The sequence below is a fragment of the Ochotona curzoniae genome, unplaced genomic scaffold (genome assembly GCF_017591425.1).
Source record: "Ochotona curzoniae isolate NIBS_2020 unplaced genomic scaffold, NIBS_Ocur_1.0 scaffold_3835, whole genome shotgun sequence".
NCBI lineage: Eukaryota > Metazoa > Chordata > Mammalia > Lagomorpha > Ochotonidae > Ochotona > Ochotona curzoniae.
The window spans coordinates 1,688,177-1,759,408 of record NW_024467114.1 but is presented as its reverse complement, the minus strand read 5'-3'; the positions used below and the strand labels follow the sequence as shown (position 1 = coordinate 1,759,408).

The window sequence follows — 71,232 nt, the reverse complement described above, 5'->3', positions numbered from 1 at the left end:
AGTGGTTAAACCCAGACAGCCTGTCCAGGAAACCCCCAGAACAAGCAAGAAGAGGGCCAGGAGCTGCTGGGTGACGCAGCCAGTCAGGCAAGGAGCGTTCAAAACTGGAGACTGGGCAACAGCACTGAGGCAGTGGGAGGTGGAGGCAGGGCAATGGGACACGGTGGGCTCAAGGCCCTGCGGGCACAGAGTTGGCATCCAGGTGCTCACCGGTGGAGGGCCCATTCCAGCAGACACGTTGAATGACGACAGCCAACACCACCCTTTGAGGAAGCCACACACCACAGCATCACCAACCACAATGCTAGAGGTGGCATCTGCTCTGCCTTACTCCATGGGAGCGAGTCAAGTCCTGGCACCTGCCCACGCTTAGGGAGGACACGACGAGAGGAGTGAAGGTCCAGGGGCAGCACAGCACCGAGTAACCGGGAGCCAGCTCTCAGCATCTGAAAACTCACACAGCAAGCAGGACAAGCAGATGGCACGCGACACGGTGAAGCGTACCTCCAAGTGTCCACAGCATATTCCTCACCGTCAGTTAGTGCTCGGCAGCCAGTCCACGTGCCTCGCAGTACATAGACTATTGTAACCAATTCCCATTTCAGTCGCATAAGGGAACCATGGGACCATCCCAGGACGTCAGCACACGATGCTGCATGTAGGCCAGTGTTGCCCAGCCTGCTACGTTTCACTCGCTCAGGGGAAAGCCCTCTTCTCAGAAGGCTTAGAACAGGCTAGAAGAAGGCAGGGGGAGGGGAGGGCAGCTGGCGGCAGGCATCGCAGGAGGTTCCAAGCAAACAGACAGATTATCGACTGGGTCACAGAACAGGGATAATGAATGGACCCCGCGCAGTGCTGGAGAGCCCATCTCTAGCACCGACCGTGAGGAAGGGCACCAGCACCTGCTGCTTGCACATCCCTGCGGATGCTCTGCACAGGCAGCTCTGCAGTTGTTGCCCAATCAATGACGTCACTCTACAGAGGTTCCACTTGGTAGGAAAGTACAGGTGTGCAGAGCAGAGGGGACTTCCCCAGAATGTCACGGCTGGCGTTCAGCCAGGGCCAGACAAGCACTTTATTTCACAGGAGGGTTTATTTGCTCTGCTCCATTACAGAGCCCCGCCCGACAACCCCGGTGCATGGCGAAAGTGTCTGCACGCTGGGAATGTGGGTTTCATTTAGGATGGCCTTTTCCATTAGTGACTAATCACATCAGCCCGTGAGTCTAAAATGGGTGCAGAGCAGGTGGCAGTGCCTGCAGGACAGCTCATCCAGTGGCATGGCCAAAACCAGGGGAGGCAGCCAAGGTTGTAGAAGAGTTTTGAGGCTAGAAATGCAATAGTCTCTTCGTAAATACAAGCGGCACCCCATTCAGCCGGTCCCCTCCCTGCTACAGAGGTCGGGAGAACGGAGCAGGGAGGGGCCGAGAGGACTGAGGTGAAAGTGAAGGGCAGTACAGTGGCTTAGTGAAGGTCCAGTTCCCCAAAGCAGCAGGGAGCCAGGAGCCAGGCTTCACCAGGAGGCAGGAAGACCCCTTGGGAAGCATGCTGACAGGCTTCCATACTCCCAAACTTCTGCCCATGGAATTATGAAGGAGGCAGCAAAATAGGGGGAACAATCTATGAAGAAAAACAAAATGTACTTAAGCTGAGCAGGAATTCTCCTGGACCCACATTAACTACCAGCGACAACAGTTGAGCACTGGAGCAGACGTAAGTTTCAAAAGGACAATCAACAAGACTCAGAGAACAGAGGGACAGAGGGACAGAGGGACAGAGGGCAGATGTCAGGCCTCAGGAGCAGAAGGGGAGGGGTAGAGTGGGCAGCTGACCTCAGAGCTCCAAACCCTGCCTTAGAGCCATCCCGGGCCTGCAGGCCCTTTGCAGCTGATTGCACTGTGCGGCCAATGGCAGGCATACAGCAGCGCTGTTCCCAAGACACCCAGGACGGCTGGAGAGGATGGCTGCGTCAGCACTTGTCCAGTCCGCATTCTCAACACCGTGTGGAGCACTGGAGTATTCACTGCCCCACGTCCCCAGGCTCACGCCGGAAAAGGAAGTGAGAACCTGGGCTCCTTGTGTGAAGAGCTGGCACCAGCCAAACAATTGGCGTCATGCACTTCTTCTTAGAAACTATAAAAAGGTCAAATGCTTCAATTCCAATAGTTGAATTTCACATTTGGATGTGAGGGAAAGCATCAGCAGATAAAACTCAGCAATCCTTTTTTTTAAACAAAAGTTGTAATTTATATTTATCTAATGAGTAATTATTTCTTTAAGCTTGTTTATCTGAAAGGCACAGCGCTGGACAGCAAAACGAGGGTCCAACTCTCAAATGCCCCCAACAAGTGGGGTAGGCCTGGCCAAAGCCAGAGGCGCCCTCTGAGCCTCCCAGGTGGGCGGCAGGGACCCACGCCCCTGAGCCATCCCCCGCTGCCTGCCAGGGTGCTCAGCTGCAGGGAGCTGGAGTGGAAGCAGAGGCTAGACGCGATTCCAGGCGCTCTAAGGGGAAATGTAGGCATCCCACTCGGTGCTTCATCGCAGCCCCTGCCCTGTGACATCAATTCCCCCACAGGTTCCACTTAGGTTATGATGTTCCCTCCAGTACCAGCACTTTCCCTGGAGAAAGTGCAGGCCCTCGTTCAGCAAATGGGCTCCCGGCCAAGGTCCCAAGGGTCAGAGCAGCCAACGTGCACAACATCAGAAGCCTCTGTCTGTGCTTTCAGGAGAGGCATCTGTGGCCAGGCCATGAGGCTGGGTTCAGGTCCCCTCTGCCTGCTGCCCCACACGGGGCCAGACCGGCCACCCTCTGTTTCGGAGGACACGCACCGGGCGCTTCTAAAGCAGTCAGCAACAGGCTTGAGGAAAAAAAGCCACATTTGTATTTGCACTAAACAAAATTAATCGGTGTAACACTTCAAACAGTGCGTAATGACCCAAGCAAATATTGGTACACAAACACTTTACATATTCAACAGTAGATGAGGTCTTTGTTCCTAAGAGCAGCCCTCTGCTATACGTTTTTTAACTATAGAAATGTTCATCCATTACATGATCATGTCCAAAATACATTTTTGGAAAGTGATTATGCAAAATGCACGAGGAGGGCTTCCTGATTCAGATTCTCAGCAGACAGAAGGTAATTGATGTGAAGAACTCAGTCCCACAATTCCCCCTTGGCTTGTCATCTGCTAATCATGTTAATAAACTATGATAGCCCCCTGAAAAAAGGAAAACAGAATGAAAGGAAAGCTGTTTTCAAAGCGGTTGATTTTAATGAAGAAGTCTAAAAGACAAAAGGAAACTCACATGTCAATCAGAAACACAAAATCAAACAACAGAGAACTGCATTGAGAACTTTTCTGGTTAAAATTTGATGAGGTCTTTACAAGCAGAGGAAAATAAATTCTAATGTCTGCTACAAACTCTACAACTTATAGATACCAGGTATCTACACAACATTCTGAGAACAGACACTACCCCTGGCGCTGCACTTCTGCTGGCGCCAGAACATTAACACAATAATTGCGTGTGTGGAAACCCCGCTAATGTGCTCCCCATCTGCCGAACACTGATCGGATCTGGGATTCTACCTACGAATAGAACGGAGCAACCACTATCACGTCTAAGCCAGCTTCGGCGAGGCCCCTTGGCAAAGGCATGGCTCAGCTCTTACCAACCTGAAAACCAGCAAAGTGAGCACTTCAGTAAGCAAAACACTTCCGCAGGAATATCTGGTGACGAAGCCAGGCTATATCCAAGGCTGGAAGTACAAAGGTCTCCCTACGCTTAGAGCTAGCACATAAGTGTCATGTCCTTAGATTAAATTTTGATTACCAAAAATACAAACAGACAAAAAAATGAAAGCGCGACAAACAGTAGAAGATGAGGAACTGTGCTCGCCATTACCGCCAGGCCGGTGGGTCATGTTTAAACCAAAGCTAAGCAGCGTTGGCAGACAAACTGTCATTACCTGTACTGCCTGAAACACCTCACATAGAGTTTGGCATAATGCAACTCTGGCCTGGTGGAATTAAAGTTTACTGATACCAGGAAATGTTCTTGAAGGAATACACACTTCCATCAAAAGATAAATTTCCAAATTTCAACAGAATTTAATCATCTGAACCATTCGAGAAGTCTGTTTCTTTTAGCTGGGACTTTAATCCATTTCTATCATTGGTAGCTAACGCCTTTGCCTTGCCTTTCCTGTACATGTTCCTGTTGCTTGCTTTGGATCTCTTTCAGAATATTAACAGCTTTTGTGCCTTCACATTATTACATAATGAAAGTTACCCTTTTTCTATTTCTACATATAGTACTTCTTTGTTTTATCTTTTAAAGATTTCATTTTTAAATTAAAAGGTAGATTTACAGAGAGAGGAGAGACGGACAGATTTCCCATCCACTGGTTCACCACCCAAATGGCCCAACAGCTAGAGCTGAGCCAATTCAAAGCCAGGCGCTGCCAAAGACTTGAGGCATCCCTCCGCTGCCATCCTAGGCCACAAACAATGAGTTAGAGCAGAAGTGGAGCAGCAAAGATGAACCAGTGCCCAGACAGGATGCCAGCACCACAGGTGAAGGTTAGCTTACCATGCCACCACATTGGGCCCTGTGGTGCATCCTTAGTTATCATGTGTAGGGCTGCTCAGGTGGTGAGAAATTCTTCAAAATTTCCTTTGTTTGGCAGCTATGTATTTTACCTTTATTTATAAATTAGAATTTCACTGGTTACAGTATTCTGCCTACCAATAATGAATAAAATTAATATACACATGCAAATATACACACAAGGATATAGAAAGTATCTCTCAAGAGAAAAGACTACACTGACCTCACTGGTGAATATCAATGCAAAGATCTTCAACCCGATTTACTAGCTTATTGAGTTCAAACACGCGACAAGGAGATCGTCCACCAGGACCAGGCAGGATTTACTGCAGGGCTTGGTTCAACCTACTCAAGCCAACAAGCAAAATACTACATGAACAAACTGACAAAACCCACATGGGAAAACGTTTGATAAAATACAACATCTTTTCCTGACAACAAATCTTAAACAAAATTGGGTATAGAATGAATATTCCTTACATAATCAGAAGGTAAAAGAGAAAAAGGATGATAGCCAGCTGCATTCAAATTCAGCACATTAAACACACACATACACACATACACACATACACACATGCATACATACACACATACACACATACATACACATACACACACATACACACACATACATACACATACACACATACATACACATATATACACATACACACACGGAAAAATACAACCCCCAAATCTGTCACATGCATAATCACCACAAGGCAGTATGAACAACATGAAGAATAAACAAGACATTCTAAAGAGAAAAACGGCAGACACTGGGTGAACTTTTTGAAGAGAAAATAGAGAAATAAGCTCTACTTATGGAGTACTGAGCGTTCAATGGAGTCCTGGTTAGATCCCATCTAGCCTTGGTGCTGCCAGCCAACTTGAGGCCCTGTGTCAGCACTGCACACGCAGCCACGCTGAAGGCACGCTATCCTGCGGCTCTGCATGTCCCTCCCAACGCATGCATCTGGGAGACCCTTGCACTCAGGTACCACAAAGTAAGACAGTGTTGGTCATGAACGTAAGTGTAGTCGGGAGTGGGTGATGACAAGGAAACAAAATGCACTTGGTGCTTGCAGAACAGAGCAGGGTGGGAGACCAGCGCTGGACAGAGCAGGGCGGGAGACCAGCGCTGGACAGAGCAGGGTGGGAGACAGAGCAGGGTGGGAGACCGGCGCTGGACAGAGCAGGGCGGGAGACCAGCGCTGGACAGAGCAAGCTAAACATTGTCCCAACTTAGAGGAGTTTCTGCAGAAAGATGCTGAAAGAAAACCGAGTGCAGAGCAGCGCATTGGGAAGGCGCTAAACCAGACAGCTCTGCGCTTCCAGCTGGAACGGAGAGGCAAACAGCTTCCCAGAGCACAGCCATCTTCCCGCTCGCCAGGTGGGAATGGGGGTGGGTGGATGGCACACACTTCACTTCATTACTTGCAGCATGTACTATGGGAGAGTTGAACTTGAGCGGCCCAGTCATCTCCCCGCAGAGGGTGTCAGGCCGCTGGTTCTCCCAGTTTCTCTTTCGCATCTTACAGTCACCCCTCACTCCTTTTGTCCTGCTCTGCAATGTGTGTAACAGTTATCCACAATGCAAACTCATTCCTTTTTCTGTCTCTGATTTTTTTTCCAATTCTTTTTTTAATTGTTTTTTGATACAATTTAGTTGGCGATGGGCTCTCCCCTGACCCTCCTCCAAATTGCCTCCCTTCCCCTGTGCTCTCCCCTCTAGGTTCAAAATGTGGACATACATTATGAATCCAAACTCATTTCAAAGCCCACCTTTACATGTTGCAATCCCTTAGGAAAAACAGGGCCAACATTTAATGACAGTTGTAGGACAGACACTAACCCAGGGATGCTGACCCGGCTGTAGCTAGACTGTACCAGCATCAGCTCAACGTGGGTTTCCCTGGCAGCCATGGGTGACCCCAAGGCAAGCGTCCAGGCGGCTCCATGATTTTTCCTAGGTGTAGTCTTGAATGGCTTGCTCCATCAAGCCATGTAGAAGCAATTCACCTAAGGAACAAATGAGCTCAGCCAACCAGACCTGGAAGCCTTCATGAATTGCCAATGTGGCTGTTCCCATCCAGCCAGAAATGCTCCCCAGCCCCATGGCCTGGTCTGTCTACACACCTGAGCTGCAGCACGGTGGCTCTGGCTGTAGCCCCACTGCAACCTCCACAGGGAGCGTACCCCACCTCAGGAAAGAGAGGGGAGTACAGGTAACTGGACTCAGCACAGCTGAGGACAAGGAGCCCCCAGTCCCCAGACACGAGGTATTTAAGACGGTCTGTGCGATTTCTTCTATGTTTTTCTAGACAGGAAGACAATTCAGAAAGAAGGCGAAGAGGCAATTGTGCAGACATTTTCATCTTCGCTCTGGGAGGAAAACAATGTTCACTTCATCTCAGCCCATCTATAAACACGGTGCCTGTCAGGTAACCTTTGCAGACATCAAGATGCTGACGTGGGAAGGGGTCCCGGTGCTGACCACTCAGTAAGAAGCTGAGGCTTCCTACTGCACACTGTGTCTTATAAGCCCCGAGTTTGCAATTCCTTTGTTATTTCAGCAACGCAATATTCATTTCAAATGCACCATGACTGGTATATTCATTGCTCCATTTAAATCTTTCCAGGTGTCCTATTTAAGGAACACGGAGCAAAATGGGTTAAAATTTGAGGCCATTCATGTTTCCAAATTACATAAATTGTTGTGCCAAATTTTGCAGTTACATAATTCAACTTCATGCAGAATATTTTGAAATTACCGACAATAAGTCATACATAGCAAGAATAAGTCATACATAATAAATGAACATTGCAGTAGGTACAAAATGTTTCTGAAACTATATTTTATGATTTTATCAATTGCTTTTACTCTGAAAAAATCTTTGTACCCAAGTCTCATTTATTTTTCTAATTTATAGTTATTAGTTTTTAAACTGTAAAATTGTGTTTTAAAGATTTATTCATTTTCTTTGGAAAGGCAAACTTACAGAAAGAAAGATCTTCCATCTGCTAGTTCACTCCCCAAATGACCACAATGGCTGGAACTGAGCCAGCTTGAAATCAGGAACCAGGAGCCTCTTCCAGGTCTCCCACATAAGGTGCAGGGTCCCAAGGTTTTGGGCCATCCTCCACTGCTTTTCTAGGTCACAAGCAGGGAGCTGGGTGGGAAGTGCAGTAGTCCAGATGTGAACTGGCGCCCCTGTGGGATGCCTGTGCTTGTAGGTAGATTAACTAATTGAGCCAATGCACCTACCCCAAATTGTGAAATGGGTTTGCTTCCTTTACCTTCTACTCCGTGAATTTACAGTCGTTTCTTATCAGTACCTGGAGCGGACGCACACTGAAATGTACGTCAGAGCCTCGGCCCCCCTGGTTCTGGAGGACCGCCCAGCTGCCACATTTTGGTATGTTATCATACAGAACAAACCTGCCTTCATTTTCCAAATGGACTTTGCCAGGGCTGATGGGAAGTGACCTGAGCGTGGCACAGGTGGCTTCCAGATCCCAACAGAAAATGAAACGCAGGAATCGCACAGCTGCCCTCATTGGCTACGTCTCAACGTGCAGGTCAACCTGGGAAGACGGAGTGAAAGCGGCAGAGAGGACATCAGAGGTCAACAGATGATGGAGGAGGAGGTCGCTGACCAGCAGAAGCAGTCAGAAGCAGGTTGGCTCCGAACTGCTCTGCTGGCCAGGCAGCGCTCCTATCTACAGAGGTACCAACAGAGCAGACCCAAAGGGCGTTCCGGCAGGGAGCCCCAAGCCAGGGTGGCAGCTTCGCAGCGCCCGGACCCAACTTCCCCAGCAGCTCCACGGGGCCCTTCAGTTCTAACATCTCTACAGCCTGCCCTGGAGCCATCTCCGCGAGCCTTTTCCCTCCGGAAGCAGACATGCCAAGGCTGTCTTCTAGGATCCCTGGAGAGGGCCTCCTGGCATCTGGACTCTTGGCAGAGCCACAAAAACACAGCTGAATTTAGCGCCACCTGTAGGAAGCCTGTACCCAGTTCCCCGCAGCGGGTGGGCCTGGGACACACATGCACTTCTCAGAGTCCCAAGTGTTTAAAACAAAACACATGGAGAGGATGTGAGTTCCCCTTAATCGCCACCTTCTAAATGGATTCTCTATGTTTTGCGAGTATAATGGCCTCTCTTTAAAGAGTGCAAACCTCTGCTAGCTTCTCCCTTGTGGTTCTCTAACTGCCGTAATCCGTGTTTTCCCAGTCCAAGGAAGTAGCCCAGGCACCTGTCACACAAAGACACTTACTGACTCTTAGTAGGAGATGGGGCATGAGCCAGAGGTAGAGCTTCACACACAGACCATCCAGACTCTGTCATTCCAATCGGTCCCTGCTCCTGTCTGCACTGAACTGACAGAGCACGCTTACCACGAGGTCACCTTCTGCCAAAGGAGACCACAGGCTGTCTCTAGGCTCAGATGGCCTCGCAAGTGACAAGCACAGCAGAGCCAGCCGTTGGCTGGGCTGGAGGCTGCACAGAGGCAGGTAATTAGCAACTGTGCCTCTACCAGATGGACCCTGCACAGAGACCCCAGGGAGCCAGCGGCTGGGAAGTGTGCCACTGCAGGGGCCCTCCCCTAGGGCAGGGAGAGCAGGGCAACCATCAGTGAGGCACAGTGCCTCTGTGGCCTTCATAATCACGATTGCATGTGCAACACCACAGAGACAACCTTCAAAGTCACCGCAAAGGCCAGGGGGAAGGGCTATGACCCAAACATACCTACAGCTAAGACCACAGCTGACTGCTCAAGTCAGAGACACAGAGCCTCCCGACACATGATGTGCGATCAGAAGTGGAGTCGGGACTTGCACTTGAACTGTCAACCCGGGTTGAGGCCAAAGGCCCGAAGCCTTCCTCTCTAGTCATCAGAGCATTCTCCAGTTAGCATTTAGATGGACATGAAGCAAAAAAATCACATCCAATTTATCACCATCAATAACAACAAAAACAGAAGATGTTTAAGTTCATGTTTAGAAGGCACCGAAGAATGGACACAGACCAGAACTGAGAGTCCCAAGAGAAGGCTCGTTCTGGTGGAGCTGGGGCCCACAGGTGCCCCTGAGTGGACAGCTGCAGATACAGCTGCCTGGAGGCCACCTAGTTACTGGTCAGCCAAGCCAGCAGGGCAGCCCTGAGTCACAGCACAGGCAGTTTCCTCCCCATCCAGGATTTGTGCGGGGGCACCAAGGTACAGCTGGCCCTCCAGCAGAAGGAAGGTGCACCTGTCGGCTGAGTCACAGCCCAGGCTGTGGAACCAGCAGTCCTCAGGCTCCCTGCTCCCAGACCAAGGGTCATCAAGTCGGCATGTTGCATCTTTCATCAACAGTGCTGCCAACTCTGCTGAGCATCGCTCGGCTCCAGTGTGCTCAGGCTCCACGGGAAGAAGACACCTGGACTCACCTCCACAGCACATGGGGAAACAGGTAAGCAGGTGCCACTACACTCAGACCAGACCTACCCACAGTACATCTGCAGGCAGACGTGGGGCCATGAGCTTGAGCTGAGGATCCAGGCATCTGATTCTGGATTTGTTCTGGTTGGGAGAGCCAGAAAAGCACCTCAGTTCCTTGGTTTCCAACTGCTGCTCCTGTATTAAGGCCATGAAATTCAGATATATGGCACAGGAACTAGAATTCCTCTCTGCGCAAGATGGGGTGAGCCGGCATGGCTGTGTGCTCTCGTCACACAAGAGGAGCAAGTGCAGTCATGCCACCACAGCTCTGTCTACACAAGAGGAGCAAGTGCACTCATGCCACCACAGCTCTGTCTACACAAGAGGAGCAAGTGCACTCATGCCACCACAGCTCTGTCTACACAGCACTCACTGGATGGGTATGAGGTGCACTAATACTTAAGTGACAACATTCCTTAAAAATATAATTCACTAAAGATTAGAATTCTAAAATTTGTTTATGCATGATTTGAAGCTTAATTTATAACTAAATACTCACCAGGAAACTTCTAGGTCCACATGGGTTCATGCAGGCAGGCCACTGAACATTGAGAAGCAGAAACACCAATATTTCAACAAACCCTTTCAGGAAAGACAAAGAAATGCGTCACGATGACTTTGTGAAGCCAGCATTATCACGATAGCAAACCCTGATACAGTACACAAGAAAAACTGGAGATCAAGATTCCTCATCAGCATACTAATCCTCTTTCCTAGCAAGCGGATTGAGCTTCACGACTATGCAGGGTTTATCCCAGGAAAACAGTGTTTGATCAATAGTCATACATCAGTCAATATATTAGGAGAAAATTACAGGATCAGGTGAATTGATGTAGAAAATAGATATACTGGACAAAACTTATCTCTCATTCATCACCAAATAATCAATGTAAAAATGAAACTTCTTAACCTAGTAAGACGCATGGACAGAGAAATCCTATAGACAGCATTACACTTCACCAGTTTTGACTGCTTTCCATAATTTACAGCTGCTGAACGAGCAATGCACGTTGTGTTACAGGTCCACACAAAATGCAATGAAGTATTAAACAGAAACAATGATCAAAAATAAAAATTCAACTTCTTTATTTCAAGCTCCCAAAAATTGCCTCCTTGAAAGTATCCTGAGCAAAATACCAATTATTACAAGCTTTAAGTACACTTCTCCAAGTTACAGGATATCAGATCAATATACAAAATATAGTTCCACTACTGTGTACTAGCATCAGAAACTGGGAAGCAAACCTTTTAAAGTAGCGTGTATAACACCCAAAAGAGACATTTTGTATTGTTAAAAATATACATTGAATTTTGGCACTAAAATTTTCACAAAGAAAATAGTACACAGAGCTATACTATGTTCATAGATTACTAACTCAGCATTATCAAGATAGCACACCCTCAAAACCAGTGTATGAACTCAATGCCATGCATTTCTCTACAAATAGACACACTCGGGCAACCCTCTCATCGAACCTCAAGGGAGATGGGTATTGGCACACAAGAACATATATAAACCCATGAAACATCACAGAAGTTAGAAAGTATCCTGAATTGTAGATAGAGCAGGACAAATTCTAAAAGGGAAGCCATGTTAATTAAAGCGTATTAGAAGGATGAGGCTGCTTTTTTTTTTTTAACAAGGAAACATAGTTGTCCTTTGTCTAAATCTGATTATGTTACAAAGTTACCTTGAACTTGAATACAGGCCAAACTTCAGAAGTTGTTCCTAGAAAGCATCAACAAATCTCAGAAAGGACAACTTTAAAAAACAGCATTAAACATGTATAAACATACATTCTCATAGATGACCTGCAGAGTGGAGACCAGCACATCAGGAAGTGAACATATGTCGCAGTATGCATCTCTGCTCCTAGATAAAACGAGGGCTCCCAATGCTCCAGCTAAACCGCCTGGACACTATGATGCAGAGTTTCCATTATTGCCCATGCCCATAATGCCATGATCCACTTAGACAGCAGAATGCAGAACCTGTGACCGTTGCTGAAGGGCTACACTATTGTAATAATACAGAGGGAAAAGAATGAGAGGGAAGGAGCGGAGCCAGAGGGGAGAATCCTATACCTACACAACCATGCCATGGAACATAATTTTTTAAATATCAATAAAAAGCACCACTTCAGAAAACATGAGTTGTAGGGCCCAGCACAGTAGCTAAGCAGCTAAAGTCCTCGCCTTCATGCTCCGGTATCTCATATGGGCTGCAGTTCCTACCCCGGCTGCCTCACTTTCCTTCTAGCTGACAATGGCCCAAAGCCTTGGGACCCTGCACCCATCTGAGATACCCGAAGGAAGCTCCTGGCTCCTGGCTTCAGTCCGGCTCAGCTCTGGCCATTGTGGTCACTTGGGGAGTGAACCAGCGATGGAAGATCTTTCTCTCTTTCTCTTCTTTTTGTAAATCTGACTTTTCAGTAAAAAAAAAAAAAAAAAATGAATCCTTAAAAACAAAAACATCAGTTGCATAAACTGGAATTAGTGAACAAGAAAAATGACTCAAAATTTAAAAGTGAAAATGTAGGGTTTTGAGATTTTGCTTTCACTTCTTGTTAAAAAGTGAAAATGCAAACTTTTACAACCAGTATAGAATGATGAAAATGGAATATTCAAAATCGCTTACATCTCTGCTCTTCAGCACAAAATGTATAAACTACAGAATCTCAAAACAGACAACCAATTTTCTTAAAAGGGCAATTTTAAACACACTCTTCACAACGTAAAACATACCAAGGCTGAAAAAGCATAGGGGAGCATTCAAACCTGTGAGTTTAAGAACATCTCCCATGACTGTGGGTGATGTTTGGAAAGTTCAGCGAGATTCTTGTTGAATTGTAGCGCGAGGAAGACTGGTACGACTGAGCAGAGGATTACATGGGGAAACACGGGCGTGAATGCAATTTCGAAATCTCTTAGAGTTCCTTACACACCCACAGCGCACAGAGCATGGGAGCTGTGCTTCCCAGAGGCCACAGCCGCCAAAAGACTTGTGAATGACTGCTCCCATCGGCCACGCCACTGACAGTGACAACCAGGAAGGAGGGCACATCACCCATCAATGATCATAAGTCAGTGCCCAAGGTGCCCAGCACATTGATGAATATGAAACACATCGCATGGTGGAAGAACCCACACAGCAATGCACACTGCAGAGCCACAGGCGCAGGAAGTGCCTCGGCAACACGGGAACGTGTGCGTGGATCTGGGCAGTGTGAGTGCAAAGGAGAAACTGAGAGGAACAAGCAAGGAGGCCAAGGAGGACGCAAGCTGGTTGTGGAACCACAAACAGTGCTTGTCCACACAGTCATCAGAGCCAAGCCATCAACTGCACAGAAGCAACTTTTCTCTAAGGATGGCTGAAGAGACAGAACGTTCTAGATCCTCAGGGAGCCATGGGACTGAGGACCATCCTGTATTTGATTGCCCACAGCTCAAATGTTTAATGTGATGCTGGTACTGCATTAGGCATGAAGTTGAGGATCACAGACTCAGGAACAGACAGCCAGAGTCCCACATAACTAGCAGGCAGAGTGACCTTGGTGGCTAAGAAGCTTGAGGGCAGCCCTGGGGCATCAAGGTGGCCCTCTGGCTGCCCCCAGCTACTCTGGGGTTCAGGTGGGCAACTTCATTGTGACCCGCACACATCTGGTTGCAATTGTCCGACAGCCCTACAAGCTTGCCGTGTTTGATTTTGTTGATATTTAAGCAATTTATAAGAATAATACGTCAACCCAAGGAAGTGGTCTGACAGAATATTCTCTATTCAAAGATATCAATGCATTATCCAGAGCTAGCCAGAACAGACTGTGTCTAAATGGTGTTACAGTTGGAGAAGATTCAGGAATCTTGACTGAATGCTGGGTCTGCCAGGGGAAAAAATGGAGCAGTGGTATTGCACACAGGGCAGTTCCGCCTCCAAGAGCACAGAGGCAGAGCTGCTGTGACGGCTCCCTGTGGAGGGAGTGCCATGGCTCCATTCCTAAGGGAGAGCACTTTGGAGACGGACCTAACAAGCCACTGGCAGCCCATCATTACGGTGGGCTTCTGATGTCTGCAGATATTTTTGCAGCCACTCTGTGAATTCTGATACAGCTGAATTCAACTAATGAACCATTTGATTTGTCAGGACCTTTGAATTTGCCAGCAACAAAAGTCTCTAATTCAAACTAGGTGTGCTGGCTCCATTTCAGGTAGAAGCTGCAACATATGGTACCCCTAATAGGTGTTGCCTTAGTTTTTACAGGTTCAACGCCAGTGAGACAAAAAGCAGAAAACAACCTTTTCAGATGCCTTAAGCAAAGTCCCGGATAAAGCCCCAGCCTTGGCTGTCCTGACTGGAGGGAAGCAACCATCATGGCGGGGGATCACGATGCTGGGCAGCTGGTAGCGCCACCTGAGGGACGGGCAGGCTGGGCACAGAGTGGGCTTGGTCCTCTCAGGCAATGTGGATCAGCCTTGGTTAGCAGAAGGAAGAGCAGGTACTGAGTGGCAGCATCTGGGTGTTTACTCTCAGAAATATCAACATCTACCTGCATGCAAACCTCACTAGGATTTGTGAAAATAAGTAAACGAACAGTACAACTCCCCTCAAGGCGCGAGCAAGAAACGGTGTGCATGCAAGTGCTGAAGGTGGGCTTGGCCGCACTCACTTCACAGAGTTCACACGACGCAAGGGTCTCCCCACTGTCCTTACACGTCTGCAGATGAAGGACCCAGAAAGTCAACCAGCACCCCTGCCTGAGCCCCCAGGAAAGCGAGGCCGTGGGTCCCAGAGTAGAGGCATGGCAAAGCGGCGGCACTGACCTGGAGAGACCCGCAGGGTGGGACTGGCACACGCTTTGGAGTCTTCCTTCCCAGAACCTGGCCCACTTCCTTCGCTGGCATGCACGGAGGCTAAGAGGTAGCACAAAGTGAAACCGAGGAGCCTTCTGCCCTCTTAACAAGGCCTGCTCACAGGAGAGGCTGATGAACCGACATGCTGCCCTGGGAGAGGAAATACCCAACTCTGCTGACTCCAGGGCAAAGTGAAAATGGAGACCTTCACATCTGGGGAGCAGGGGAGAAGGCGCGTTGACACACCGACGGCCCAGGCTGAGATCTGACACCTTAAAGACACAGTTGGAGCAGACGCAAAGCATCCACACCTGTAGGAGCCTGTCTTCAGAGCAGGACTTTAAACCAACCAACACAGACATGCAAAAGGGCACTGACGGATGGTCGAGGCGAGCACAGGTGGACAATGTAAGTAGAGAAATACACTTTTTAGTATTTATTTTATTTTAAATGCAGAGAACAGAGAGAGGGGAAGGGAGACTTCCATCTGCTAGTTCACTTCCCAAATGGCCACAACATTCCCATGCTGAGCCAGACCTAAGCCCCAGGGCCAAAAACTTGCCCAAGTTTCAGGTCGGAGTGTTGAGGGCCCAAGGCACACTAGCAAGAAACTAGATCGGAAGTGGAGTGGCTGGGACTCAAGCCAGCACTGTTATGGGATGCCAAGAAAAAATGCTAAAGAGAAAAACACTGGAATAAAACGAAGACTGTCTTTGATGGGCTCATCAGTAAATTAGAGCTGAGAGAAGTATCATGCAAGATAATCAGTTGCAACTCCAAAATGGAAAGAGAAGAAGCTAGATTTAAGAAACTAGGACAGAGCTCAGCATTATGGCTAGATGGTTAATTCCTTGTCTTGCATGCCAGGATCCCATATAGGGTACCGGTTTGTGTCCATGCTGCTTCACTTCCCATCCAGCTCCTTGCTTGTGGCCTGGGAAAGCAGTGGACCCTGGCTCCTGGCTCAGATCGGCTCAGCTCCGACCATTGCAGCCACTTGAGGAGTGAACCAGCAGATGGAAGGTCTTTCTCTACATATCTCCTTCTCTGTATATCTGACTTCCTAATAAAAATAAATATTTACAAAAAATAATTACTTGGAATTACTTGGAAAAGATGGAAATTAGAAAAATATAGTCTATGTACTCCATGGGTCCTCCAGGAAAAGAGAAAGTACCATTTGAAGGGAATGTGAGGAGTCCAATGGGCCAACAGTCAGTTAGGGTCTCTGGTCCCTGGTGAAATCACGTTTTGAAAATAGAAAATCCTGCTGCCCTGTTTTTGCCTTCTTTGCGACGAGGAGTTCGTCCAGGCGTCTGGTCTTACCATAAGAACAGCAACTGGGCTGCTAGGAGAGCCCCTATTGGGATGTGAATTCCACCACTCTGAGTTCCAGACTTCCCTGAAATCTAAAAAGGGTCGGAACCTCCATCGATCTTTTCCCAGGTCAAGTGTCACCTTGCCTCTCTTTCAGTTTTTATCCTGAAGCAAAGAGATGGTGCTGAGCTTTCAGCTTACCCTGAGCTCGAGCGCAGGGCCAGCCTGTCACGCCTTCTGACCAGGAACCAGACTGCTCTGTGTGAGTCCCCTTTCTCCCCTTGGGTCCATGTGTCCTTGTCCCTGAGATGGTGCGTACAAGACAGCACTGCCACCACTTCCTCCCTTGGAGCCCCCTCCCGTCACCGTGGCAGGAGACCTCTCTGAAATTGTCCACATGGAAATCTTTCCTTCATGTGAGGAAGAAATAAAGTTGTTGTTTTCCATGTTGAATTGCCCTCAACATAGTGACAGAGAATCTTCTCAAACCACAGCTTTGGGGAGTGCAGCGTATACCAAGCAGCATGAAAGCAGGAAACCTGCACCTACACATATCTTCCTCCTTAAAACTATCAGGAGGGAGGCGGACAGCCAGGGCCTCCCATCCCCTGGTTCACTGCCCCCCATGCCCACAGCAGTGTCAGGCTGAAGCCAGAAGCCAAGAACTCCATCTGAGTCTCTTCTGTGAGTGCCAGGAACCCACGGTGACAGTCAGGGCTGTCAGGGTCTCCAGCGGCAGGTAGAAAGCCAGGGTTAGGCGCTGGAGCCGGGACCGAAGGTAGGCACCCCGGTGTGGGAGGAGACAGTCTCAAGCACTTGGATACATGCCTGCTCCTGCCTAGCACTGTCAAACCGCGAAAAATAAAGAGAATCCCTTTTTGGGGGGAGGGGTATAGGAGGGGTGGGGAGAATCCCCAGTGCCTATAAAACTGTATCACATAATACAATGTAAACAACAATAAAAAAAAAAAAGAGAAGCCCTTTTGATACAGTATAATGTGTAGAGAGGATTAAGTACAAGAGTCACATTTGATCTCTGCAGGCCGGTCACTGGGGTGGTCCTGAAGAGGCTGCCTGGGGGCTCCGTCCGTTACTCAAGGCTGTGTTTGATCCCGCACCCATCCTGGGACCAGAATGCACCTGAGAGGCAGAGAGGGTGGTTCCAGTGGACCTAGCCCTCCGTGTGTGAAACGCAGCCTGAGTGCCTGGCTCCTGGGTTTAGCACACCTCACCCACAGCTGCTGCAGCACTGGAAGTGTGTCTGCTGGAGGACTGTCCCTCCTTCCTGTTCTGTGCTCTGTGCCTGCTTCAAATAAACAAGACAAACACACCACGTGATTACAGAAAGAGTTGGCACTTAAAAAGTAGAAAGGAAAACCACTCTAACCTGGCGTTCTGCACTCGATACAACGATCTTTCACAAATGAAGAGAAAACATTTGAGGAAAGTTGCTGCCAATCTTCTTTAAAAACCCGGGGGCTAGCTAGCGTATCGTGAAATACTACACCGTCGTAAGGCAAGGGCTGATCATTCATGGGTATTGTACCATTTCCTGGAGAGACGTAGGAACGATTTACAATACTATCTTTTAAATACTAAGAAATTTAGATTTGAAAATAAAAAGGCTCAAGGAGACTGCTTGCACACGTTGGAAGGTCTGCCATAATTAGCACTCAACTGAGACGGTCCAGAAGTGGGTGGAGGGGCCCTCGCATTGATCCTGGCACGGTACCATGGCCATGAGCTTGCTGCCCTTAGACACTGCACACTGCTCTTCGGTCCATGGCTTCCATAGATTAAGCCATTAACCACTTTCGCAACATTTGACACCTCCTTTTATCCCCAGCTCACAATCCTTGTCCTTTGTAGTGCATCTTGAGGCTCCCAGAATCACTTGGAGATGAGGGCTTACCTGCAGTGGTCCTGCCCCAGAGTTGCTGCAAAGTGTGAGCTCACCGTTCAGCCCCCAGCAAGGCCTGGGTCAGAGACAAGCCATTGATAAGAGGAAGCTCTGCTCCAACATCCTCTGGTCCCACCACCACTCCTGCCACTGGCAAGATCCAAGAGGACACTGGGATGGCAGGAGGGGTCCAAAGTCTCCTTTGCCTACTGTGGAAGCTTCTGAAGGCCACTCAGCTTGGCGCCAGGAAGAGGAGTCACCTGCTCAACTCTTCCCCAAGCTCACACATGCTGCTGTTCTCAGCTCCCTGGAAGCTTCTTAGCTCACTGTCCATGTGCTCTGCCCAGCTAGCTGTCCCTGCACAGACCACTCTGAAGGGCCTGAGGCCAGGGTACCAACCAAGCCTGGTGGCTGGCTCCTGGGAAGGCCAGAGGATGAGGCAGGGACATGGAGGCAGCCGGGAGACGGCGGGCCCTCCTCCTAAGGTTTCCAGAGTGGCTCCATCAGCCCCAAGGAAAACCCAACTCCTCCACAGCTGCATGGCAGCCAGCGTCTGTCACAGACTTCCTCATGTCCTAAGCCACACAGGTTCCCCAAGAACACAGGCCCCCGGTGGTGTCCTCATTCATGACAAATCTGAGCAGGATGTTCTGGCCTTCTTCAACAGATGAACCTGAATGAGTCCCTGTTTCATGAGGACTGCTTCAGAAACTTTTTATGGATCCATATTCCTGCAGTTTGTGATGCTGGCACAGCAGACATCTTTACAGTGTGTTCAAAACAGATCCCTGGAAACCTCCTGGCAGGGAACAAGCTTCCGCCGCTGACTGCAGAGGGCAATCCCCCGCGTCACCCACTCAGCCATCTGAACAGCTGCTGCGTGCCATCGGCGGCGGAGCAGAGGCCAGGAGTCTCCCAGGTGTGCCGTAATCAGGTGATGTGTGCCACAGGGCAGCCCAGGGAATGGCAATGCTCCACTCAAGCAGGCGTCAGCAGCCTAAGCGGTGGCAGCGCTTGCCCTGCTGACTGGCAGCCAGCTCCACAGCCAGGCTGCTCTGCACACACCCGTAAACATCCACGGTGCCCCTTCCACTCGGTACACTGAATTAATGGTCAGTTGCCCTACCTCGGCCGCAGAAGCCTTGCCCTGGCAGCCTTCCCCAATGCTGAAAGAGGACGCACAGACAGGAGCAGGGGCCAGAATCCGCGCAGAAGGCACGTGTGGCACAGGCGGACCTGGAGCAAAGCACTGTTGAGAACGCGCAGCCTTCTTCCTTTCCACTTAGTCTTCCTTCTTCCCTCCCCATCTTCTCCCTCCCCGGCCCCTCCAGGGTCCTGGCTCTGGGTACAGGCAGAGGAACCCTAACAAAGCCCCAGCGCTTTCAAAGGTGGCTCTCCCAGGGTTACAGAAATGCTGCCTGCCTGCTGTGGAGACCTGAACCATGCTGGGTGCAGAAGAGGAAGATGAAACCCATGGTCTCACATGGGAGGTGACCAAACCCTCCCAGTGAGCTTGAGTCCTGCCTGGGAAGCACCTGCCCAGCCATCCGTGAGGATGATTGTCGAGGCAGGCACTGATTATACTCAAGCTGCAGGGTCTGTCGCCTACACGGAGGGAAAGATGGAGTTAAAACGGGACCTGGAACAGGCCTGCCAACCACACTGTAGTCAGGACAGACACCTTCCCTTCGTGTCCCCTTTCTGTGCCACAGCACCTGGGACCATCTGACAGAGGCACACTTAGCTGCATGGGGCGCTCACCTAGCTACATGCTTATCATCCACGGCTCTGCGTGGCAAGCGGGAGCCGTGCAAGGGCCGGGGGCACCAAGGGCCGGGGCACCAAGGGCCGGGGGCACGGGATGTCCAGGACTCCAGGCAGGGGTCCCTCACTGACTCTGCCCAGCCACTTTTCCCAGTTACAAACGGGATCCTTCTCACACCACGTTATAATTTTGTTCCTGATCATCACTTTGGTTTGAGGCCACCTCATAACAATCCTGCAACAGTGCTTGTCAACCAAACAACAAACAATGTGTATTTAATAACCAGAAGGAAAGTCACAGGCAATAAAGCAAATGACAAAAACAAAATGTGACCTTTGCCAAGCTTCCTGGACCCCATGAGAGCCCCGGATGGTGTCATAAGACATTGCTGAGCACCCAGCTTCCAGCCTACCCGTGCAGCACCCAGCTTCGGGTGTCCTAGGAGACTCGGCACCTGTGTGGTAGCGCTGGAGACGATGCCACCGTGCACATGACAGGAAGCAGGAAAGTCCTGAGCAGCTGGGGACCAGGCTGCTGCAGGCTGACTCCACAGGACAGCCGCCTAGCTCTTCGCTCCTGCACTGAGAGCAAAGCAAGGGACCCCGAAGGCAGAGGGCTGGGCGTAGGGAGTCAGGCATGCCGCCCAGGGGCCAGCCTGGACAGCCTGCTTCGGCAGGGCCGTCGCTTCCACCTCAGGCTTCGGAACCTGCCCTTTCCACCAGCTCTGCCTAAATCCTGGTTTGGTCACTAAAGGGGACAGGCGTGGCGAGTGGAGTGCCCTTCCTCATGCTGAAGCAGCGCGCCCCACCTCTCCCTGGTTTCAGGACTCCTTACTGGGGAATCCCCATTTCAGCCTGTTTGTGTGAAGGACTGGGAACTTCAACCCACCCCACCCCACCCCCTTCCAAGGGCACAGCCACACTGTGGGCGTCTGCTGAGCAGCTCGGCTACTAGCAGACATGTCAAGGTCTGTAGCTGCGGCTGGAGAGAGACAGGCAGCCGGCCGAGCATCGCGTGCCTCTAACTTTCTTGTGCTGCGTGCCCACTCCTCCAGGCTTTGGCACCCAAAGGGGACAGAGCCCGCTTCAGCGTGTACAGAGCTCGCCTGGTCTCTTGAGTCCCCAACCCAACAGTCTGGCTTCGGTTTTCCCACAGCTAAGCTGTCTCCAGGGAGAGCGAAGCCAGAGGGGGCCAATTACCAATTACGGAGCAAGACGTTAAAGAAGAAAGACCAGCAAAGGGCCAAGATGAGAAGTCCGGCGGAGAGTGAGTGAGGTGCTGGCCCGCGAGGCGCCCCGCCCTGGGCCTCCGCGGCCGAACGGGGGCAGCCGAGGAGCGAGCGGGGCGCCGGGCGCGGGAGGCGGCTGCGGCAGGAGGCGGGAGGCGGCGCGCTGGCTCCGCGCCGGCCTGTGCCAGTCGCCCGCCGGCCGCGCTCCGGTTTCTGTTCCTCCTCCGACGCGCCGCGGCCACCCAGACATCCCGGCTACCTGGTCTGCAAAGCTCCGGGGGAGCCGCGGGAAGGAACGTGAGGCGGGGCCCGGGCGCACTTGGTGCCAGAGACCCCGGGATGCGCCGCGCAGGGCAGTGCGGGCACTGACGCGAGTTGCGGCCGCGACCACCCGCTGCCCGTGCGCCCGCGAGCGCCGGAGCCGCCCTAGCCCGGTGCGCGCACCGGACGGAGCGCGCAGGTGGGGCTGCGCTGCCCGCGGTTCGCCGCGCACGGGCCCGGCGGCTGGAGGATGGGCGCCGGCACCCCGGGGCCGCGCCCGCCGCGAGCCTGGCGTCCGGCCCGCGCCCCGCGCTCATGTATGTAGACTGCGCGCCCGTCCGCAGGGGTGAGGGTGCATGGCGGGGTTTTGCGGAGCGCGGGCCCGCGGGGCGCTCTGCCGCTGCCCAGCTGCTGCTGATGGGACTCCGTTTCCCCGGCCCAAGTTTGTAAATCCGGGCGAATAGCGACCGGCTGAGGGCTGCGGGCCGCGGCCAGCGAGCAGAGGGCCGCACGAGCAGCGTCGGAACCGAGCGCTGAGGCTGAGGGCGAGCCATGCACACCAGTGCACCGCGGGCGGCGTTTGGGCAGCGAGGCGGGGCAGGCTGGAGGACCGGTGCCTCCGGGTGCCTGCGGCGTTCTCGGCCCCTTGGGTGTCAAAAACTTTGGGATCCAGGGACGGCTGGCAGGGATCTGGGCAGGGGAGTCCCACCCTCCTCTGGTGCACACCTGATGTGCCCCAGGGCCACGACAATGGCAAAAGTGAACCCTGCGGCCACCACCCGACGCGCAACACCGCCCGAGGGCGGGGGGGGGGGTGCGGACGGAGACGCCCGAGCCTGGGGTGCTCCAGTTCCTGACTGCCCGGGGTGTTCTCCAGGTAGTCAGAGGAGTGGCAAGGGGTGTGCTCTCCCGGGCCTGGAGGCTTTTGCCAAGTTGTGACCAGGATGGGAGCGGCGGGGTCCCCCAGGGTAGGCGAGAACTTGGCTCTCCCTGCACGTCCATCCGTCTCCAATTCCACTGCGGAATCGTCTGCCCGCCAATCCTTGAGAAACGTGGTCGGGACCTCGGGCGGGGGTGGACGGACGCCCCGGGTGGGGTGACTGCATTGGGTGACTCCTGGGCGAGCTCGGCGCGAGCGCGGGCCCGCTCGCTGCAGCCCAGCTCCACGGCTGCGCCTGGCCCTCCCAGCTACTCTCCAAGGCACGCAGCGCCGGCCGGGCTTCTCCTTGGACGTCGCTCCCGTTTCGTTCCCTTAACCCAGCGATGTCCAAGGGCCCTGGCTGCGCCCGGATCCCCGGCGGGCTGTCCCCGCCCCCGGAGTCCAGCTCGCCGCCTGGAGCGACGCGGGAGCCAGGAGGGGCCGTGGCGGGCCGGGGCGCGCGGGCCGCGGGGCTCAGTTGTGCTGCTGTTCTCTCCGCAGGGACGGCGGCTCCCGGTTGGCGGCGGCGCGCCCGCGGGCTGTGATTGCGACTCGCTCCCCGCCCGCCCGCTCGCCAGCCGGGACGCGGTAGGGGATGCCCAGCTCCACTGCGATGGCAGTTGGCGCTCTCTCCAGCTCCCTCCTGGTCACCTGCTGCCTGATGGTGGTTCTCTGTAGCCCGAGCATCCCTCTGGAGAAGCTGGCCCGGGCACCCGAGCAGCCGGGCCAGGAAAAGCGCGAGCACGCGTCTCGGGACGGCCCGGGGCGGGTGAGCGAGCTCGGGCGCGCCGCGAGGGAAGAAGGCGGCGGCAGCCGGGACTGGAAAGGCAAGAGCGGCCGAGGGCTCTCAGGCCGGGAGGCGTGGAGCAGGCAGAAGCAGGCCTGGGCCGCCCAGGGCGGGAGCGCCAAGGCCGGGGATCTGCAGGCTCGGTCTCGCGGGGACACCCCACAGGGGGATCCCGTGGCCGCCGCCGCCGCCGCTGCCGCCCAGGACGCCACCAGCCCGGATCTCCCGCCCACGCCGGAGCCGCCCGAGGAGTACGCCTACCCAGACTACCGCGGCAAGGGCTGTGTGGACGAGAGCGGCTTCGTGTACGCCATCGGGGAGAAGTTCGCGCCCGGCCCGTCTGCCTGCCCCTGCCTGTGCACGGAGGAGGGCCCGCTGTGCGCGCAGCCTGAGTGCCCGCGCCTGCACCCGCGCTGCATTCACGTGGACACGAGCCAGTGCTGCCCGCAGTGCAAGGAGAGGAAGAGCTACTGCGAGTTCCGAGGAAAGATCTACCAGACTTTGGAAGAGTTCGTGGTAAGAGGCGCGCGTCCGCCGCCACGCGGTCCACCTGCCGGGAGGGGGTGGAGCTGTTGGGGGCCCGGTCCCAGCTGCCCTGGGAGGCGGTCTCTGGGCCCCGGGAGGGGGCGGAGGTGGGGATGCAGTGCAGGTGCCCTCGGAGGCGGCCTCACTCTTCCCGGGCAGGAGCGTCAGTCCGCCCAGGGCGAACTCCTTTGGGATTGACTGTGAAGGGGTTTCATTTGTGTGGTGCCAGGCTGCGGGCCCGACTTGGACCACTGATCCATTACTCCTGATTCCGAGGTGTTGCCGGAGAGTGCGGCGATCTATTTGGCAACTCGGTAATTCACCTTGCCTTTTGGAACAAATCCTCAGCTAGTGACTCATGAAGGGGGAACTGGACATCTAAGGAAACCACGTATGCACCTGTATTATGATGTCGTGCACAGGTTCGCAAGCTAAAAAGAATCAAAACATTTGCTCTGTGAGTGTTGAGTTAGTGGGTGGCTAAGCCGGATCGTCCGGCTGGTGCCAGGTTGGTCCATGCTGGAGGCACGGGAGCCACGCTGCCCGCACAGCCATCTGCCTGGTGCCTCCTGTGTGGACGGCTCCAGGCTGTGCCCGGCCATGTGCATTCGTTTAGACTGTGAATTCTCTGCCATCTCCATTACACAGAAAAGAAAAACCAGGACCCAAATATCTGAATTGGGTGTTAAAGGTCAGGCAGGTCCTAGGAAACCCTACTCGGTAGCTCCTGAGTTTCAGCCCACCTCCACTGGAACACCAGTCCCGGGCAGCACACAGCGCTCGGGGACCTGGCCTGCCCTTGTTCCCGGGGGCTGACCCTAGCCTGAGACCCTGCAGCCCCAAAGCACATGCTGGCAGGCAGACAGGTAGGAGCCCACTGAACCTCACGTGTGGGCAGATATGTCAGGGTGTGAGGACTGGCAGGTGAGCAGGGTGCAGTGTCCTAGAAAGATGAGGCCAGGAGGGACAGATCTGCAGATGAGGTCCCCAGTATGGTAAGAGCCAGACTTCAGAGTCAAGAAACTTGGGTTTCCGTCCTGGCTTTGACTGAGCTGGATTTCTTAAGTGGATGAGGCCGGAAGGTGGGGTGCCTGCCTCCACGGGGAGGGGAGCCCCAGGAACCTGCATGCCTTGTCTCACGGGCAGAGGGCGCTGTAGACACGTGTTGCTTTGCTTAGCACAACCTTTGCCTGCCAGGCTTGGGGAAAAGAGCGTCTTAAGTTCTGGGGGTTCATGAAGTTCTTCCTCTACAGGGATGTCCCGTAGTAGCTCTCCAGGCAGTGCATGAAGCATGGCAGCCAGGGGTGCACAGAACAGCCCTCAAGTGTTGATTTTTGGCCTGGGACTGAGTCCTGTGGCGTCTCCCCAAATCATTCCCCTTTGTTTTGGGACCAGAGATAAGCAGCTGGTTTCTAGTGAGTGTCCTGAGCTGGTTGTGAGGTTCCAAGTTCCACTATTGCTTCCTGGAACTGTCCACCTGGGTCAGCTGAGCTCAAACACCTCCCAGCCTGGCCTCAGTGTGCCTGGGACCAGGTACGGGGAGGAATTCACCAGTCTGGGTTCAGGCATTCACCCTCAGAACAGCCTGTGCCCATGGTGATCCGCTGAGGGATTCCTGGTTGCACAAGCTGATGGTCCGTGTATAGAATGTGTTTTCCAAGCCTCACAATGGACAGTGACACCAGCAACAGGAGGATGGGAAACACTGAAGTCTCAGGCAGAATGGAAACTTCACTGAAATGCTGGCGTAAGTCTCCCAGCTTCAGTGACATCTCATTCTTAACATTCGCAAGGTCTTACCCAATGCTGGATACAGGCTTGCAACCAGGTCAGTGTTACAGGCCTGCTGCTGCAGGCGAATGCCATGAAGATGTTGCTGCATTTACCACGTCTGCTCCTTTGTGGTGGGGGGAGGGGTGTCAGGGACATTCTCAGGCATCCCTTTGAGCATGTGGTCTTGTGCAGGGTGTTCAGGGTCAGTTTGGATTGCCTGTGGGTTGCACAGGACCACGCCATGGGGGTGAGGGAGTGCTGAGTGCTGAGAGGACAGGGTTCGGGCTCAGCTGTGAACGCGTGGGGCTTGTGGAGTACACGCGCAAGGATGTGCTGGGATGCAGAAGCAAGCCCAGCAGGTGTTCACAGGTCTGCTCTGGATGCCCAGGGTCTGAGGGAGAAACTGCAGCTGGCAGTGTACACAGCACACTGGAAGAGGTCCAGAAGGAGATGTGTTGCGACAGGGTCACGCCTGGAACAACGTGTGCCTCCCGAAGGGAGGAGGCGAGAGTGAGGTTGTGTCTGCAGTGCCGTCCCTGGAGACGCATGGCTCTTCCACGGTCTGTTCTCGCTCCAGAGAGAGGAAATTACTGCTGGTGGAGGCGAGGCCCTCCTGTGGGTGTCTGATGGAGCTGCAGATAAAACCCAGAGTCAGCTGGGACAGGGACATGCGTGGGTTTGGCTCCCAGCCGAGCTGCTTCCATTGTCTAGGGCCCACGTGTGCTTGCCACCCCTCTGCCCAGCTCTCTGTCCACTCCCAACCCCTCTCTCCTTCTCTCTCTCATCCAGGCTTGACCCCTGGACCTTATAGCCCAGCTGACCCTGACACCAGACCAGGAGGCTGCTGACTGTGATGGCAGTGCCCTCCTTGCCCCTTCAGGGAAGGCTCATCTAGATAGTAGCATCACCCCCCCACCCCCACCACCACTCTGTGCGTCAAACCAGGTGTCTTCATTCTCAGCTTCTAGCAGGTATCCAATGTTGAACAGGAAGCTCATCTGTGGGCTTACACTTTCTTTTAAGCTAGAGGTGGTATTTTCATGTCTTCTGTTCCCCATGGTGTGTTGGCCTGCTGGAACATGCCAGGGATGTTCGGGCTCAGCCAGCAGCCCTGGTGGTGTCACAGGCTAGGGGCTGGTGTCTGAGACCATGCTGTCTCTGCAAGGTGTGGCCTCAGTGGACACCTCCCCAGGCTTGGCCATGCTATGCTCTCCTGGGCCTTGTCACGGTCAGCGTTGTCTGTGTGTCTGAGTCAGCTGTCCTACTGGACTGGAGTGCCTTATGACATCATTCTAACTTAGTCACCTCTTTGAAGCAGAGTCACACTGAGAGGCTTTGCAAATGACATCTTGGGCATGTCCATTCGGGGAGTTTACAGTCTAGAATACAGGGTGTGCATGACAAACGGGTCCCAGGCGATGGTGGCAGTGCCCTGGAGGATGGGCACCACGAGTGACTGGAAGAATGTGAGACAGCAGTGAGAGTGGCAATACACTGATGCCAGCCACACGCATGCACGGCCCACCGCGCCATTCTGATGCCCTGGCTCCACCCTGGACGCCACTGTGGGGGTTTCTGTCTTGCTGGGTCCTTTTATCACACGCAGTAAGAGGCAGCCACAGGGACACTGAGCAGTTCAAGCTCACCTTTGCTGAGCACAAATCGAGTTGGAAGCACGTTAGTGAGAAATGGTGTCGTTCAACAAGGCAAGTTGCTCCCACGTTGGGGATGCAGAGTAGCCTTTTCCGTTCGAGCCAGGCCAACTGCAGGCCAGTCTGACATGAGCTGGAATGGGTCAGCCAGAGCTCCCGCTGCTGTGACTGGCAGTGGGTCAGCTTCACGCCTCAGTGCTGCTTGTCACACCTCCAGGAGCTGGCAGTTGTATCCATCTTTACACAGAAAAAAAAAGTGAATATTGAAGAGTGCTGTTTGCCAGGCTTTCAGCACCTGAGCATGGACACAGCCAAAGTAGGTGAAGTGATGGGGCTGCTGAGTTACACAGCCCCTGTCACCAGCCCTGTGGCTGAGTCACTGCTCATCCTGCTGCGAAATCGCATTTGTAGACTTTTATCCATGAAAAGGGACTTCCAAATCCAGGCCTCCATCTACGCAGGTGTCTACTATAGCAATGAGGAGGCACTTTCGGGATCTGTGTTCTTTTGGTGGAAAGCAGTGCTATGACTAGTTGGGCTTGCCGAATGAAGCAAGGTCATGTGCACGTCCTGCTCTTCCCGGGGAGTCGGTCTCAGGCCTGGAACCAGGCTGCCTCTCACTCCAGGTTTGCACACTCTGGACCTCGAGTTCTTGCCTTTCTGTCTGAAGTCATTGCAACAGTAGCCATTTAAGCAGCAGGAGAGGGTTCCTGACACGGCTTCCCTAGACTGCCTCTCTGGGGCCACACAGCCTACGCAATTCCTGAGTTCCCTGTCTTGCCCCTCTGCTGGGAGGGGCCAGCATGTGGAGATGCCTGTGTTTCAGACTGCCTTCCTTGGTAAGTTATGCAACAGGCTGATGAGTTGGTGCTTTATCTTAAAGGGAAGGAACCTAAACTGCACAAAGGTTAAATAACGGCACAGCCCCTGGTACTACTGAATGGCAGAGCCAGGGTTGGAGTCCCCATGGGCCAGGTTCCCTGAACTTTGGGGCCACCAGATTGGCCTGACCACATGATGAGGGGAGCTATGCTGGGTGTGGCAGAGAGAACTAGGTGTCTGCAGGAAGAACAGCTTAGTCAGGCATGGACCACCTGTTTACACAGCTGTCCCATAAATACTCGGGCCACAAGCCACCGAGACATGACACGTGTCCGTGTTCCTCAAAGTACGAGTAACCAAGCTGTACTGGTAATGACGCGTGTATGCCCAAATGTTTGCGAAGGCAAGGGGAACAGTGCCCGTGGGCACAGGAGGACTCTGCTGGGTGCTGGCCCTGGGACTGTCCCACATGCAGTGCACATGGGACAGGTTCTGGAGGATCAGACTCAGAGAATGGACTCAAGCAGACAGCAGACATGGGGGACTTTGGTAGACATTGGGTGCAGGGGAGTGTCCCAGAGAACAGTGGCCAGTTCTGGGGGACCATGAAAGGAAGGGCCCCCATGGATGGTGAACATCATGGCCAGTTCTGGGGGACCATGAAGGGAAGGGCCCCCATGGATGGTGGACATCATGGCCAGTTCTGGGGGACCATGAAAGGAAGGGCCCCCATGGATGTTCTGGGGCACAACAGACACTGGAGAAGGTAACTGAGGGCAGGGGAGTGCTGTGAAGGACAGAGCCCACCGAAGGAGATTTCCATGGGGTTAATGTGACACTAATTCTCTGGAGGTAGACAGGGCCATGGTGATGACCAGGGGCTGGAGCCATGGTGATGGCTGGGGTGGTGATGGTCGAGGGCCTGGCAGGACTATAGCAATGGTCATGGGGACTGGACCATGGCAGTAGTTAGGTGGATGGTATGCAGCCACAGTGGGATCTTCACAGGAAAGCTTGCCACCCCAGAGCCAGATGCAGCCAGAGGCAGTGTTCTGCCTGGCTCATAGTGTGAGGCCAGTGCTTGACCAGGGAGGTCAAGTCTCACAAACCCAGCACTTGGTGGGTTTTCATCTGAGAAACCCTGGGGCTTTCCCAAAGTCCCACAGCCAGCTGATGCATACAGCAGGTGCGGGGACCCCGCTGCACTCTCTCACCCTGTCCTTTGAGTTCCCATGCTCAGAGCTCCGCTGTGACCATGCTCTGCTCCCATTCTCATGCGTGAGGGTCTGTGAGGTGCCCTGAAAGCAGCTGGCACCTGCTCAGCTCCAGCAGAGCTGCTCGTCCAGCTGCTGTGGGCATCCAGGGCTGCCACAGGTGCCCTGGTGGGAGGCAGTGGCCCCTGCACTGTTGTGCCTAGTGAGGCCTGCAGCAAGTCTCATTGCACCTGCTCTTGTTGCCCCGGGGGAGTCATCAGGGCTGAGTTCTGTCTCAAAGCACTTGCCACTCAGATGCTCTCTCCAGGGACAGTTCCCATGGAAAAGTCACTCCACACGTTCTGTGTTCACAGCATCTTGAATGCTGTTTGTCAGTCAGTGGACAACAGTCTGTGGAGTAACTGGGTCCCCCAGAAACACCACGGGGGAGCGGCATTTTCACAAGCCACTCTTGCTGTTTATTAATAATTGGCCCTACAGTTGTGGCTTATTTCTTTTTAAAAATAAAGTATTAATTGATTTGGAAGTTACAGAGAAAAAGAAAGACCAAGGGGATCCTCCATTTGCCATTTGCTGGTTCACTCTCCAAATGGTTGCAATTGCCAGGGCTGGGCCAGGTCACAGCCAGGAGATGCATCCAAGTCTCCCACATGATTGCATCAGCAGGTTGTGGATCTGAAGCAGTGCAGCTAGGACTTGAACCAGTGCCCGTTCGGGATGCCAGCGCTGCAGGCGACAGTCTAAACTGCATGCCATCACGTGGGCCCTGAAGCTTATTTCTGAGTAACAGAAGAGTCCTGGGCAGGTGCTCTTGGTTGTGGGACTGCCCCCTGGCGCACCTGTGCCGTTGCCACTCACAGGGGCCTCTCCTGACCCTATGGCTCAGCTAGTCCTCGCTGTTTCTGTGTTCTAGGTCTGAGGTCCTGGCAACCAGAACTCACTTCCCTTCTGCTTCTGTCAGGCAGCAGGGTATGGCCAGGACACACCTGCCTTCGGAGCAGCAGAGAGGGCGGGTGCCAGGACCTGCTGATGGCCCTGAGTGTCCTGCTAGATGTTGTGGAAAAGCATGGGGACCACACACACATTCTTCAGTGATGACGGAAGTGACGCTGTGTCAGACCCGAGCAGGTCATCCCTTTGCTGGAAACTTGGAAGCCGGCGTGAAAGTCCATATTATAAAATTATAATACATATTATAAAATGATAAGACAATGAAGCTCATGAGCAATACCTCTCCCCAGCAGCACAGCAAAAGTGGTGAGAACATAAGAGAAGCACCTTCCCAGAGGTGGCCAGCCAGTCCCAGAGCAGGGCCCATGGTGCTCACAGGGCTGGGCTGGGACACGGAGTCACCTCCTAACTTTCCCTGGCAAAGGAGTCATGTCCGTGGGCAGACGGTCCTCCCTGGGGTGCAGTGCCGTGTAGAGGAGAGGCAGATCCAAACTCTCCCAGAGGAGCAGCCGCTCTGCTGTACAGCCCAGACTCGGGTCTCGGGAGAGGTCTGTGGGGTCACCTGGGGTTTTTCTATAGGGTCTGCAGGCATCTGCAGATACACAGCAGGCTAACGCACTCTGCATCCAGCAGCAAACATTCCTCAGTTGTCTTCCAGAGAAAGGCCATTGTAAGCAAGAGCCAGCCAGGACAAAGCAGTCGGAGCTCTGTCTGGCGTTGGAGGAGTGCATTTGGCATAAATGAAGACATCAATGCAGGAATGGCATGTGTGGACAAAGAACAGAAACATTAATATACAAATATGTATATCCCAAATGGTGGTCAGCTTTGCTGAAGAATCAGACAGAACTTGTATGAGTGAAGGCGTGCTTACTGGAATTGAGACTCGCGGGTGGAGTTTCAGAGTCCAGGGACGCAACAGGCAGCACTCTGGAGCCAGGCCCACGGATGGACTGGGGAGAGAGGGGTCTGACGCGGGGCGGAGACCAAGCACTGTGTGATGGAAGTCGTCAGGCCTGTGTGAGAGATGGTAATGCAGGGGCCCTGTGAGGCTGAGGCAAGGTGAGTGGGGGTTACCCACATGGGACCATGGCACTGTGAGACCACAGGCAGCCCAGACTGCAGGGCGGCCTGAGGAGGCAACTGCCATGAGCTGGAGGAGGACAAGGGAGAGAAGTGCCAGCTGACACCAACAGCTTCTGGACCAGGTCTGGACCGCAACAGCCTGGGGCAACAACAGAGGGTTGGTTCCCTAAAGGCTTTCTTGAAATGACTTCAAGGGGAAGTCTACAGGCAGTGGGGGACAAGACGGCTGTGTTCACGGCTGTCACAGGGGAGCAGGGGCCATGGCATCTGGGCAGGACTGCCTGCACAGGGGAGTGGCGAATGTGATGGCTGGGCAGGACTGCCCCAGAGGGTGACAGCTGGGCAGGACTGCCCACAGCTCCAGACCAGGAGGGATACTGGTTGCAACTGTCGGTTCCCAGAAACTGTTACAAGCAGGTGTGCCAGCACCTTTTTGAGGTCTGAGTCTTGAGTGGGCAACTATTTACTAATCAGACCGTTAAACAAAACCCCACTGTTCCTGGGGAAAGGCAACCGAGGCTAGCTCAGCTATCAGCCAAATCCTGAAGTAGATCCATCCTGCTGGCAGGGACGTCCGTGCTGGGGTCGCTGTGCTGAGCTCTCTCCGCCGTCCTGAAGTGGGGGGTGGGGACCTCAGGAGACTGTTCCCTCCTGCCTCGCTATGCGCGAGCTGAGGTTCTGGGCACTATGGCACGAGTGGCGCCCTCAGGCACATCCGGGGACTGGGCAGTTTCCAGAATCATACCTTGTTCTTGTGTGTTTCTACACAGAGTCATTTTATGACCTCCCTTTCCAGCTTGGAAAACGGTGTCTCCTTTGAAAGTCAGAATTCAAAAATAGAGACAGATAGGCAGTGAACGAGCAAGAGAGATTTTTTTTTAATCGGCTGGTATACTTCCCTGCTGGCCACAATGGCAAGAACTGGGCCAGGCAGCAGTCAGGTGCCAGGAGCTTCTTCCAGGTCTCCCATGTGGGTGCAGGGGCCCAAGCAATTGGGCCATCAAGTGCTGCTTTTCCTAGTCCATGAGCAGCGAGCTGGATTGGAAGCGGAGCCCCCGGAACACGGACCAGTGCCATAGAGGATGTCAGTGTGACAGGTGACAGCTTTACTTGCCATGCCACAATGCTGGCCCTCGAAGAACAGCCTCTTCATCATGGTGTTCTTTCAAGTTCTGGATGTTTTCCATCTCTGTTTGTGAAGAGATTTGAAGCAAGCCAAGTGCGATCCCATTAGTGTCAAGAAAATCGCACATTGCTAGCAGTTCCTTCGGTGTGTCAGGGGCTGCATCTCCCGGCTGGTGACACCACTGCTCAGGGGACACAGGGCCATGCCAGGTGTAGAGGCTTCCACATGGCATTCTGACGCAGACGGGCAGCAGGATGCCAACGCCCCTTATCCCGGGGGACGGGACTGCTCCAGGCACCTTGGCTCCCAGTTGATGGCTCTGTGTCTGGGTTCTGTGGCAGACAAGGAGGGGAGAAGCTGAGTGGCCTCTCAGCAACAGAGACTCCCTCAGTGGCAGAGTTCACAAGCCCGCCCTGCCCCAGGAACCAGAAAAGAAGCCCTCCTTGCCTCTAGGTGCGAGGGACGATGATGGACATGGCTGAGGCTCAGTCAGCACCAAGACTGGAAAGTCAGGGACCTCCTGGCAGATGCCCGCATGGCACCTTGTAGAGGAGTGAGCCTGGCCTGCCCAGAAGTGCAGCCCTGGATGCTGGCTTCAGTTCAACCCCCTTGCAGGTTTGCCAGGTCCTCCCACTGGCCGCTGGCCACAGAACCTGTGGCTTGCTGTCCTCATCACAGCCTCCTGCAGGAGCCTGCTCTTACAGCAGCGGCACCTGATTGTCCTTGTTTCTGATACTCAGTAACATGAAGCTCTCTTCTTTGTCCCAGCTTTTTCTTAGCTTTAAGCCTTTAATTCAAAAACAAAAGGGTGTTGCTCTTTGAGGTTTTTTTAAAAAGCTTCCAGGGCCTGCCTTCTGAGCTCAGCCCAAGTGGTGGTGCTCTGTGATGTCCCATGGCTTCTGCATAGAACCTCATTTAGTCTACTGTGGGTGTGCAAATTACACTAACACAACTCCACATCACCTGGCTTCCCACAGCCCTGGCCCTGGATGGAGCAGGGGCTGGGGATACATCCCCAGGGGTCAGCCCCAGCATTATCGGGCTTTGGGCCTCACAGCCACCCTCCCGTGCAGCTGTTTGCATTAACTCAACCTGCTGTGTGCACGCAGTCAGCTCTGACCCTCAGGAATGAACCAGGAGCTCCTCCTGTAAGTGTGCCGAATGACCCAGAACCAGACATGGGAGCTGGAGTAGACCAGGGGCTTGCTCAGGCGCTGTGGCAATGCCTGCATGGTCCCCAGTGCCAGCTCTTCCTGTGGCTGATTTCTGCGTCTGGGACAGGTCTTCACTGAGTCCCTTTGGGCACAGACTCCCCCATGGAGCAGAGAGCATCTTTCACAGAAGGCTGAGCGGCCCCAGCTCTCTGTCCCTGGCCGCCACCGGCTGCATGCATTGCCTCTCACTTGTCCCACAACATGGAGAGTGGCCCATGTCCCTTGGAGGAAGGGACAGCAGATGGAGCAGGCACCAGGGAACCTGGCAAGGCCACAGCAGGAGCATGGGGCTGACACCTCCTCAGCGGGTTGAGGAGAATGTTTTCCAGCACAAAACGTGGAGAAGGGGGAAAGGCCCAAGTGCTTACTGAGAGGATGAAGACACCCTGCACCTGTCTCCGTCCAGGTTTCTGCAGGCCACAGGGGCTGGAGCCCTCCTGGTCAGGGGTCGGACTCATATCCACACAGTGGGGGCCTCTCTGGGTGCCTGGCAGCATTAGTGACTCCAGGTCGGCAGCTGCCCCAGCCTGGTGACTCATCCTACCTGTGACAGAGCCGCCGAGTCAGAGGGCCTTTCCTCCAGGCTGTTCCCAGCTCTGTGGTGACGGGTCCCAGGTGGGCAGAGGCTCACGGGGACTTTGTTATCTACACGGAGCCAGGCTGCACATCCCCTAGGTGTGTGTCCCTCGCGGAAGCGTGTCCTCCACACAGGCTTGAGGCAGTGAATAGCTGAATAAAAGACGCTTTGGCCACCTGGTGGCCATGCCGTGACAATGGCTGGCCGGAGATGCCTGTGGGTGGTGCCTCTGACAACCTCTTTCATCTGTCTCTCTTGAGGAGAGGAAGGTACAGAAGGCCTGCGGCTGCCCGGGCTTGCTGCCCTCTGCCCACAGGCTGTGTGTTCTCCCGAGCCGTCCCACGTTCTCTTCTCGGAGGTCGCCGCCTCCGTGTCACTGTCACACTGGAGTCCGAGTCTACTACTCCTTCCGGGGATTATGAGCCTGATGCAGATCTACTGCTCTCAGTGGAGGGGGTGTCTTCCCTCCCCTTTCCGGAGGGCTGGGCATCTAATCTCCAAGCAGCTCTTTCCATACAATACCCAAAACCGTGTGTTTCACACGGGAAATAGAGGAGCTTTGCTCATGGTTTGGAGGCTGAGCTCAGTTCAGGGCAGTCCTCCTGGTTCAGAAGCCGGAGAAGCACGATGCAAGACATCACGGCGGGAGGAGGTGCGAGAGGCAGGAGAGACCACAGGGCAAGACGGGGCACCAGGGGGAGGGTCTACAGTCCAGACTGCTCATTCTGCAATTCCCCCTCCGTGGGCCACCTTCACTAGGCCACAGCACCTATGTGCACCACCAGGAACAGTGCCAACATGGCCCGTTCAGCACATCATACATGCCCCACGCTGGTTCACATGCGTGCAGCTGGCCCACACCCTGTGCTGGCCCCACGCTGGTCCACTCCAGGGCAGCTGGTCTACACCCTGTACTGGCCCCATGCTGGTCCATAGTCGTATAGCTGATCTGATGCTGACCCCATGCTGGTCTACTCCAGGGCAACTAGTCCATGCTCTGTGCTGACCCCACACTGATCCACACCCATGCAGCTGGCCCACACACTCTGTGTAGGCCTCCTGTTGGTCCACTCCAGGGCATCTGGTCCATGCTCTGTGCTGGCCCCACGCTGGTACACACCCGTGCAGCTGATCTACTGTGGCCCCCTGCTGGTCCACACCCTGTACTAGTCCCATGATTGTTGTGACCACAGGATGACTTTGTCTTGAATTGGCCCCATTCTGCCCAGACTGGAATCAGGACGGTTGGTAATAGACTCTTCAGGGGTGCTGTGTCTGGTGACCAGAGGCAGTCTCAAAGACAGTAGGACCGCGCCAGGGCAGATCTCAGGTACTCCCATTTTGTGTCATCACAGAATCCACGCTGTGGGAGTTGGGGCATTGGCTGTGACGACAGCATGGAGAGAAGCGCCATGGATCTGTTAGGCTATAATCTGATTTTTTCCCTTCTCTGTGTCTAAGTGCCCCATCAGTGACAGCAATAGAGTTCTTTGGCAGGGAGAGGGCCTCGGAGCTGAATCCCAGGGGAGCCTATGGCATTCCCAAGTGGCCGGGCCTCCTGGAGGGAGACAGGAATCTCTGGTATGGGCAGATGAGGATGGAATGGAAATTCTACCTGCTCTGTCATGATTCAGAGCCTGCTCTCTTTCATGGATATAATAATAATTCAAACCTCAATCTTGAGATAAATGACTAATTGTACCTGAGCTCATTCATGATAAGATGGAAAACTTGACTCATGTAGGAGTTTAATCCCACACTCTCCACCGCTCTCAGATCTTCAGTTGGTGAACAAAGCATTTGGTTGAAGCTCTATGCACTTTCACACCATATCGAAGGACCCTCCATGTGTGTCTGTGTTGCTCACCCCTGCTTTACTGCTCAACACAGACTCACTACTTCCTATGTGGCTCTAGCTCATATGAATGACACATAGGTGTGTATGTGAATCTGAGTGTCCACTTGCTATCACCACCCAGCCTGGAGTATGCATGCCGTGCTCATGTGGGTCTCACTGAACACTGGGTCCCATCACATCTGTTCTTTGCGGTATGCTCCAGGTGTGAGGGTGCATTCCTGGATCTCTTGGAGAAACTTGTCTCACCATCTAATGTTTGACCGAGCTGGAAAACCTTCAAGGAGGTGGCAGCATTGCCTGTGTGCACGCACTCCACAGGGCTCTGTGGTCTGGTTGTGGGGACATGTCCACCCAAGCGCCCTCAACAGTATCTCAGGCATATACTGGTGAGCTGGCCCTGCTTGCCAGGCACATAGCCTGCCCCAGGACCTGGAGCCATCCCATCTGCAGCTGCATACTGCGCTGTGTTCCTGGTGCAGCTCCTGGGACCTGGCACATGGGCCTCTCCTGGCTGCAATGCTGCCTTCCTGCTCCTCCCCAGAGTGGTTGGTAGTGGCCTGGGTCACCCTGCCTCCTGCCCTTGCTTCTTGGGCACACAGGACGGCTGTCCTCCTTCTTGGGGACAACAGGGCCAGGCTCACGGTTGACCAGACCACATGGTTGGGGCCTCCCAGCTGTGCGGGAGCCCTGCAGTGGAAGCTGCTGCAGACCCTAAGTCTGAGTCTCACATCTCCGCATCTCCACTTTCAGGACTGGGAAAGAGCTCTCGCTCTGTCCACTGTGCCCAGCTGCCCTTGAGACACAGGTGCCGCCCCTAAGGTGGGGGTTGGTGGGAGGGCAGCAGCAGAAGAACACAGCAGCAGCTAGGGCAGCTCTGGCTGTGGTGGCCAAAACACAGAACTGTGCCCCAGATATTCTTTAAGCTTCTAAGGCACCAACCAGGTCACAATTCCATTTTGGGGGCTCTGAAGGTTTTCAAGGTTGCTTTTCTTGCTTGCCACATATACGGAGAGGAACATGCACACAGCCTTCAATACACAGACACACAGACAGCCTGCACACACACATAGAGCTGCACACACATAGAGATACAGCCATGCACACACACAGCCGAGCACACACATAAATACAGCCATGCACACACATAAATACAGCCATACACACACACAGGGCCATGCACACACATAAATACAGCCATGCACACACATAAATACATACACACACATAAATACAGCCACGCACACACACAGAGCCATGCACACACATAAATACAGACATACACACACAGAGCCATGCACACACATAAATACAGACACGCACACACAGCCGTGCACAAGGTCCCTGACTCCCTGGCAGGTGCTCACCTTAGCACCTGAGCTTCAGCTAGTCCAAGCTGGGCCTCAGTGTTAGCATCCTGCTGTGGCCTGCACTCTGTGGATTTCAGTTCTCAACTTTGTGTTGTGCAGAGAGGGTATCTGTGAGTATCATTTGTGTTCAGTCCCTCGCGAACGGTGTCACTTCATGGGAGAGGTCCACACAGGCTGAGGGCAGCCATGCACTTTGAGGGGCAGGAAGCTCAGCCTAAACACCATGCCCCAAGAGGGTTTTAGGGCACATTTCCACTTCACAGTCCCCGCATCAGCCCAGAGCACCAGCTGTGTGGAAGGACCCCAGGAGGGGAGTCGCCTGCACCGTGTCTGCAGGTGTCACCAGCGGTGGACAGAGGACCGTAGCACCTTTCCAGGGGTGGAGCTGCTCTTGTGAAAGGCTCCAGAAAGTAGCACTTAGGATAATGGCTCACCATGGCAAATGAAAGGCCAGTGTCCGAGGAGTGGGATGGGTACAAGCTGGAGGGAGCTTGGAGCGCCTGTGGATCCTGGCCCGACCTCCTGAGCGGCTCTGCCTGCGGTGAGTTCTCTCATGTCAGTCTTGGTGTCCTCCTCGTCCTCAGGCTGGCTGGTCAGCAGGTGCACACACTGTCAGCGAGGGCCTGCTCTGAGGACAGCCTCGGGGTCTCCGCCCCTCTCCCCCTTTCCTATGTGGGGTCTCCTTTACTAAGTATGTTAGAAACCCCAGGAATGTTCCAGGCTACACGAAGGGCATTTTGCCTCTGGGGAAAAAAAGATTTATCCCTGAGATGAGTGTTTGGGCAGGAATTCAGTAGCAATTTATTATTTAGTTAGTTTTGAAAGCAACAAACTCTTTGAAAGGCAGGCTACAGATCAGTCCAACTGGAACACAATTGGAAGCCCAGGTGGCTCTGAGAGGGTGGGGCCGGCGGTGTGTCTGCACCCACGTGTTTTCCATGTGCCTGAAATGCTGACTGCTTCACTGTACATCCATGGAGAAAAAGTAGGACATGAGCGTGTGAGGGCTCAGAGGCATGACTCTGACAGTGGGCTCGTGTTTCAGGTGTCCCCGTGCGAGCGGTGCCGCTGCGAGGCCAACGGCGAAGTGCTGTGCACAGTGTCGGCGTGCCCACAGACAGAGTGCGTGGACCCCGTGTATGAGCCGGACCAGTGTTGCCCCATCTGCAAGAACGGTACGTGCAGTCCCTGGGGCGGAGGGTGCTGGCCGCATCGGAGGCACGTGTGTGAGTGTGGACACCCGTGTCCCCCCACATGCACTCCCACGAGCCTGTGGCCGGCCACGCCCGGGCTGTGGCCAGGAGCTGCTGTAGCCAGGGCCTCCTCTGTCTTGGCAGTGCCAGCCCCCTTTGCCTTCTGGATGTTCGGCTCTTTGGGGAGATGCTCAGTTCCTGCCGTGGAGGAGAGTGACTCATTGTGATTTTGCTTTGTTTGTTCTTGCAAAGCTCTTCCTTTTTCTAACACAAATCAAACATGCTGGTTGGGCTCCTTTTCTTGTCATTGCTAAGTGAATTAAACTGGGAACATAATTGAAGATGTATCAGAAGCAGTTTGGGCAGGGGGAGAGTCAGTATGCCCCCTCCCCACCCCCCACTCCCAGGTGGAGCGCCAGGAGATGGGCAGCCTGCACAGAGCATTATGGGCACGAGTGGTGCCCGGGGTGGTCTTGCTCCTGATGGATCGCGGAGTGCATTCTGCTGTCGGATGGGAGGTCTGAGTGCGGTTCTGGGGGTCCCTGAGGAGAGCGGTGTTGGATGAGAACTGGCTTAGCATTACTGAGAGGTGACAGAGCAGAGGGGGACTCGGGAGACAGCATTTGTGGACTCACAAGTCCCTGGGCTCCCTGGGCTGATGGACGCCCCCCAGGACACACGGCTGGGCCTCCGCAGGGGAGCATGTTGCAGGAACGTGTGATGTCATCATCCCTGGTGTCCAGGCCGCTGGGTTGAGGCCGGATGGCCCTGTGGACATGGCCCGTGGTGACGGTCACCCAGGGGGGCTGCCGATGCCTGGGACAGCTCTGCCACGTGGGCTGTGAGGTGCCACATGTACCTCTGGCTGTCCACAAGTGTTGTGACGCTCTTGAAATAGGTACGTGAAAGTGAGGCAGGCGATTCTTTTGAGGAAGGATGGTCCTGAAAGAGCGACATGGCCATGACAGAGTGGGACGGCATGAACAGTGTCCACTGGGAGATGGGAGGATGAGCACTGGCTAGTCATGGGCATTAGCTGTGAGGAAACCATGACTCACGGCCAACACCAGCTGGGAGGTGGAGAATGGAGGCAGTCGAGGGGCAGGACTTGGGTCAAGGAAAGAGAAGCAGGTGGGGAGGTGGGCAGAGTCTGCCTGGGCTGGGCTATGGCAGCGTCTTGCTCTGCCAGCCGAAGCCAGAGTTCCCCAAGTGGGGCTGTGACTGCAGAACAACCTTGCACACCTACCTAGTGAATGGTTTAAATGCTGGTGAACTGAATACGTGGCATTGCAAATATCCAGGACAGTTCCTGTTTCTCTTGCAGCTGGATTAGAAAGTGAGCTTGGGCCTTTGGGAGCAGGGGAACCTGAGTGTGGTATGCACAGTAGGGAGGATTGCAACACGGCAGGCTTTCTGAATCTGCAGGCCTGCAGGCAGTGCCAAGTCCGCAGCCCGTGTGTACCCCCCGTTAGGGTTCTGCCTCTTGTTCTCGCCTTCTGGCTTCCCATCTTTGCAGATGAACCGTGCAGCACCATCAGCAGGCTCGCCTGTGTGTCAGTTCTGTTTATGCCAGCGCCCTCTGGAAGCGTGCGGGGCAGGCGTTCTGTGCAGTTCTTTTGCCTTAGGATTTTTTTTTCCTCTAGGAAGGACAGGCAGAGAATCCTGTAGAAGGTGCCAGTATGAATTCTTTCTCATGGGTGGCTAGGTCATTTATTTCTGTTTGCATTCAATCTTTTTGTCATTTAAGATTTTATTTTTGAGTGATCCAAGATTCAGAAGTGGAAGCTATGTAAATGAGGCATGTTCACAGCCACACAGCATGGTTCCTTCTTGCACCGATGGTCTGAAGAGACTAGAAACTTCCCAGCGTGTGGCTTTACCTCCACACCCGAGATACGAGGGACGAAAGAGGGCAGGGTGGAAGACTGGAAATTTTTAGAAGTAAATGTTCTTTTTATAAACTAGATGTATGTGATATAATTGGCTCGCTCCAAATATATCCAAAAATCTAAACAGCAACTTCCTTTTTTCAGGAATACAACTAAAAATAACTTTGAATGCATTCAGTCACATTAGTATTTCTCTTGACAGAACATGGCTTGCGGCTGCCTCAGGTTGGAGGGTGTCCTGACCTTGACAGGGAAGATCCAGGGAGAAGGGAAAGTTGCTGGGACAATGAAAGGTGTTTCTACTGGAGATGGGGACCCTGAGACAGAGAGACGATGTTGCCTTCTCACACACAGAAGTGATGTTGATTTTGCATTCGTGTCCACTGCATCACAGACCAGAGGGCACCAGGATGGGGTGTCTTAGTGGAAATTTAGTGCTTGGCTGGAATTAGCATGGTGACACAGGCAGGCCCGAGTCACGATCCCCTGCGCCTGACCTCTGCCTCTCCCATTGGCACGTCCTGACCCGTAGCCTCAAATAGCTTTCTCCCTGCAGAAGGAAAATTACAGTTCAGTTCCCAGCTGCCAGAGTCACTCGCATCAAAGGAGCCAAAGTTGGGAACGAGAATGCCCTGAATATAAATAGATGATCACAAATCAAATGCAGTGTGATACATTCGCTTTGTTGACTCTGAAAATCGGCCTTTCAAGGTTTATCCTGTGGTAAAGGGATGCTGTGAGGCACCGTTTGGTGCTGCCCGTCGCATTTGCACCCACAGTGACCAACCCAAGAGCGCCATGTTGATCTGGCATTCCTAGTGGTCGATGGTGAGTGCCAGGTACTCCTGACAGGCTCTGGTCCTCAGTATGCACGTCTGTGTGAGCTTGGCACCTGTTCCACTGGTGTGCCTCTATCCTGTTTCATGGATGCTGAGAAGAGAGGGTGGAATGTGGTACCCACCAGCCCTTCATGTCGCCAAGGCTTGCAGACCCTGGAGACAGAACCCAGGTCTCTCTCAGGGACAGCTACCACACCAAAATCACAGGAAAACAAAGATAGCTATATTTTTTGGCGGGAAAATGAAAAACGTGATGGCATGTTAAAGATAAAGCCTGAAGCTTCAAGGGAATCCACTGCCCTTTCACAGAAGATGGGTGAACGCCAGCGTTCAAGCTGGACCTGGTGATGGCCTTGCCTCTTGCTGCATGTGGACAGGTGTGTGGTTGATGTCCATGAGGTTCTCAGAGGAAAGCTGACATGACACGGGGCCATGAACACTGCCAAGCTTTCGCCAGAGGAAGGCCAGCATTGTAGACACATTCCAGGAACTTTGATGGATGCTGTGACTGAGAAGTTAACAAACACCAGGAAGAATTCTGAATCGCCATGAGGGTGACTGGCAGGTCCCTATTTAAAATCAGCTGCAGTTGGCTGAACAGCAACAGCGAGCAAAAGCACATAAAGAAGCACAGTTACAAGTTGTAGATTTTAGCTCAGTGGGCGGAATAAAGCCAGCAAACTGGTGTGGACTCTCCCCTCAGGCGTCGTGGAACTCCGAGGGAGACTAGAGATGCCCCAGAAAGGGAGAAAGGCCACTTACCAATGGAAGATTTAAGAATGGGAATGTGGATATTGGTCTCAAATTCATCTTCTGATTCAACACAACTCCTGTCAAAAGTCCACTGTTAGTTTTTTGGGGTTTTGTTTTATTTTGTTTTGTTTGTTTTGTGGAAACTACAAAACTACCTCAACAATGACAATGAGAACACACAAGTGAAAGACTGGCCAATGAAATATTCAAGATTAAAAAGGCTGGGACATGTCCACTGTGAAAATCTAAAGCACATTCAGAGTAGTGATGATTACCCAGGAAGTGGCCTAGAAATAGAACAGGGCAGAGTCAGCAGAGGCCCCTGTGCCTCTGACATCACCAGCCAGGCCAGCAAGCTGGTACCGCAAGGCTGGTACTGCAAGGCTGCTTTTCCTCCAGCGATGGTCAGTTAAATAGCAATGTGCAGGGGGAGGGCGCCTTGTGCCTTCCCTCAAACCCTACATAAAGAATCCATTTGTTGCAGTGTGGCGGTGCCCCAAGAGGCTTGGTGGGAGAGCGTCTTGATGCAATAAAACCCAAGTGGACAATAAGGGACACGAGAAATCCAACCAGGAGGAAGAGGAAGAGGTGATAGGCTGGACCTTACTAAGGACTAACAATGTTTGCTCTTCCAGTCCCACCGTTACACAGTACTGAGCCCGCAAGCTTGGAGAAAATTCGTGCAGAACACGTGTCTCACAGACGTGTGTGCAAAGCTCTGGGGAAAGTGTGTCGCTGCCTGGAAAGCCTGCAGCCCACGCTGGCATAGCTGCTGTTCATTCCAGCTGCCTGCCCAAGCACGCTCTGACGGGCACTGCAGGCAGCCCAAGGATGTGGGGCCCCAACACCTGTGGTGGACACCCAGATTGAGTTCCTAGTTCATAGCTTCAAGCAGTTCCTAAAAGTTCCAACATCCTTTTTCTTTCCACATTTTTTTGGTAGAAATTTGCAACCTAATCTTAAAGTTTATATGAAATGTAATCATTTGCTAAAGAATTTTGATAAAGATCGAAGTAGGAGATTTTGCATTCACAAGTTATTAAAAAATATATAATGAAAAAGATTTGTTGATATAAGAATGTGCAATAATAGAAGAATTCAGAGCCCAGAAATAAATCCTGCATGCAAGTCTTCATGTGTTTATTGTCAACCAAGGTAGCAACATTCCAGAAAGATCTTCCATCCGACTTTTCTCTGTGGCTGCTCATGTGGAGACCCCTTAGCTGCCATTTCTCTGGGCATTCATTTTTCTCATTTTTCTCTTCTTAATCTTTGCTTGTGGTCAAATTTCATGGGAGAACATATTAACACAAAGTGGGCCATAAACCAAAATGTGAAAGTTAAAGTGTGTGACTGACTGAAGTATTTGGAGAACATCTTTGTGATATTCCTAACTTCTACATCAAAATCACAATCCGTAAGAGGAAAATAAACTTAGAGAAAATTACAGTGTAAAGAAGGGTAAAGCTTCTTGCAGTTTTAAACACTAATAAGAAAATGGAAAGACAAGAACCAGAATTCAGAAACCATTTGTAAATCATCTGTCTGATCCAGCTCTTGTATCTAGATATGCAAATAACCCGTGCCACTCGAGAAGACAACCTAATGAAAACTGGGGCGAAAGATTCAGACTCTTCAGCCAAGAAGATGAGACAGACAGGAGACCATCACTGAAGAAGACGCTCCTCATCATTGGTTTGCAGGGAAATAACGAGTCATGTCCCAACTCCTGGCATGGTTATAGCAAAAGGCCGAGCAGGGCATGCATGAAGAGTGGAGAAGCTGGGGCTGGCCTGCGGTACAGGCACATGGGAAGGACTTTGTAAAGAGTTCAAGAGCCCATCCTAGCATCCTACAGGAACCCAGGAAGCCTCTGCTTCGTAAGGTTCCCTGTCCACTAGCTCCCCTGGAGACCCAGTTCCCACACGCGCCCTGCTGCAAGCCCACTGCTCAGCCTCTGTGCACTGCACTTCTCCATGTCACCAGGGCACTGCCTCCTGGAATCGGCCTCTCTCACGGGGCACTGCACAGGAGTTCCTGCAGGCTCTTGTCCTTCTTCTTGGTGACTGGTAAACCCACCACCTACTGCTCCTTTGGATCCGACCCCCAGCAGCTGGTGTGAATCAAAACACACACTGCGGGGCCCTCGCCTGGAGGTCTGCTCAGGGCCCAAGGAGCAGCATCTTAATGAACTTCCACTTGGCCCTGTTGCTGTTGGCCTGAGCGGTCACCTCTGGAGGAGGGAACAGACCTCTGTTCTCACATCTTTCTTGTTTGCTTCGTTTCTTGGTCAGGTGCAATGACAGCAGAACACAAAAGAGCTTAATGGGATGGGGAATTTCCAAATGCATTGATACATTTACGGCTGGTGTTTTTCTAGAGATTCTATTACGTATAAGTTGCATGCATTATACGTAAATATATGTGTGTATATATATATATATTACATATCCTTTGTAAAGTGTAAGACAGATATTGAGGAATAATATCCTAAAATGTGCAATATTAAAGTAGAGAGAAATTGGCCACTCAGTCGTGAACTAAGATAGAGAAGGGTGGTGCGGGAATGTGTTCTTCGTCCCCTGCCTGTCATTAAAGGGAGCCATGAAGCCCAGCTAGCAGCGTCCCAACAGACCAAACAAGAGAAAGAAATGCAGTGAATATCAGCTACCGAAAGAAGCAAGTTTGCTTTCCTTGGGGCTGAGAGCTGCGAGAAATAACTTCCTAGGGGAAGTTTTCCATCAATGCCAATACACAAATAAACACAAACACAGTGGAAGACCTTCTGGAGCCCGGCTGGCACTGCTCAGTGCAAGCCGAGGCTGCACTCCAAGGTGCCAGTGTAGTCTACAGCCTGGACCTGCATTTTCTGCTCTACTCACGCTTGAGTTTTGCAGGAATAATGTCTTGGAAGACATCCAATTAATCCTCACAGAGCCCAGGGCGCGTCAATTACTTGGTCTTCTTTGGAGAAGCACTGAACTGGCCCAGCCTCAGTAACAGGTGCTTTCACATCACTCCCCTTCCTTCCTCAGCCAGTCTTAATTAGGGTTTGCTGTTGCCTGTTCCAGGCTGCCGTGCTCCACGGCATCGCAGCGTCCACAGGGCTCGGAGAGCTCTCAGGTCTTCTTATGTTTAACAAAGCAGATAAAAGCAGTGAACGGATAAAGTTTGATCTCTTAAATTCAGAATTTATCTGTTTCCATCTCCTCTGAAGGTCTTGGATTAGCATCTTCTTAAAAAATTAACTTGAAAACACTCAAAATTAGCACACTCGCTTGCTAACATTGGGGCACAATCTTATTTTTTAAATAAATGAATCAAGTTACACACATGCTACTTCGAAGTACTTTCTAACAGTTTATTAAGGTGATGTAGTTTTTTTTCTTTTTTCCCAAAATACTTATTTACTCATTTGCTTTATGACCTAGAAAGGCAGCATGAAAAAGAAATAGAGAGAAACAGAGAAAGAAAGAAATGAAAATAAAGAGAGAGGAATAAAGGAAGAGAAAAATAAAGAGGAAGAAACACCTTCAATACGTGGACCACTCCCCAGATACGCAGAGCTAGGGCTGGGCTCAGCTGAAGCCTGAAACTCCATCTTGGTCCATGGAAGCCTGAGGCTTTGTGCAGGTGGCAGGGCACAGGTGTCTGGGCCACCACTCACTGCTTTCACAGGCATGTTTGCAGGATGTTGTATTGGAAAGGCAGAGTAACTGGGATTAAACCAGGTTCTCTGATGTGGAATGCTTAACCGTCCGTGTCACAAAACTCACCCCAAGGTGAAGTGCTTTGCTGAGTTCAGTGTCCAACAAGGGTTTGTATCCATGGCTTCATTGGTGTGTTTCCAGAAACTCATCAAAGAAAGGCCTCCGCTAGTCTTGGACTACCAATGTGCTACAGCCTTTGAACTTGCTACAGCCCGGCCCTGGTTACACAGAGAGCACCCACTCTGGGTAATGTGCTGTGACTATTTGAGAATGTACCCCACATACCCTCACCTGAGAGATCTGTGATCTGCTTCCTGAGCAAGCCCACCAGGAGCCTGAAGCTCCAGGCACTTTGTTCTCTGGCTGAAGGACCCCTGAAGACACTCATGTGGCGATCTCGTTTTGTTGAATAGCTGATTCTGCTTTTCATTTCTGGAGGCGTGTGTGTGTATGCTGACCTGTGCATTTATCCTGCTTTTATAAAATGAAGGCATTGCAATTTCCCTGCAAATATGAAGACAAGTCAAGTGTCGGAGCCTGGTCTTGATGAGCTCCTGGCCCAGAGAGGAGCTTTCCCTGCAGACAACTACGTTTGCTACAGTTCTGATGGACATGGTGGGCGAGATGTGGGAAAGCAGGTGGCCACTGCAGTGGGCATTGCCACGGCTGGCCTTTGAATGACATCACCGGGACTTGTCTCCAGCCTGAGGTGATCAGGCTGAGGACTGGGAACACTTTCTGATCTGATACACAGCAACTATGTTGGATTGCTAAAGGCTCCAGAAATTTCCCCCACCTCTGGTTTTACTACGACCTTGCTATTCTTTTGGTAATCTAACTCATACAAAATGGTGCCTAGATATTCAATATTGGACACAAATATTTGAGGTGGCATTTTTATCTACCACATGACACACATTTTTACCTTCTTAACCTAACTTCAAATATCCTTGAAACGATTCTTCATCCAGTTGCTGCTAAGTGCCTGGTGATAAAATGCCTTCAGAGTAAGGCTGAGTGACTCGAAGGACACAGCTGTGCCTGCAAAATGCTGCTTTGGCAGATGTAAACAGATCATTGAGTGACACAACAGTTTGAAGTTCTTAGTTCAGCCCGTAGGTGTTGACTGATTCTTTGCACTCTAACCCACGAGATAAGATGGAAATAGGGAAGATCTGGAAAGACACAGATTCTGTGAAGGTGGCCAGCAGAGTGTGTGCAGGACTCGGCACCAAAAGGAGAGGGGTCAGGAGGGGAGGAGGAGCCTGCGCCCAGGGCGGGGCTGGGCGGGTGCCCTCCTCAAGGCTGGAGTTGAAACTTGGAAATGATGGGTAGGGCAGAAGCAGGGTGATGGCTTGGAAGGACTTCTAGGATGGATCTAGTTAGGAAAAGGCCAAAAAAGAAAAGGATTTTTAGAATGGAAATGGCATTATTATGTTTGCGAAATCATTCGGGTGTAAGCTGCTGTGGTTTCCAGGAGGACTGCCCAGGTGCAGGCAGCAGCCACAGGGAGGCGCAGGCTGAGTCAGCCACCTTCTGCTGACCATACAGTATGTAGGAGGGCAGGAGTGCAAGAACGAGCCCCTTGTCTGATGTGGAAAATGGAGCAGAGTCCAGCTCCGGGAGTGGGTTGCAGGCCCTGTCAGAGACCACCACTGCGCAAGCTTTTTGTTCTGTACTCTTAATTCCTGGGAGAAAATGCAGCGCACCCAGCTCTGGGGCTGGGCAGAGGAGGCATCCTGCGACCCCTCCCACGTGCTCCTCTGGCTGACTGAGCCCCTTCAGTGTCTGCCCTGTGACATGGAGTGAGACCTGCGGGCTTCCACTGAGGATTCATGATGCCAATGCCGCCTCCTCTTCCCGAGGTTGGGCTTCTCCATGTGCCCTCCTTCTAGGTTCCTCTTCAAACTTGCTCTGGGAGCACTGTGGCCTCAGGCAGGCAGAGTGAGGCTGCAGGAGAGCTTCGGCCTGCAGCCTTACTTCCCAGACAGACCCCTTCTCCCCGACCGCTGTGCATCTGGGAAAGGCCACTGGGCCATTAATACAGCGGCCTGAAGCGTCTCCCGCCTGTGTGCCAGGCGGACAGGAAGTCAACTGTCGCAGCAGACAATAAAGCCGTTCATCCCAAGACAGATATCCCTGCCGCATCCCAGCGTGATCAATGCGCCATCAGCAGAGATAGCCTGCAGTGCCTCCAAAGCACTTCGCCGGGTGCGTTCTGGTAGGAGCCAAGTGTCGGTGGTCGCCTGAGAAGACAAACAGTCCTGCCAATGACTCGCCAATCTGCCCCCGTCTCCCAGACAACGAGCCAATGAGGAGCCTTAGCAAGGACCCACAGCAGTGCTTCCTGGGGATGTAAAATGCTCTCTTTGTTGAACAGGGCACAGCCTGCCCTCATGCTGCGGAAGATAAACTTCAGGTGCAAAGGAGCCATTATCCCAGGAGGTATCCATAAACCTCAGTTACGGAAATTGCATCTCATCTTTGAGAAAACAAATGCCTTCACTTAAGAGCTGTTACCATTTGCTAATCCTGACAGCTGCGAGCTGAACGCCTCTTTAATCACATATTCACCGAGTTTCTTTGTGAGGCACTTTAGCCATCATCGCATGAGGCATTATCATGTGTGTGTGTGGAGGGGGCATTGCCAATTCCTGAATTAGAAACACAGCAATGCTTTAGATAATCAGAATGATATACCTTTGCAGTGTCTATATTTTAGCTTTCACTGCAACATGATTCTTCCAATGCAAGCTGGAGAGTGTGGTTGTTGGACAATTCTTGGGTCACCTGTTAAGCTTGGCTCACAGGTGCGTGCTGGCATGCTCCCAAGGAGGGCCGCTAATGGCGGGGGGAGGGAGTGCCTGCACTGAGCAACCTCAGGATGGGACTACAGCCTGGATGGACTTGGGAAGGCGCAGACAGGAAGGCAGTACACGGAAGAGCATCCTGCTGAGTGGTAATCAGAGTGTGGGACCAGCCTTCGCCCATTGAAGCAGAGGGTATGTTACTCAGCGATATGACTGAGCCTCACGCATGGTGACCCATGACCCCTGGAGCACTCACCGGGAGAAGGGTTTTCTGCTCTCTGATTAACCCTTGTTTTACTCCACTCTTTATGCCAGCAATTCATCTGACAAATCAGCAAGCTAGTCACTGTTTCTGTTCTTTCAGGACACACAGAAAAATGAGGCTGTGGCCTCCCCCCCAATAGTGGGACTCAGAGAACCATGATGCCAGGGAGACTGGCCAAGGGCTCCCACACAGGACAAGGGGCCTACAGCAGATGAATCTGCGGGCCTCAGCTTGCTCCTCCATGTTTTACATTTTAGAGATCATTCAAGCAATTATGTTATATTTAATTATGCGGTCCTTGATCCTTTAGAAGCAGTTTATTAAGCCTCCCCTCCGTGCTGAGCAGCTGATTGGCCTCTGTGCCTGCATCTGCCTGGAAACAGGATGTTCGCTTCTCGGGGCTGCAGCAAGGGGATCCTCATGTCTGGCTGCCCTCTGAGGCTTCTCTTGGTGGGTACTGCCACAGTGGCTTCACAGTGGTTGGGTCTCAGGTGTGACAGCGCTTCTGTGGGTGTGAGGATAGACCCAACACAGGTGGACGTGGCAGGTAAACCTTTGCTGCTCCGAGATCCAAATGAGCAGCAGCTGGTACCTGGCATCACTGCACCCAGGACAGGGTTACAGTGATCTGGGACGAGGCAGGCATCTGAGAGGTGGTGAGTGGGCACATCTGCTGGATACAGCTGACTGTGGTGGCCTCCAGGTGGGAGGGGCCAGCCTACTGCCAGTTGATGATGGCAACTGAGTGTTGCTATCTGCATTGTATGCTGAACTGCAAGACAAAGTCTCTGGCCCCAGGACCAGAGGAGCTGGAGTTCTTGGAGCCTACTTGCTACAACTAGAGAATGAGAACAGACACAGCGAAGCCAGACTCAGGAAGCGTTAGCTCTGTGGGGTCTTGCTGCTGCTCCTTCTGAGCTGCCCTGGCAGTAAGGCCCCAGATATGCGCCCTGCTGGTGCTTGGTACACATGAGCATTGCTGACTTGCTTGCGTGTCACTGGCTGTGTCAGGGCAGGCATCCCTCTGCATACACCACATCCGTGTGGACATAATCCCTTGTGAGAAGAAGTACAGTATGTACATAAACCCACACACCACCTGCATGCTGTCCAGCACCTCTGGCTATCTTGTAGTGCCCATTACAGGGCAAATTCTGTGTAAAGAGCTAATGGACTGTCTTCAAGAACACAAGATGAACAGCCCGTGCATGTTCAGTGCAGATGTGATGGCTTTTTCCTGATATTCGATATGTGTGACTCGTTAGACTCAAAAATGCAGAGTCTCTGTGTGTTTAGCTTTGGAATATGTATACAGTGCTGACCATCAAGAGAGAATGAGACTGGGGGCAGTGCCAGTGGGAGGGGGGCAATCAGAGGCTCATTCTTCCCTGTTGTGTCCCAGGTGGGGGAAGGGAGTCGGCCTAGAAGGGCTTGGGAGTCCGAAGACTGGGTGCAGGACCGGGCAGCAGATCTGCCGTTTGGTTCAGCAATGCCAGGACTGGGTGCAGGACCTGGCCGCAGATCTGCCGTTTGGTTCAGCAATGCCAGGACTGGGTGCAGGACCTGGCAGCAGATCTGCCGTTTGGTTCAGCAATGCCAGGACTGGGTGCAGGACCTGGCAGCAGATCTGCCGTTTGGTTCAACAATGCCAGGACTGGGTGTAGGTCCAAAAGGCAGGAACACATCATGCCGAGGAGATTCTTGCCCCACTATGTTCACAACAGCACTATTCACAACCAACGGGACAGACGCACAATCACCCACGGTGTCCGTCACCAAATGAGTAGCCGAAACGTCACACACACATCGAATGCTGTTTAGCTGCACTAACGATGGAATTCTATCATTTGCAGCAACATGTTTGAATCTAGAAAACATCATGTTGAATGAAATAATTTTAATACCAAAGGACAAATATTACATATGGAAGCAAAAATTAGGAATAACAGTGAAAAATTGGCTTTATAGATAACAATCATGGCAACTATCAAAGGCATTGAGAGCCTTAACAAAAACAATGCAGTTCTGAAACATTTTTATTCTGTGAAGATGTGGAGACTTTACGACTGGGGGTTGACTGTCAGTGGGGGATGTTCAACCGCCTGGGCTCCTGAGCACACAATGGACCGTGCAAACATTTGTCATGTGGCTTGAGCAATGAAACTTAATCAAATGTAGACATTGTTACAGCTATTGGTGAAGACTTTGTTATCCCTTGCAAAAGCGTGTGTTAAGTGCAAAGACAGCAGAAGCACAGGTAACTGTTTCTATGCTCTCCACACATGAAGGACTTGAGCACTCCTCTTACTGGCTAAGCGTGAAGAAGGAACTCTGCACCGAGTCTCGCCTTGGCATCCCTGAAGACCGGATGAGGTGGGAAAGGATCCTAAGGGACTCGGCCTCCTGACGAGACTCGGCACTTGCTCCAGCATCATTGTGAAGGTTGCCAGAAGATCAAAATTGCAAATCAAAGGCAATTTTACTCACTTTAAAACACACTTGGCAGGTCAATACTAGATAGAGAATACAAAGTTATTTGTGTTTTTTTATTTAAACATTATTGCAATATGAGAAAAAGAAGAAAAGATAAAGTTCAATAGCAGGCTATGAACCCAAGCAGTTTCCAACGACCATATATACTTCTTGGAGTTAGAACACAAATCGGTTTTGAATTTTTTTTTAATAGCAGAGGTGGGAAGAATCTAATCTATTGCACAAGCCACAATGTTGATTATCGAAACTGTGGCTTTCAGAAGCACATTTAGCTCTTGAAACTTGAAATGCCCCCATTAGTCTTTATGGGATGACATAATTTTAAAAATCCCTTATATCCTTATGGAAACTTGATCAGCCAGTTGAAAAATATGCCTTCAGCCTTCAGCCTGTGCAGCAAAGGGGTGATGCCCAGACCAGCTCAGCAGAAATGCTCCACCAGGCCAAATAAGCAAGACGCCAGCAGCCTAGCTGATCCCACGCTGGATTCACAGTGCTCACGGGGCAAAAGACAGAATACCCTGAAGACGCCGGTCCCTCTGGTCCATGTCGCCCACTCCCAGGCTGGCCTGGCGATGAGACCTAGGAGGCGGAGGCAGGGCTGCTGTCAGTGCTGTGTGAGTGTCACACAGCCATGCCTGGACTGAGCCGTTTCCCACCCAGTCGCTTGGCCGCTATTGTGTGGAGACTTGCACAGACTTAGCCCGGATCTCTGACCGGTGAGCACTGTCGTTAGGAGCAGCCAGGTAGATGACTCAGGGGAGTCTGGCAGGTGGCAGAGGTGTGTCAGTGATGGAAGGGGCTAGAGGCAGCTGTGCGGATCTTGCCAGTGGGGGAGCAGGAACCAGGGGGGCTGCCAGTACTGGGCAGGTGGCGGCCACAGGCAGAATTCATCCCTGGCCAGCACAGATGCCCCCACTCTGTGGGGCAGGAGCCAGGAACTCTGCACTCAGAATCAGGCGTGTGTTGCCCTGCAGGGGATAAACTGCAACACTGGAAAGTAGGAACCAAGAGCCGCACGAAGTTACTGTGGTCATGTGAATAACTATCATTTATTTCTCAAGGACTAACATTTTCCAGGATTTTCTAGGAACTAATAATTCATCTTTTATGCCTTGCAGTAATTCTGTGAAATGAACATAATGCACATTTTACAAATAAGAAAACAAAGCTTAGAGTCAAAGCATAAACTTCCCAGACTTACAACATCCTTTTTTTTTTTTCATTTTTTTTTTCTTATTTACTCAAAAGGCGGAATTATAGAGAGAGAAAGAGAAAAAGGGCTCCTCCACTGGCTGGTTCATTCCCCACTTGGCTGCAGCTGCGGGGGCTGTGTGTGACGTAAGCCAGGCGACGTAAGCCAGGCCACAGCTCCTGCCAGATCTCCCAGAGGCTGACAGGGAGTTTGCACTTGGGCCATCTGCGAGCAACCAGAGCCCATACTGGTGGTCAACAGAATGTCAGCATGGCACTCCCGTTTCCACCCCTACACAACTTTAAAGGGGTGCTGTGGGCTCTCAGAATGTGTGTGTGTTGAAGCCTTATCCCAATACGGTACAATCAGACGTAGTCCAAGCCAAGTGTGGTGAGGTTCCCGTGAGGCAGCGGAGGTGAAGGCCTCTCGGAGGCACTTGAGCTCTCGCCATCTCTATGCTGTGTGGACCCCGGGACGAGGCAGCTGCCCAAGGGCCAGGATGAGAGCCCGCCCCAGGTTCTGACCCAAAACAGCTGGGGATGCAGTTGTGTTGTTTAAGCCACGTGGTTGGTTTTCTTCCATTGTAGTAGCCCTAACAGACCAACATGACGGTGCAGAGTGGGATAAATACTTGGCAGCTGTGTCTCCCAAGGTGCAGCCGGGGCCACGGCACCACCGGGGAATACATGCCAGCACTGAACGCACCTGCTCTTCTAAAACTGCTCCAATGCCATCAGACTAAGGGGAGTCAGGTGTCGCTGCCTAGAAAGCCTCACATCCTTTGACATCCTGTGACAGAAGCGGAGATAAGCCAGGATAACAGGCATGGAAAGGGGCCAGTGCCATGGCATAGTAGACTAAGGCCCTGCCTATGTGTATGGCCTGGGAAGGCAGAAGAGAATGGCTCAAGACACTGAGACCCATGCGGGAGATCCAGAAGAAACTCCTGGCTTCAGACCAGCTCTGCTCTGGCAGTTAGAGCCATTTGATAAGTGAACCAGTGGTTGAAGGATCTCTCTCCATATGTGTGTGTGTGTGTGTGTGTGTGTAAATCTGCTGTCCAAATAAAAATAAGTAATCTAAAAAAAAAGAGCCATGGGGAACACTGGAAGGGCTGTCCCCGAAAGGCCTTGCCAGAGGAGCAGGGACCAGAGATGGCCTTTCCAGAACAGAGGATCCCCAGTGCGGTGCCCATGGTGAGAGGTTAGATCAGTGCAAGTGGGACACACAACCATCTGAGAACACAGAGAACAGCGGGCTGCTCACAGACCCAAGTCATTTGGGAATGCAGACTTTGACAGGCGCTCAAGGTGGACGTTGGGGATCGAGCCACATGCATGGAGCTGTAAAACCCCATGCGTCTAGCATCTGAAGTCCTTGCATACATCCCAAGTCATGGTGCCAAGCTTGGTTTTGGTTGTCATTCATTTCCCAAATGAGCGACTCCCAGGAATGGCTCCCATTCTCTGAAGTCAAATCCTGGGAGCCCGGGGCAAAGCTGGGAGTAGATGCCAGCAGCCCACTCTTATCCACAGCCACTAACTGGCCTTCCTGGCGGAAGCCACCCCTCCCTGTCCCCTACCTCTTGTCTCCCACGCTGCCCCTCTCTGTCCCCTTGCCCCTCATCTCCCGTGCGAGCCAGCCGTCCTTTGCTCCGTGTTCCAGTGACTCCAGCAAGCTATTTCCTAAGGCTTGCAGATGGACCAGTGTGTGTTCAGCTACTGAAGGTGACTGAGGGCGGGATTGCAGTGGTGGGTTGCAGGACGCGTACAGTGTGTCGGGGCCCTCAGCCCCGGGTGTGCACTCTGCCACAGGCAGTGTGAACCTGTGGTCCCTCTGTCCGGAAGCACGCAATGCTCTTTTCTAGGGGCCATCACATCTAGGGCGACTGACTCAGGACCCGTGTATATGCGTGTTTCATAGAACGTGCCATCTGCTGCCTGTTTGCTCCCAACTGGCTCAGTATGGCAAGGTGACTTAGGGTGGGGGCGGTGATGAAGTGTCACTGAGCTCAGCTCTGAGAGGCTGTGCCCACTTACGGAAACGTTTGGAAACTTGTCTGCTTTTATCTGTTTTGTGAGCACAAGTGGCTGTATTCTTGTGTAGCTTCAAGAGCTCTGTAATGGGGAAGTAGATCTGTCCTGTTGCCTTGTTCCCTTGCCGGAATAGGGCTTCTGTCGCTGGCTTCGGCACCCGTCAGGGTTGTGGGAACCTAGCCAACTTGTGTGTGTGTGCTGTCTGTTCTCCTCACCCTCACTGTAGTCCCAAGCAGAGTTGGAGTTCAGGCATGCTCAGTACCATGAGAACTCACACAGAGCCATGGGAGGCCTGGCTGGGATGCGTTCTGGACCGACATGCTCCAAGGACAATGTCAGGGAGTCGAAGGATGAGTCACACGTCCCAGGTGAATTGGGAGACACAGTGCAGGACAGGAAATCCATGGCAGACTATGTGCTAAGCAGTCTCCGAGCTCTGGGTTCAAGTCACCAGTGCCAGGCAGGGACCACCAGCTCCCTGGCAATGTGAGTGCAGTGAAGGCTGCCAGCCAGGCACACTTAAGCTGTCTTGTTTTTACGTTTGTGAAGCAAGAGAAGCAGGTGTGTGCAGCTCACTGGTCATCAACTCCAATGGCTGCAGCAAGTGAGAAAGCATTCAGGGTGAACAGAAGCACCAACACAGCTGGCAAAATGGCAGGTGTATCCTTGGTGTAGGGCCATGGCTCTGCCATTGCCTCTCGGGTCTTCTCCCTGGAGGTTCCATTCCACTGAGCCACGGTGCTGCCCCACCCTGGTCTGAGTGCTTGTCGCAGGTGGTGCAGGCGGGGCACCAGCAACTGCCTCTACTGCGTGGACCTGGGGCTTCTCCACTCAGACTTCCTGGGCGTCCTCCTCCTGCCCCTACAGCCCTGCAGCACACATCCCCAAGGCAACAGCTGATGTGCTCGGGCCCTCCCGCCCTGTTGGAGGCCTTCCTCCACACAGTTCTTACAATGGTTCACGGTGGATGGAGATGCGTTCCACAGAGCCCCGTTAATGTGGGACCTCGGGTTTGTCTCATCCATTTCACATGCAGGAAGGGCCTGTCCACGTAGCCAGAACAACTGTCCACCCACTGCCCAGCAGCAAATCAGCCACATGTCTGAGGAGCATGGCTTAACATCAGCCCTGTTTGGGGTACGCAGGCCCAGTGGTGGTGCAGGAAGGAGCCCATTGTGGTGACACCCAGCTCACGTCAGAAAAGCATTGCCTGCACACTGGAAACACATCCAAAAACAGGCCTCTGGTCCACTTTAATCCACTTGAAATGTTAGGAAAACAAGGACTCCTGTGATTTTTTGGATGTGCTTTTCCTATTCCAAAGCTGCTACTCAAAGCAAACAGAAAAGTAACCGAGTTCTTTGGTTTCAGTAATTACAGGAAAAGCTTTCTGCTTGTAGCCCCCGCAGTGTGCACACTTGCAATTCCAGATGCTGCTGTTGCTGCCTCAGGCAGCTACGTCTCCTTCCGCATATCTGCCCACAAGGCAGTGACGTGAGCTTGGAGCAGGTGCCTTAGCCTGGCAGCGGTGGGGAGCCGCTGAGAGCACAGGCCACCTGCTACAGCCCGAGCTGTTTTGGTGTATCAGCTGGTTCTGTGAGCTTATCTACCGCCTTAGTTACCCCTGAAGACACTCTGCGACTTTGTCCAGGGAGCATTTCTGAAGTCCCATCAAATGCATTTGGGGAAGAATCATAGCAGACAGCTGAATTGTCTTCGGGAGAGCCATCTCAGCAGCCACTGTGCCAAGGAGGAACATGGGAAATGCAAGGTCCAGGAGTGTCAGAACGATGGGTGGGAATGTCAGTGCTAAGGACAGTGTAGGAGGAAGTGTCTGCCTGTGACACACATGCACCTTTGTGTGTGCAACACAGAGACACCTGAAACACACGAGCCCAAACCTGCATGGGGAACCAAACGCACACAGCTGCATGTGCAGCAAGCATAGGAAGCACAGACACGCAGACAGGGTCACACAGGCTGGCATGCACAGAAACACACATGCACACGTGCACACACCTGCCTTCATACAGAGTCACACACAGGTGCATGTGCACACACCTGCCTTCATACATACAGAGTCACACACATGCACACGTGCACACACCTGCCTTCATACAGAGTCACACACAGGTGTGTGTGCAGTCACACACATGCACACGTGCACACACCTGCCTTCATACATACAGAGTCACACACAGGTATGTGTGCACACACCTGCCTTCATACAGAGTCACACACAGGTGCGTGTGCACACACCTGCCTTCCTGTGTGCAGTCACACACAGGTGCGTGTGCACACACCTGCCTTCATACAGAGTCACACACAGGTGTGTGTGCAGTCACACACATGCACACGTGTACACACCTGCCTTCATACATACAGAGTCACACACATGCACACGTGCACACACCTGCCTTCATACAGAGTCACACACATGCACACGTGCACACAGGCCCCATCCCTGACTGTGTTATTTCTGACCTAGACAGCCAGAGCCTCCCACTGTGTCCTCGGCAGCTCTGTCCATCCTGGTGTTCTCAGAGGGGACATGGGGTTCCAGAGCCCACTCCCCCAGGGCTCTGGGACAATGAGTGTTTCTCACTCAGTGCCTGTGACTCCCCTCCTCAGATCTCCCCAGACGGGCTTTCAGAGCTTCATGCAATGTGCATGATGGGAAAAATGGATTTTAAAAAATGTCCTTTCTCATGAATTTTTCAAAGAGTAGGTATGACATCTCTGCAGGCAGACCCACTTCCACACTGCTCGGCTGTCCCACATGGGACATGTGCCATGTTCCTGTCCGGGGAAGCTGCCCGGCACCTCAGAGCGTCTCAGAGCTGAGCCAAGGACAGAAGCAGCCAGACAGACTTGCACACACGCTTACCCATAGGGCTCTGCAGGGAGCAACCAAGGGTGCTTGGTGCCCAGCGAGGCGGGGCACCCCTGCCTCTTGTGAGCGGAGGGCTGGGTGCTCAGGAGCGTCAGGTGCTGGGTTCAGAACGGGGACCAGCCTGGGACTGGGTCCACCTGGCAGACCTACAGTCACCATTGCTCTGATCCGATCCACTGCCGTGGCTGCCACCCAGGGTGGGCGTAGGTCACAGCTGAGTGGCTCTGGAAGGGGCTGCTTCTGGGCAGAGCAGGAATGCCCCATCACACACACACACACACACACACACACACACACACACACACACACACACACACACACACACACACACTGCTGTGGGTACCCTATGGTCACTGCCTGTCCTCAGAAGAACCAGAAGTCAGCTGCAAAGCTGCCCGTTGTCCAGGAGCCAGGCGCAGGCCTGGCTGGTGGCTGGCAGCTCTGTGTTTGCTTGTGGACATGACTGTGGCAATGCTGGACGTATGACACGTGGCCCGGCACCTTAGGGAGATAACACCAAACCTTTATCATCCTCACTGTGAGCAGAAAGGCCGAAGATCGTAGCTGGCACAGACATTCTTCGGTGGCTCCCTGGGGTTGCTCTCCAATCAGTGACTGGGACATTGGGCTATAGCGAGGTGTTGGGTGCCACCCTGCTGCCCCACTGTGAGCCACAGGGCCAGGCTTGGCTCTGCCTGGCTCCCGCAGACTCATATACAGCTGGAGTTCAAGGCTGGGGCCCGGCCATTCCTTGGACTGCACCGCCCTCTGGTGACCATGTCTATGCAGTGCATGTCTGTGGGACGCCAGTAGGAGTTGAGACAAGGAACCGCTGTGCATGAGGCCCAGTGCAGAGCTGTGTGCTACAGGGGCCCCCTGCTCCATCACACTCCCTCAAGCACGCAGTGAGGACACACTCCCTCCTCAAGCACGCAGGGAGGACCACAGTGTCTTCCGGGAGGAGGCTGCTGCTGTGCCCAGCAGCCCTCGGCGGGAAGACAGCAGGCTTCCTGGGGGTGGCAGGGCTCAGGACCCTGGCTCCCTCCAGAAGCGCGCATCAGGCAAGCTGTTCCCTCCCAGGACCTGCCTGTCTGAAATCTGAACTGGCTTCTGGCCCCGGGGAACACCGCCTGCTAGGATGTGGCAAATAACCCCTGGTAGAGTCCTCCCACAGCGGGGCACTTGCCGTGGCTTTGTTCCTCAGCTCCAGGGGCGTGTGAAGCCCCCCGGACTCCCCCAACCAGTCTACATTGCAAAGACCCTGAAAAGCCAGCCACTTCTCATTGCAAAGCCACACTCACTGTACTTAAGTCTCTCTCTCCTGCTTTGCAAATAAATGAAAAGTTTATATACATACATAAGAGGCATATATATGCATACAAAAGTTTATATATACATATATATGGAAAAGCAATATGATTTAGGGTGGAAAATGTGAAATCCGTGTTTGTATTTAAAAGTTCACAAAGTGTCTACTGTGAAGAAGCTCTGTGCTGATTTCAAAACAATTTTACACAAAAATGAACTTAGTTTTTCATTCCGCTTTCCATGAATGTTTGAAGTACCCCCATATGGGTAAATATATCCTGTAATTGAGGCCCACTTTATTGGCTTTGTAGAAAGCATTTTTACCGTAGCCTCACACATTTTATATCTCATTTCTTTTGTAAAAAGATGCTGTTTATTTATTTTAAAGGCAGTTACAGAGAGAAAGGAAGGAGAGAGTAAGCTGGCTCTTCCATCTCCTGATTCACCCCCCAAGGGGCTGCAAAGGCCAGGACTGGCCAGACAGGAGCCAGGGTCCTGGAAACCCACCCCGATCCGCCACAGGGCTGCAGAGACCCAAGCTGCCTTCCTCTGCCTCACAGACACATTAGCAGGGAGCTGCCTGGGAAGTGGAGAAGCCAGACTAGAACTGGCAACCACAGAGGAAGCTGGCACAGTGGGCACAGTCTGCCTGCTCTTGGGTCTGGTGAATGTCACGTAGTGAAACTGTGAAATGTGTTCAGGATGTGCCCCGTTGCACACGGCGTGGCTCCATGCTGTGCAGGGTTGATCGTCACTGTGCGCCCTTGTGCCCAGGCTGGCATGGCATTCACTGCCTGTCTGGTGCTTGGTGATAATGACAGGTGAACACCAGCCCACACGGCAGGGAGTGAGTTCCTGTCCTCTCAGTGCTCACAGGTCACCGATCCTGGTGGGTCCCCTCCACGTTCCCATGGCGCAGCCAGGACTCCCAGCATCACTCTGCTTGGAGGTGCAGAAAGAATCATGTGGAAACCTAAGGGTGAAGCCCTTGTCCTACCGTGCCCCGCTGTACTGTATGTGAAACGTGGAGTGCCTGCAAAAGACCCATGTGTTAAAGCCTCGGTCTCCAAGGTCTTAGCTTATGGGAGTAGCCAGGTAAACGCTCGACCCAATGGTGTGCTTAAGCGGGCCTTTGGCACACTTTCAGGCTGAGGTGTCCCGGTCAGCCTCCCTGAGGAGCAGGACAGGACAGCGAGGCACGCACACTCCCCCTGTGCTGCTCGGGACCCTGCCAGCGAGGACACTCTTCCCAGAGGCCAGGACGGAGAACCCCACTGCAAGCCCAGATAAATCACCTCCCTCTGTAGGGGACCTGTCTCCAGTGTTGTGTGGTCGCAGGGATGAGCTGAATGACAGCGGCTAGTGTCCTTCTGAGGAGTGTGTGCCCCGTGCACCGGGCAAGGCCGTGGCTGGTGGCCAGCATGGGGCTGCCCGCGCGGGAGCCACAGGGAAGGCCTTGGGGAGACCGCGTCGGCCAGCACGCTCATGCTGGGCTTTAGGCGCGGGGACAGTCGTGTGAATCAGAGTGGACCCCGCCATCTGCCACGTAATTCTGTGTTTAAGTTTCTGATCCAGAAGGCTGTTGATTTCCCCACGTCCTCCTCACCGGCTGTTATTTTCCCTTTGAAAATGAAATTACTATTATAACAGATGAGTAGGTGTAAAGTGGAATATCATCGTGGGTTTGATTTGCATTTTCCTAACAACTAATGTGGCTGAGCAGCTTTTAACACACTCAGTGGCTTTGTCTTTGGGAAAATCGCTATTCAAGTCCTGGCCTGTTTTTTATGCTCGGTTGTTTATCTTTCTGCTCTTGCGTGTAGCCTTCACATTCAGAACACTGGGCAGCCATCAGACACATGATTTGCAAACATTTTCTTCTGTTTGTTTCTAATTTTACCGAAGTCCAAGTTACTCGTGTTTGTCTTGTTGCTCATGTTTTGGTGTCACATCTAAAAGTTCATGGACGGATCCTGGGCCTTTGCTTCATGACTTGCGTTTGGGGTCATGCACTCGCTGGGCTGTCCCCCACCAGTTGGAGGCCTCTGCCCAGGCAGTGGAGCTGGCAGGTGGGGGTGTAGTTTTGACTGTTTCAATCGTTGATCAGATCTGTCCTTATGTTGCTATCCCATTTTTGATGACCGTATCTTTGTAGTAACTTCTATGTTGAGTGTTCAGAGTTCTGATTCCATGTGACCTCGGGGGACGGACCTTTCTGCTTTCGTAGCAATGAGTTCTGGAATTTCGATAGGTGTCATGCTTTGTATCGTATGACTGTCGTGAGCACATCAAGCTTTCCAAGCCACGTGCATGGGATATGTTTCCATTTATTTGAGTCTTGCTTAATTTCTTTAACATTCTGTAGCTTTCAGCTTGAAGTTTGTGGCTAGGAATGCTGTTTTGCTTGCTGTTCTGAAGCCGACTGCCCTTCTGTCCTGTCTGGATTGTACATTGCTGTACACAGAAACGTGGCTGGACCTGCATGTTCACGCGGCTGAGTACCAGCAGGAGCCCTCACGTGCTTCTTGTGGGTGTTTGGGAGTCCTGCTTTATCCCCTTGCCTAATGCGCATGACTAAAGCATCTAGAATACTGTCAGGTGGTGGTGGAGGAATTGGAAACCCTTCTCGTTTTCTCGGGGCAGGGGAGGCGGAGGGCCGCCACTGTCTCGTCCCTGAGTTGAATGGTGAGAGTAGTTGCTCATGCAAAGCCACCTTCACATCTGCTCTGTTCTCTCCCGCCCGTGCTTTGCTCCTGTCCCATGTCACACGCCTTTCCTGCCTCCGTTGAGGTGGCCCTGTGTTCCTTCTCACACTCTTCTCTCTTCATGTGGTCCATTATTTTCATTGACTCTTGGCCATTGATCCACCCTTGAATTCAGGAATAAATCCCCATTGATCGTGCCATACAGTTGTTTCTAATGTGCTCTCAGGGTCAGCTTGCTGGCATTTATGAAAACCTTCATATCCATAGTCCTCAGAGGTGCCTGGAGAAGGTTCTGCCCAGGTCTGGTCAAGGGCAGCCCTGCCACCTAACATACCATCGACCCTGTTCCTTCTAGTCTGTTACAATGCGCTAATCATGCTTTTCGTGTTTGACATGTCGGCAGTGAAACCATCTGGTTCCCCGCTGTCCTCTGTGGGGGACGTTTTCAGTGCTGATTCTGCATCTACTTACAGAGACCTCGGCTGGGCTTCCCTTGGCAAGTTACCCTTGTAGATGTCGCCAGCTGTCCTTTGACGACCGTCCCCTCAAGCATACATGAGCAAACGATGCAGAGGAGATAAAGCACATCTAACTTCAGGGTCTGTGTCTACCTGGTTCTTGTTTCCATTTCACAAACTATCTGAATCACACAAGTAGAGACGGCACTGCAGAACCTCCATCCGAAATCCAGAGATGAACGGTGGTGACGGGCAGTTTCACCAGGCTGAGTGCAGAGCTTATTTCTGATGCAAGAGAGATTTCAACCTGTGAAGGCCTTCTCTGGGTGGGGGTGGAAGAAACGACCCGTACTGCAAGGGAGGTATGCATGCCTTGGTTGCGTGTATACACTGTGGGACTTGCAATTCAGGAACAGGAAAGCCAGGCATGGGGACGGGACACGGTGACAGCATCACCACCTGGAAAAGGCACAGGGAAACTCCAGGACAACATACTTTCCTGACTCGTGATCAGGATGGTAGCTGCACGGCTACAAAGTTGCACAAACATCAACAACCTGCATATAAAACCAAAATGTGGAACCGGAGCAAAAGGCAACCTGAACCATTGGGATTTTGCTGCCTCAACAGGTGAGGCTGCAGGCCCAGAGTGCCAGCTTTGGTAACCATGACCGTGTCTGAAACACAGAAAATGGCTGCTTAAACACTGTGTGTGGTGAGCCACGATTCGGCAACATCACCCACCAGAGAGGACCAAACGCCATGCGCCCTACTTTATACTGATCTTTGTGGTGGAAACCCTGTTGAAAAAAACCTCATAATAAGAGATAAACTCCTGGGACTCAGCAGAGCAACTCTGAAAGCAGTTAGAGGAAAGAATGGTGTGCAGGATGAGCTGGCAATCCAAATCATCAAAGCCTTGAAAGCACGCACAGGTTGGACAATTCAGCCCTGAGCACGTGCAGATAAGGAAGCATTGTGGAAAGCCTTCTAAACAGCCTCTACAAGATACAGGAGGTGGTACAGAAATAAGACAGAGTTTTGCAGAAAAATTTAAGTGGTAAAATTAGAATGAATGATGATGTTTATTATGCTATCTTTTATAAGAGAGAAATTGGATAACATTCTTAAGTTGTTCACAAGAAAGATTAGAGAACATTCTTATTAATTTGTTCACATCTCAAGTAAATGCTTGCAATGGCCAAGATTGTGCCAAGCCTCAAACCAGGACTCAGAAACTCCACTGAGCTTTCAAGCGTGGCCATAGGCACCCAGCTGCATGAGCAGTACCCCTGTGCCATAGGAGGCTGGAGCCAGGAGCCAGCAGTGGGCACTATCCAGGCCACAGGTGTTTCAGCCAGCATCTGGGTCCCTGAGCTGAACTCCCACCTGCAAAGATGGATCCTAATGAAACGTTCCACCACCTTTTACCTAAAGAGTTGGATACTATTGAACAGTCTAAAACCGAAATCTCACATTCCTGTCATTCCCAGCTTGATTCCTGGATCTGCAGGCAATTAAGAGTCACAGACAGGAGCATACCATGATTGCTTTGGCTGTATTCTTGTTCATACTAAGACAGGATATGCTACGTCCTGATGCCGACTTTGTGCATCTGGGCACAGAAGCATGGCAAAACACAAGACAACCTTAGTGAGGCATATCCAGAGGTCGCTGCCAGCTGACACTGTTGGTATCTGGGGGAGGGGCCTTGCCTGGTCTGCATGGCTGGGTCCGTAGCCTCTACACACTCACCTACCAAACAGCAGAACTGCTGAAAACTGTGGCAAACGTTCCTTATGAGAAGTCCCAGTTGACTGAGTGGAAGGCATGCACGCCTCCCATTTGCAAGGCCTGGTTTGAATGCCCTGCTTGTGACTTCATGTCAGCACCTCTGAGCAAGCTGAACTCACACAGTCTCGGTTTCCACATCTATGAAGTGGGAGAACAAGACCTGCCTTCCCGGATTCTGAAAATCCTTAGCTGTAGCTCGAAGCTCTTGAAGACTGCCAACTCACATAGATGCCATCTGGCGGCGGCAGCAGGATGCTTCCGAGGTGTTTCCCAGCTCACTTAGGACTTTAATTAAGCACATGTCCGGAGAAGCAGGAGCAGCAAGAGCCAGGGAGAAGTTTCCTTTTGCTTTTAGGAGGCAGCAGGGTGGCTTCCTATTTTTAGCCCCACCTGCTCCCTTCTCCCTCTTGACAGCTGTGTCTGTATTCAGTCATTACCTGTCAACACAGTTTTAGTTGGTAGGAATAAATATGGTGTAATTAACTTGGAAACGATCCTCTTAATTGCAGCTGAGGAGTCACTGTATCTGGAGGATGTGACACAACCTGCCAGGACGACTTGAACACGGCGTCTCGACTCACCCATGCGCTGCTTCTCCTGCGCTGCTCTTACGGCTGTGGCTCCAGCCGGGTCCCCCGACAGGTCTTCCAGGCTCAAGTGCGTTTAACCATATTTGTTCCCATGGCTGGTGGGGGCTATGGAGCCTTCTGCTTGCCCACCAGTGCCCAGGGGAGCTGGGAGGAACTACGCCATTGCCTGCAGCCACTGCTGGCATGCTGCCAGATCCGAGGGGGAGAATGACGTGGAAGAATCTTGGCTCTCAGTGGGCTCGTGGCCGGCGCTCACAGGTGCTCCTCAGTCACTTGTCCTTGGCCTTCCTGCTCCGCAAATGTGCTGCATATCAGAGTCACACACAGAAAGGACCCGGGCACCCTGACCCCTCACATCTGCCCTCATCCTAACTGTGCCCTCCGCTTCCACTCATGTTGTCGTGTGACACAGGGCGTCATTTTAAGGTACGCCAATGGCCTCTCAGTCCCCACTGGTGGTGTCTGCCCCTGCGGCCTGGTTGCTATCTCCTGGAGCCTGGCTGCGGCTGAGGAACGTGTTCTGCCATTGTTGCATGTGCTGGGTGGATTGCCCTCTCAGCTCGTGGCATCTTGGTGATTCGGGGTATTTTAGTGTTTTCCCTAACTTGAAAGTGTTGACTTTTCCCCAGTGGGTGCTCCAGCTGTGTTCATGGGCCCTTTAGGTAGAAACGTTAACTGGTGTTCCGGTCACCCCAAAGACTTCACAGCACTGCTCCTCCAAACACTTCCTTGACCGTCACACTAAGAGGGTTCAACGATGCACAGGACATGCATACTGCGAAACGCCCAGCCAGAGATTCCAATTGTCTTTCCATCAAGATGATCTTTGATTTCATTTTCCAGCAAATTTTAGAGTGTCCTCACAGTGCACCCTGTGGAATGGAATGGGGCAAGAAGCCGATACCTTCTCCATGCAGCCTCGCACATGTGTGAGCTTGTCCATCCACCTCTTCCAACTCTTTCCAAACGCCTTCCTTCCGCCTGGGATGAGCCCGCAGGCCAGGCGAAGCTTCGCAGCACCTGTTCACATGAAGCCGTGACTGGCACTTGGCTTCCTGAAGAACACTGCTTGAACAGCTACGTCTAACTGTTTGCATTCAAACCTCCGAGCCGTCTCCTCCGGCTCTGCCACCTGCCGAGGGCCTCTCCTCAAAGCCCGCTCCTTTACAGGCAGAGCAGCTCTTCTCTGCCTGAATGGGACGCTGCACCCTTGTCTCCCGAGGCTCTGTTCCTGACCACATTCTGGCTAATGCTTGCCTGTGCCCCGTTTTCTCCTTCGCTGCTGGTGCTTTCATTTCACCCAGGTTAGACCACAGGTGGACCGCTGTGCTCCCCGGCCAGTCCAGCAGCCTGCTGGGCCACACGGAGCCACGCCCACGCACTGGCTGCTCCCATGTTACGTTGGCAGCATTGCCTGTGCTGCAGAAACCTGAAGGCTAAGACACCTGCCCGGGTCAGACCTCAGCACCGTGCCCTCCAGGCCTGCCTCGTGCTTTCCCTGTTTGCCAGCCCCTCCCTCCCGGGGCTTCGCTCTGGCGAGTCTCTTCCAGCCCGCTGTCTCAGAGGCGTCCCCTTTGCCTGACTTGCGGCAGTGACTTCTTGCTGTTGGTACACTGCCAGTGTTGGGACTGTCGCTTGATTCTCTACTTCCCATTCCCCTGAACACTTGGTCCTTTATGTTCTTGAGAATGGTGAGGAAGTTTAAGTTAAAATTCCATGTCGGGCAATTCCAGTGTCCGGCCTGCTTAGGTTTCGTCCTGCTGGCGCTGTTCTTGCCTTCTACCTGAGCACTGGCCACTCGGTGGCCATCGCCGATGTCAGAGCAGCTGCAGTTCAAGGCCTGAGCTCCCGCTGACCCCTACCCAGTGGCACTGCCTCACAGGGCTTAGGACACGGGCCTCGTTGCGTCTTCCTACACAGGCATCGTGTTGCCTCATGCCATCATGGGAAGACAGGTGTGCGCAGCGCGACACAGCACAGGGGAGAGAGAAAACAGGGGAGGGGCATCACATGACTTTTATTATAGCATTTTACCATAATTTTCTGGCTGCTGTCATCTGCCACGGCCTGGGCTGTCTGGGGAGACCGGGCAGGTGGTCAGGACCTGTGCTGCGTGCGACTCAGCACCTGTGCTGCTTCTTCGAATCCTCGGGCTCCCTCCGTAGGTCGTGCTGGTCTCGACCAGACCGCCACCGTCTGACTTCAGAGCGAGTTACCCTTCCCCCAACACCTTGCATTTGATTGGATTTCTACTACAAAAATTCTAATTAAGCTTTTTTTTAAAAAAAGATTTTTAAAGTTTTATTGGGAAGACAGATATACAGAGAGGAGGGGAGACAGAAAGGAAGATCTTCATCTGCTGATTCACTCCCCAAGCGGCTGAAGCCAAGCACAGCTGGAGCTGCGCTAATCCAGAGCCAGGAGTCAGGAGCCTCTTCCGGTCCCACACGGGTGCAGGATCCCAAGGCTTTTGCCCATCCTCTAGTGCTTTCCCAGGCCACAAGCAGGGAGCTGGATGGGAAGCAGGGCTGCCGGGACACAAACTAGGGCCTATATGGGATCCCAGTGCATGCAGGGTTAGGATTTTAGCCACTAGGCTACTGCGCCAGGCCCCAGAATTAAGCTTGAACGGAAGTTTCCCCACTTGCTGAACTATTGATTCAAATCATTTTTACAGTAATGTTTACTAAAATAATCCATAATTTATTTGTGCTATTAGATACACCACAAATTATAAACTGAGACACTTTAAAAGATGCTCAAATATTTAAAAATTGTAATTTTATATATTCCAACTCCAGTTAACTGATAAAACTTTTCAGTATTTCAATTCTCCTTAAAATAAATGATCCTTTCATGTCATTTGGTAAGCTGAAAAGAAGATGAAAACAGACTTGGTGTGAGTATCCAGTGCCATCTGCTTGCTTAACTGTTACAGAGTTTTCTGTTTTAGAAATTACTTAAGACAGAAAACTCTTGTATGTAAACATTGTGTGACACAAGTTGACTTACAGGCGCCACACAGCCTGAGAACAGACCGGTGTCGTCAGTATTTATCGTGTTCTCTCATTGATTTGTCAGATTAGTAGGTTAATGAGACCCATGCTCCTTCATAGCGAAGCCAGCTGACGGCTCCAAATGCAAGTGGGACAGATTCCCAGTCCTTTCGCTTGGCGCTGAAACCATCCCTGTCCTTTGCATCACATCACGGGCAGCGTGGCAGTCAGGGCATGGGCAGTGTGGCAGTCATGGCACACGGGCAGCGTGGCAGTCAGGGCATGGGCAGTGTGGCAGTCATGGCACACGGGCAGCGTGGCAGTCAGGGCATGGGCAGTGTGGCAGTCATGGCACACGGGCAGCGTGGCAGTCAGGGCATGGGCAGTGTGGCAGTCATGGCACACGGGCAGCGTGGCAGTCATGGCACATGAGCAGTGTGGCAGTCAGGGCACACGGGCAGTGTGGCAGTCATGGCACACGGGCAGTGTGGCAGTCAGGGCACACGGGCAGCATGGCAGTCAGGGCACACGGGCAGCATGGCAGTCAGGGCACACGGGCAGCATGGCAGTCAGGGCACACGAGCAGCGTGGCAGTCAGGGCACACGGGCAGCGCGGCAGTCAGGGCACACGGGCAGTGCGGCAGTCAGGGCACACGGGCAGTGTGGCAGTCAGGGCACACGGGCAGCGTGGCAGTCAGGGCACACGGGCAGCGTGGCAGTCAGGGCACACAGGCAGCGTGGCAGTCAGGGCACACAGGCAGCGTGGCAGTCATGGCACACGGGCAGCGTGGCAGTCAGGGCACACAGGCAGCGTGGCAGTCATGGCACACAGGCAGCGTGGCAGTCAGGGCACACGGGCAGCGTGGCAGTCAGGGCACACAGGCAGCGTGGCAGTCATGGCACACGGGCAGCGTGGCAGTCAGGGCACATGAGCAGTGTGGCAGTCAGGGCACACAGGCAGCATGGCAGTCATGGCACACGGGCAGTGTGGCAGTCAGGGCACACAGGCAGTGCGGCAGTCAGGGCATTCAGTGTGACAGTCACAGCATGTGGATAGCATGGTCTTTTCCCGAGCATTAAGAGACCCCCGAGTCCCCCAGCCCCAAAGCCAGCCGTGTACAGCATTTGGCTGTGTGTGCCTCCCCTGGCCTGCCCCTCAACCTCTCCTCAGCCAACTCCTGGGTGGCGCTAGCCTGGCTCCTGGAGATCTTGTGTTAGGACAAATGTTCTGAGAGAAGTGCTCAGGAGGGCAGGGAGGGAAGCTGGCTTGAGGGGTCCTTGTAGCAGAGGGCAAGGAGCAGTACTGGACGTAGTCACCCAGAGACGGGACTTACAAGTTCCTGACTCTAAGGATACAGGCATCTATGTGCATCTTTAGGACAAACATTAGGATGACTGAACTCCACACAGCCAGACGGAACTCTGACAGTCATTCTGAAATGAATGGGTCGTTAGAGCCACCCGTTGTCTGAGGGAGGATTCAAGGGCAGTGTCCGAAGGGCGGGGGGAGGGAGGCAAGAAGACCTAGTCTGGGAGGGGGAGGGCCCCTCCGGGGCATGCCGTGCAGGAGCTGGGGCCGTGGCCTGGCTGGCCTGCAAAGCACCAGAAAGGCGGTGGCGACTCCTGGGAGGTAGTGCTCACCCTGGCGCTCTGGGGATTCATTCCCTGTGAAACGCTGTGCGGATGAAAGTGCTTCATCTCTTGGGTGACTTCACACATTCTAATTAAACATATTTTGCTTGTTTGAGCACATTGTCAAAGGCTTTAGAAACAAAGAAATAGGGAAAATGAGAATTTTGGCAAATTGGTGAAGTTCAGAGTTCAAAGACTTTAGGCTGCAGTAATCACTGGTGTTTGAATTTTATTATAGTTCTTTTTTGATATTTGAAGTTTAGATGGGGGTTTGGAAGCAAAGCAGCTTTTCATGTCTTAATACTGTACATAATCTGTTTCAAGTCCCTGAGAAGCCGTCTGCCTCAGCTCCCACTGCAACCTTTCTACACCTGTGTGCTCACGTCCTTGACCTCACGCAGAGAGCAGCGTGCTGAAGAGGCAGCCCTGGCTGACCGGCTGAGCTGCTGACCGGCCGTGGCGGAAGGCCTGCAGTTCTGGGAGACTGACAGACCCCCCTGCACGTGCTCAGACGGCTGCTCCGCGTGCGGTGCCCCAGCCACAGTGGGTGGGGCCAGACCTGCACCAGGGGCCCAGACTGGAGGTCGGGGAAGCTTGTGGACCTGCTCCGGGAGCAGGGGGGTTACTCTGCTCTCACACTCCTTCGAGCCTTGTGCACACGGAAGCCTCCTCTGACGAGGACAAGCAGAATGCTCCCTGGAAGGTTTTGGTTAACCATGCCTCCTCGGAGACGATCAGACATCACTCGCTCAGATGACTGCTGGTTCGGCTGTGTTCAAGGCCCTAGGAAGAGACGGCCCGATGCTGGAGAACAGTGTGCTGTCACAGAAATGCGCTGGTTGCATTTCAGAAAGAATCCAGTGTACTTGATATGATTTCTAACTTTTCCACCGTCCTTTGTGACAGTGCCTGACAGATGCCCCGAAATGCTGATTGCCTTCACGTATTTGTGCCCACCCAGAGTTTAAGACATCTTTTCTGAATTTCAGGACCCAACTGCTTTGCAGAAACTGCAGTCATCCCAGCTGGCAGAGAAGTGAAGACCGACGAATGTACCATATGCCACTGCACTTACGAGGAAGGCACGTGGAGGATCGAACGGCAAGCCATGTGCACGAGACACGAGTGCAGGCACATGTAGGCCTGCTCTCCGAGGACCATGCCGTCACGAGCACCCGGGTTGGCCCTGGGGAGCGAAACGCTCGTGCTTTCTGGAGTGTCTGACTGCTGTGAGCGTGCCAGAGCACTCTGGGGACTGCCGCTCCAGAGGAGGACACTTTGATGAGGAACGCTGGAGAGTGGTGGGTACTTTTACTTTTTGTGATAACAAATACTGCAAGAAAAGCAAATGGGTGTACTTTACAACGCCAACAAGGACTTTGGGCATAAAATTCTCTCTAATAAATGTGCTATTTTCACAGTAAGTACCCGAAAGTACACTATTATATATTAAATGTATTTCTATAATCCTCTATTAGAGAGCTTATATAATTGTTTTCTATAGATACAAATTAAAAATGCTGTGCTGTCAACCCTCCTTGCTGTGTCCCTGCATCTCTCTGCCAGGTCCGCTCCCACACGTGTGCGCGGAGGTGCCAGCTGCCAGGCTGCCTTCCTGTCTCCCCAGGCAGTGCACCGGCCAGCGCCCAGGGCTGCTCTCCGCCCCGGCCGTGTCCAGCTGCTCCTTTTACTTGATGACAGCACACCACTTTCCTTGGGTTTCATTCTCAGTCACTTGGACAATGCAGAACTAGAGGTTGTGCACGAGTTTCCTAAGTTCTCTCCAAGCTCCTCCTCAGTGGACCGTAACTAAATGCACACGCGCTCCATTCTACCTTTCATCACAGCCTTCTGGCTAAGAGCAAGTGCATTTTACCTTTCATCATGTGTTTCCTAGAAATACCGACCCTGCCCCTTAAGCTGAGGAACGCAGTCAGCTGGCAGATCCGCTTCCTGTTCAAGAAGCGCAAGTATGTAGTAGTGTAAGGGAGATTCCCTTGATTTTATGGAGGAAAATTAAGGGAAATCAAAGTCTGCATAAATTATACTTGATGTTCAAGTACGGTACAGAAACCTCGCTGTCAGCTGAGCAACCCTCGTGTCCAGAGCAACGAGCCATCCCGTCTCCCAGGAAGGCCCAGTAAGATCTGCAGCACTGCCCTGTCATCCTTCGGGAGCACCCCGACCAGCAGCTCAGTGCACACGCGCGTGAGAGCCAAGTGCAGGCCCCAGCAGCCTTCCAAATGAACCTTGTTTTCTGTTCATTTGGACAGGGAGCAAAGGAAGCTACTGTGAAGCCCCGCTGAGCTGATCCGTGAGCGGTACAGGCTAGCCCTGCCTTCACCCACGGCATCCACACTTAGTGCACTGATGACCCAAAGGCTC

The 71,232-nt window shown here is 52.6% G+C and overlaps 1 protein-coding gene across 1 annotated transcript; it reads left to right on the top strand.

Moving 5' to 3' along the window:
* The first annotated feature begins 22,931 nt into the window (after nt 1–22,931).
* VWC2 (von Willebrand factor C domain containing 2) lies at nt 22,932–69,988 on the top strand. Its single transcript, XM_040964997.1, has 3 exons — nt 22,932–23,639; nt 38,334–38,463; nt 69,837–69,988. Exons 1-3 carry the CDS (start codon nt 22,932–22,934, stop codon nt 69,986–69,988), a joined length of 990 nt encoding a protein of 329 aa, XP_040820931.1.
* The last annotated feature ends 1,244 nt before the right edge of the window (nt 69,989–71,232 follow it).

Excerpts from the sequence above, each read along its gene's own strand:
- VWC2 (XM_040964997.1), top strand. The coding sequence starts at position 22,932 with ATGCCCAGCTCCACTGCGATGGCAGTTGGCGCTCTCTCCAGCTCCCTC. Across the intron at positions 23,640-38,333 it reads AGACTTTGGAAGAGTTCGTG|GTGTCCCCGTGCGAGCGGTG; the intron begins GTAAGAGGCGCG and ends CTCGTGTTTCAG. Across the intron at positions 38,464-69,836 it reads TTGCCCCATCTGCAAGAACG|GACCCAACTGCTTTGCAGAA; the intron begins GTACGTGCAGTC and ends TCTGAATTTCAG.